Source organism: Erinaceus europaeus, chromosome 7 (assembly GCF_950295315.1).
Source record: "Erinaceus europaeus chromosome 7, mEriEur2.1, whole genome shotgun sequence".
NCBI classification, from domain to species: domain Eukaryota; kingdom Metazoa; phylum Chordata; class Mammalia; order Eulipotyphla; family Erinaceidae; genus Erinaceus; species Erinaceus europaeus.
Genome location: NC_080168.1, coordinates 114008624 through 114080712, shown reverse-complemented (window position 1 = coordinate 114080712; position 72089 = coordinate 114008624). Strand labels below are relative to the sequence as shown.

The window sequence follows — 72089 nt, the reverse complement described above, 5'->3', positions numbered from 1 at the left end:
AACGACGGCAACAAAAGGAAAAATAAATTTGAAAAAAAAAAAAAAAGAAATCAAACAATACTGGGACAGAAGAAAGTAGAACAATTCTTGCAAAATCTACATATAAAATTGATGTGGTTTAAAGTACAATTTCTGTAGGTCTTTATGAAATTGGACAAAAATATCTGGCATTTTCATGTGGAAGAAATCAGTCCAAGAATGGCCAAGAACAGAGAACACTTACCTGTCTCTTCAGTTATTGAAACATCCTCTCAAGCCAGTGTACTCAGAACTAAGTATCAACAAGAGGGGAGACCATTCACCTCGCCTAGTGGCCATTTTTCTCCTTTATTTCTTTTAAATTTTTATTAGACAATAGCAAACAGGGCCAGGAGCCTAGAAATAGCTTCTTGTACTAGTGAAATAGTTATAAAGGATTTATTTAATAACTGATGCTGAAAAAAATCAAATAATATTTAAAATCTAGAGAAATATATAATGTTATTTCACATCAAGAAAAAGTCTGAAAAGGCTTTTATATTTTAAAATATCAAATTGTAGATTAGAAAAATGTATAAACAGATTAAGGGTTAACATCTATAATGCACAGAAACTTCCTAGGTTGTCTGATTAACTTCTCGTTGTAATAATGGACAAACAGTACAAATGAACAAGAGATACTAGGCAGCTTACATGTTGAGAGCAAATCCAAAGGACTGGCTAACCATTTGAAAAGATGCTTCATATTAATGCAGTAGGGAAATGAACATAGCAAATGTCCACATAATATATCTGTGTAGTAACAGAAAACATTATTAAAATTGTTTTTTAAAAAGTTTCAAATAGTGGTCCAGGAGGTGGTGGCGCAGTGGCTAAGGAACTGCACTCTCAAACATGAGGTCTTGAGTTCAATCCCCAGCAGCACATGTACCAGAGTGATGTCTGGTTCTTTCTCTCTCCCCTAACTTTCTTATTAATAAAGAAATAAAATATTAAAAAAAAAAAAAGTTTCAGTGGTCCAGGAGGTGGCGCAGTGGTAAAGCTTTGGTCTCTCAAGCATGAGGTCCTGAGTTTGATCCCCGGCAGCACATGTGCCAGAGTGATGTCTGGTTCTTTCTCTCTCCTATCTTTCTCATAAATAAGTAAAATCTTAAAAAAAAGTTGTATTAAAAAAAAAAGTTTCAAATAGGTAGCTCAGCGGGTTAAGCGCAGGTGGCACAAAGTACAAGGACCGGCGTAAGGATCCTGGTTTGAGCCCCCGGCTCCCCACCTGCAGGGGAGTCGCTTCACAGGCGGTGAAGCAGGTCTGCAGCTGTCTTTCTCTGCCCCTCTCTGTCCTGACAACAACAAAACATGGACAACAAAAGGGAAAATAAATAAATCTAAAAATATTTTTTAAATTGCCATTAAAAAAGTTTCAAATACAGGATAAAAATGCACTTTTGGGAGTTGGTCAGTGGTACATCATGTACAAGGACCCAGGTTGAAGCCCCTTTTCGATTTGTCTCTTTCTGTCCTAGCTAATAAAGAAAAGGTCATCAGAAGAGGTGGATTATCATGCTGGCAGTAAGCCCCAGCCATAAACCGTGGTGGCGATTAAAATTTTTTTTAAATACTTTAACTTTATATTATTTCACAGAATTGCCCCTATATACACATATACAAAGCTTATGATTATCAAACTGTATTTAAAACTCAATGAACAAAGACCATTTTGCTTATGAGACCTGAGCACCATTTATGATGTCCAGTTAGTCTCTCCCTCTCTTCTTTCAAGTGGGCCAGGAATCGAAACAGACTCTCATGCATGTAGGGTTCCCATTGTTATTTCAAAGAAGTATGTGTCAGAAGGTATCGGGAACCTGTAATCTCACTCCTTTTATTGTCCTTCTTTATACTTCTGCCCTGACATTGGTCTGATGACCTTTTGTTTTCATTATCTAAACAAACAGACTTCTCAAGATAACGAAAACTGTAAGTTGGTATTAAGATTTGTTATGTTTTTATGATATACTGGTATTTTACGTTCAATAAATAAATCCACTTATCATTAAACAGACACACTGAATGAAGGGAGACCATATGCAAGCATGTAGGCTGTATGACTTACTTTCTGAGGCTCTAGAATAGGAAAGATCTCTGGTTGATAGTAATGAGAACAGCAGCTGTTTGCGGAGGGATCTGGAGCAAATGTGATAGCAAATGTGAACGTCTTGGGCCTGTAGAGCATGCATCTTACTGTGAGCCCTGGCACTGCGATGGGAGCACCATGACACTGGGGGGAGCTCCACAGATGGTAGGAAAAGAGTCTGGGAAAAGTCAGATCTGGTGCACACACAAGAAAACACTGTTTTGGTAGAAGTGGGGCGTATGCCTTCGCCAGAAGTTACTGGGTTTTATAATGAAGATCTTGTGTGTTCCACTTATACACAGAAATCTTTTCAAAGATTTATTTTTATTGACAAGAGAGAACCAGAGCATCAATGACACTGGCATATACAGTACCAGAGATCCAGCTTGGGACCTCATGCTTGCAAATGACGGCTTTCTACCGCGGAGCCATTTCCCAAGCACCTTTTTATGGATAAGGGAAAAGAGATGCCCCAGGAGAATTATTGCAGTACGCTCAGCACTCAGAGTCTGAGTCCTCTTCTAAGACCGGCTTTCCTTCCTTACATGCAGAGAAGCTGCTCGAGAATGCCGCAGAAAGAAGAAAGAATACGTGAAATGCCTGGAGAACAGAGTTGCGGTCCTGGAGAATCAGAACAAAACCCTGATAGAAGAGCTAAAGACTTTGAAGGACCTTTATTCCCATAAAAGTGTTTGATTTTTAAGGATGTTCTGTGGACTTGCCTAACAATTAGATGGATTTCTTTGTAGTGGAGTTTATAAATTAAAAGGTCAAATAAATGAAGCATTTTTATCTAGGCATTTTCAACTCAGCTTATACAAGAGATCTCATGACAGAGGATAAAGTGGGAAGTGGCCTCAAAGAAGTTACTGACAACTGGAAACTGTAAAAAATCAAACTTACTCAAGAAACAGGAAACAAACCATCAGTTTGAATGCTCGAAATAACAATAGTTGTCTATAATCTAGAAGTGGCAGATAAAATTTGGTAAGTTGAATTTTAAAGAATTGATCAATTTACCTTGTAGTTTGAATTTCTTCAAGTTTACCTTTATTCAATTGTGTGTATATTTTATTTCTGCCAATAAATTCCAAATTTCAAATGTAAAAAAGTTAATGAATAACTAGATATATAAATTATGTGACTTGATTATGTAGATATGTCCTATTGTCAAGTCTTCTAAATGGGTTTTTAAAAGTTTGTTTACTGGACTTGAGAGGGTTTTTGAGACCTGGGTAACTAGTTTTGAAGTCTGTCCTCGAAGGCATCTTAGGTACATGATGCAAGGAGTGAAGTAATTTTGTAATTTTTTTTTTTTATCAGAATGGAAATAGAACTGTTTAAAAGTTTGATACTTTTAAATACGTTTGTTTTTTGGTTACTCTGGGAATGGTGATTTTTCTTACAGATATATAATTGTTTTTTGATTCTATATTCTGTATGCAGTTGAATAGACATTACTTACTTACTCTGTTATGCTTCATAGAAAGGAATGTTTACAGGGCCTCGAGATGATATTAAGAGTATTTAAAAAAAAAACCCAGAAGATGCATACCAAAGTTTTCAAGAAAATTTTATAATTGATTTAATGTAAGGTTTCTCATATTCTAAAGTAGTAGTACAGTTACAAAGGCAGTTTTATGTCAGAGACTATTTTGTAATTAGTGAATGGTACATTTATAAGGAAAGTGGCTGCCAATATATTTTTATAGCTAATCTTTATAAATTCTAATGTTGAGTTTTTAATGATTTTAAATGTTTATATAGTTTATTCGGGGAAAAATATTTTGCATCTCAAAGCATAATTTTTATATTATGGGAATTAAAATTTTGCTGATTGGCTAATGTTTGAATTGTAAAGTTTATATGCAGTTTATCCAAAGTTCAGAAATGCTATCAGTAAACCATTGTTTAGCCTTTCTATTCCAAACTGTATACACTTTGAATAACTATTGTGTGCTTGTTATACAGTATGTATCATATTGTTTATGAAATTAAAGGATATTTGATAGAAAATGTTTTCTGGATATAAAATATGTTAGTATATGAATGACAAACTTCCTGATAGCCATTTTACAATGACTGTTGGGATTTAGTTTTAAAATGAGTTAGTTTTGATCTACACAACTTTTTAATTTATTTATTGCCTTTTGTTTCTATTGTTGTTGGATAGGACATAGAGAAATGGAGAGAGGGGGAGAGAAAGACAGACCCCTGCAGGTGGGGAGCCGGGGGCTAGAACCCAGATCCTTATGCCCATCCTTGCGCCACATGCACTTAACCCGCTGTGCTACCTACCGCCTGACTCCCTACACAACCTTTTTTAAAAGGGGCATATTTTTAAGCTTTGATTCAATCAAAACCAATTATAATAAATTAAAAGAGCCAAACTATCTGGAAGTGTTTAGAATGTGGTTAAGGAGCCTGTATTACATGCATTTTGTGTGTTTGGGAGGGCTCATACATGTGCGACCCCTGCTGTGCTGCCTGGAGCTTTGCCTGCTGTAGTGATCTCCAAACCCCGTGTAGAAATCTTAGCCCAAGGGGGCCGGGCGGTGGCACAGTGGGTTAAGCGCATGTGGCGCAAAGCGCAGGGACCAGTGTAAGGATCCCAGTTCAAGCCCCCGGCTCCCCACCTGCAGGGGAGTCGCTTCACAGGCAGTGAAGCAGGTCTGCAGGTGTCTATCTTTCTCTCCCCTTCTCTGTCTTCCCCTCCTCTCTCCATTTCTCTCTGTCCTATCCAACAACGAATTGCGTCAACAAGGGCAATAATAATAACCACAACGAAGCTACAACAAGGGCAACAAAAGGGGGGGAAAAAAGGCCTCCAGGAGCGGTGGATTCATGGTGCAGGCACCGAGCCCAGCAATAACCCTGGAGGAAGAAAAAAAAAAAAAAAAGAAATCTTAGCCCAAATCTGTGACTAGTCCCAGGGGGAATTTTCCTAAGAAAGTTCCTTTATATAGAAGCGTACTGACTTGGCGGCAGATGATGAAAAAAAAAAAAAAGTTTGCTCACCCATGGGATTGCATCTCTCAGTTACTATCCTGTGTGAAGTCAAGCTCAAAACTGGTTGCCCATTGGATTTGAAGGTTATGAAGAATAAGGAGCCACTGGGCTACATCAGAGAGTTTTAAAGGATGGTAGTATACTGAGGCGGGCAAGAGAGCTCACTTGGTTAGTGCGTTCACCAGAGACCTGCAGGTGAGGGCCAGGGGCTAGAACCTGGATCCTTGGATATTATAGCATGTGCTACCACCAGCCCTTTAGACGTTACTCTAATTAGAATCCAGAGTGGATCTTTTCAAAATTTAGAGGTAATGACAATAAGATCTTGAAGTGAGGGTCTATACATTAATCGATCAATAGAACTATATCCTTAGCTCAGTTATCAGCTACATAAATTGACTGTCAACTCTGTTGTGGTAAGGGGCTGCCGCCAGCAACACCTCGAGCATAGAGAAGCAGGCCGCATGTGGGCAGTGTTCAGCCCTGAAGCTTGACCTCAGCTCCGTCCCTGGCCACACATATCAGAGTGATGTTCTGGTCCCCCCCCCCCCCCTCAATAAAGCTTTTAAAAATAATATAGTCTGGGGCTGGGCAGGGCCATGGTGCACACAACCGAGCACACACATTACAGTCCGCAAGGACCTGGCCCCCATCTGCAGGGCAAACTTCACAAGCGGTGAGACACTGCAGGTGTCGCTAGCTCCCTCTTCCCTCTCAAAATTCTCTTGCTCTTTTTAAATATATTTTTATTTCCTTTTGTTGCCCTTGTTGTTTCATTGTTGTTGATGTCGTTGTTGTTGGATAGGACAGAGAAATGGAGAGAGGAGGGGAAGGCAGAGAAGGGGAGAGAAAGACACCTGCAGACCTGCTTCACCGCCTGTGAAGTGACTCCCCTGCAGGTGGGGAGCCGGGGGCTTGAACTGGGATCCTTACATCGGTCCTTGTGCTTTGTGCCACGTGCGCTTAACCCACTGTGCTACTGCTCGACTCCCTCTCGCTCTCTTTCAATAGGTTATACCTCTAATTTTATTGACCCAAGTTCAAAGAATGTGTTGGAGCTTTAGAAATTACACTTATGGGGAGACGGGCGGTGGCACAGTGGGTTAAGCGCACGTGGTGCAAATCGCCAGGACCTGCGTAAGGATCCCAGTTCGAGCCCCCGGCTCCCCACCTGCAGGGCAGTCACTTCACAAGCGGTGAAGCAGGTCTGCAGGTGTCTGTCTTTCTCTCCCCCTCTCTGTCTTCCCCTCCTCTCTCCATTTCTCTCTGTCCTATCCAACAACAATGACATTAATAACCACAACAATGTTAAACAACAAGGGCAACAAAAAGGAAAATAAATAAATAAATAAAAAGAAATTACACTTATTATTAATAAATATATAATAAATATATTTATGTTCCCCGAAATTACTATCAAAGTTACTGGTTAAACCTTTTCCTTCAGTTAAAATGTTAACATAGGGGAGTCGGGCGGTAGCGCATTGGGTTAAGCGCACATGGCACAAAGCTCAAGGACTGGCTGAAGGATCCCAGTTCGAGCCACCTGGCTTCCCACCTGCAGCAGGGATCGCCTCACAAGAGGTGAAGCAGGTCTGAAGGTGTCTTTCTCTCCCCTCCCCTCTCAATTTCTCTCTGTCCTAACAACTTGGAAAAAGAGGCCAGGAGCAGTGGTTTGTGTCGCAGGCACTGAGCCCCAGTGATAACCCTGGAAGTTAAAAAAAAATTTTTTTTTCTTTTGACGAAGGACTTCACAAATAAGGGAGAAGTCACAGGTTAAGTGAAGCTCTCACATCAGCATCTGTCTAACTACTGATTATTTTTACAAGGAAGCAAAGAGAAAGGGCTGCAGGTGTAGTTCAGTGACTGAGTATGTGCTTCACATATATGATGTCTTGGGTTTGGTCCCTGGTACTCTCCAAATACCAGAATGAAAATGCTTCACTCAAGGCTGCAGACTTGAGAGAGCTCTGTCGGAGTCAGGCAGTCGACTTGGAGGGATAGTAATGTATTTGGACAAGGTTTTAGTGTACAGTACAAGATCCCCTGAGGAGTTTGATCCCTAGCACGGCACAAAAATTTAGAAAGATAAAAACAAATAGAACATCACAATGCTAGAGGAGTACTCTGGTGTATCTCAATTTTTGTTGTTTTGAGAAAATAAGTAAGGGTGGAGGTAGATTGCATAATGGTTATTCAAAGAGACTCTTATTCCTGGGGCCCCAAAGTCCCAGGTTCAATCCCCTACACCCCCATAAGCCAAAGCTGAACAGTGCTCTGGTTTAAAAAAAAAATTGCTAAAAGAAAGTAAGTAAAATATTTTTAAAAGACACAAGTCAGCTCTACCCTCACTTCAGAAAGCACTGCCTGTCCAGAAGCTGTGCTGTCCTGGGCTGGTTGGTGGTCACCCAGATGAGCACACGCTCTCACGTGCCAGGACCCAGGCTTGAGCTCCCGCACCCCACCTGCAGAGGGGATGCTTCAGGAGTGGAGAAGCAGGTCTGTGGGTGTCTTTCTACCTTCCTCTCCCCTCTCGACTTGTCTTACCCAATAAAATAGAAAAATAAACAGCCACCAGGAACTGGGGACTAGTAGTGCCAGTACGGAGCCCCAGGGGTAACTGGTGGCAACATACATTATATATATATATAAATTTTATATATGATATATAAATTTTAAAATGACAGGCATTCCATTTCCTTCCTTTCATTCTCTCCCCGTCCACGAAAGCACTGCTCAGCTCTGGCTCATGCTGTTTGCCTCACCCTCATGCTGTCTCCCCAGTCCAGTGACCATTTTCTTTTTCTTTAATTTTTTTTTTATTATTTTCCCTTTTGCTGCCCTTGTTGTTTTATTATTGTTGTTAATGTCGTCATTGTTGGATAGGACAGAAATGGAGAGGGGGAGAGAAAAACACCTGCTTCACTGCCTGTGAAGCGACTCCCCTGCAGGTGGGGAGCTGGGGGCTCGAACCCAGATCTTTATGCCGGTCCTTGTGCTTTGCGCCACCTGCGCTTAGCCCACTGTGCTACCACCCAACTCTCCACACCATTCTGTTAACATTGACTTCCCTGAGTGCTTCATTTGTTACTGATAATGCTTTCATCCATAAGTCAGATATTCACTGAAGACCTTTTCTTAAATTTTTTTTAACTATTTATTGGCTAGACAGCCAGAAATTGAGAGGGGAGAGGGAGAGAGACACCTGCAGCCCTGTTTCACTACTTGCAAAACTTTTCCCCTGCAGGTAGGGACCAGGGGCTTGAACCCGAGTCGCTGCGCAGTATAACGTGCACTCAACCAGGTGTGCCACCACCTGGCCCTAAAGACCTTTTGTATGCTAAGCATTTCTAGAAGAGTGATGAACAAGGTAGTGTTTCAGCCCTTTTAAAATTCTAACCTTAATGTCTGGAGGAGATAGCTGAGCAGGCAGGACTTGCACCCAGAGGCCCTGACTTACCCGACGTACGGCCAGAGCCCCATGATCCAGCCACCAGCTGGGACAGCCCAAACACCTTTTTAAAAACTTGTTTAGGAGAGTCAGGTGGTAGCGCAGTGGGTTAAGCGCAGGTGGTGCAAAGCGCAAGGACTGGCTGAGGGATCCTGGTTCGAGCCCCCTAGCTCCCCACCTTGTCTGGTAGTCGCTTCACAGGTGGTGAAGCAGGTCTGCAGGTGTCTATCTTTCTCTCCTCCTCTCTGTCCTTCCCCTCCTCTCTCCATTTCTCTCTGTCCTATCCAACAACAACAACATCAATAACTACAACAATAAAACAACAAGGGCAACAAAAGGAAATTAAAAAATTAAAAAAAAAAAACTTGTTCAGGGAAGTGCTCCATGTTTAAAGAATGAGGCTTCAGACTCACTGAGGCACTGAGAGGATTGATACTTTACATGCGGCCGCACAGTAAATAATAAGACCAGGCCTCAGACTTAGGCCTGCTCCAAAATCTCTTTCTACCACCACTGTGCCTTCTTTCTTGCCTGTATTACTGAAGTGCGACGAGTTGTGTCTGTGTAAGTGTCCACTAGGTGGCGACCTTCACTTTAAAATCAGAAGCGCCACACTCTGAACAGGTCAGCACCCAACTTAATGTGTCAAAATCTCCTGAGATCTATCAGCGAGAGTAAGTATTATTTTGTTATCTTAAGATTACTTTTCAAAGGTAGAAAAAAGTGAAATACACCTTATTTCCCTAGTACTATTTTCTGCCCTAAAATAAAACTCATAAATCGAGCATTTTTGTTTACTACATGTGTCCATAACACACGCCAGATTATACTGTACTTTTTAAGAATTCATAGATGACTTTTTTCAGTAATGTATTCTTTTTTTTAATATTTATTTTTCCTTTTGTTGCCCTTGTTGTTTAACATTGTTGTGTTTATTGATGTCATTGTTTCTGAATAGGACAGAGAGAGATGGAGAGAGGAGGGGAAGACAGAGAGGGGGAGAGAAAGATAGACACCTGCAGACCTGCTTCACCGCCTGTGAAGCGACTCCCCTGCAGGTGGGGAGCCAGGGGCTCAAACCGGGATCCTTACGCTGGTCCTTGCGCTTTGCGCCATGTGCGCTTAACCCGCTGTGCCACTTCCCAACTCTCAGTAATGTATTCTTTTTTAAAAATATATTTTATTAATGAGGGGGATAGGGAAGAGACAGAGAGAGGAAGAACCAGACAAAACTATTACATGTGCTGCTGGGGACTGAATTTAAGAGTTCACGCTTGAGAGCCCAGTACTTTATCCATTGTGCTACCACCCAAACCACAATAATGCATTCTTTTTTTTTTAAATTTTTTAATTTCATTTATTTATTTTCCTTTTGTTGCCCTTGTCGTCTTTTTGTTGTTGTTGTTGTTGCTGCTGTTGTTATTAATGCCGTTGTTGTTGGATAGGACAGAGAGAAATGGAGAGAGGAGGGGAAGACAGAGAGGGGGAGAGATAGACACCTGCAGACCTGCTTCACCGCCTGTGAAGCGACTCCCTTGCAGGTGGGGAGCCGGGGACTCGAACCGGGATCCTTAAGCCAGTCCTTGTGCTTTGCGCCATGTGCGCTTAACCCGCTGCGCTAGCGTCTGACTCCCAGTAATGCATTCTTGAAAGGTTGAACAGACCAAAGAAAACTTAGTGAGGGCTTTAGTGATGATAATTTAGTATTTTGTTTGGGGTGGTGGTGGGGGGTAAGCTGAACATCAAAGCATTCTTTAAAAAAAATATCCAGGGGAGCTGGGCAGTAGCACAGCAGGTTAAGCACATGTGGCACAAAGCACAAGGACCGGCTCAATGATCCCAGTTTGAGCCCCCGGTTCCCCACCTTGCAGGGGGGGTTGCTTCACAGGCGGTGAAGCAGGTCTGCAGGTGTCTTTCTCCCCCGTCTTCCCCTCCTCTCTTGATTTCTCTCTGTCCTACCCAATAACAACGACAGCAATAACAACAACAATAAACAAGGGCAACAAAGGGGAGGGGAACACCTCAGGTGTGCGCCTCTGACCTCTGGTGGGACTGGGGCTTGATCCTAAACCACAAAGGGCTTTCTGCAGAGCCACTACACTACGTAACCAGTCTGTTTAAGCATTTCTTTTCCTTCCTTTAAATAAAAAAAATTTTTTTTTTTCAACACCAAGTCTTTTCTGGTGCTTCATACCTAGCCTACTCAATTCCACCACTCCAGTGGACCTTTTTCTTCTTCAGGAGAATGAGCCTTTATAACACTGCTCCATTTGTGACGTTTTTCCTTATGCATAGGGTTCCCATCCAGATCCTCGTATGTGGAAGGAGATTTCTACAAAGATAAGCACCCTAGCAATTGGGAGAATATATTATACATCACACATCTGACAAGGGATTAATGTACATAAGGAAATCATAACAGCTCAACAACACAAAACAGCCAACTAGTCCACTAAAAAGTGGTAACATATCTGAATATATATCTAAAGAAGTCATAAGGCGGCTAGCCCACAGAGGTGAAACAATGTTCCACAATACTTAACTACTAAAGAAATACACATTCAGACCACATCTCTGAGAACGGTCTGTGTCAGGAAGATCAGATAAGTGTTGGTAAAGATGTCGAGAAAAAAGAACTTGTACACTGTTAGTGAAAATGAGAACAGTATGCAGAGCCCTTGAAGTCGAAGGTCGTCATGATCCAGCAATCTGACTCCTAGGCATATATCCAAAGGACACAAAAACAATGATCAGAAAGGCTTTACGCGCCCCTATTCACAGCAGTAAGAGTACAGAAGCAGGTGGTAGCGGTGGTGCAGCGGGTTAACACATGTTGCAAAGCGCAAGGACGGGCGGGAGGCTCCCCACCTGCAGGGGAGTCGCTTCACAGGCGGTGAAGCAGGTCTGCAGGTGTCTATCTTTCTCTCCCCGTCTCTGTCTTCCCCTCCTCTCTCCATTTCTCTCTGTCCTATCCAACAACAACATCAATAACAACAACAATAAAAAGGGAATAAATAATAAAAAGTATAGAAGCAGCCCAACAGAGGACTAGAGAAAGAATTTGTGGGATATGTATTCAGTGAAATACTACTTGCAGTTTAAAAGATGATACTGTTATTTGGGACTAAGTGGATCTGGAGGTAATTGTACTAAGTGAGATAAGTCAGTGACAGGCCACGTTATTTCATTCACATGGACTGTAAGTAGAGCAAACAAACTTGGAGAAAGAAAAGACTGCTAGTAACTCATTTTTTCCCCTTAAGACTTAGAAATGAGAAAGGAAGGAAGATAAACAGCCATCACTCTGGCACATGTACTCTCAGGGATCAAATTTAGAGCCTTATGCTTGAAGAGTCCAATACTGTACTTTTCTTTTACTTTACTTTAGTCTTTTGTCTCCAGGGTTATTGCTGGGGCCTAGTGCCTGCACTACGAATCCATTGCTCCTGGAGGCCATTTTTTCCCCATTTTTGTTGCCCTTGTTGTTATTGTTGGATAGGACAGAGAGAAATGGAGAGAGGAGGGGAAGGCAGAGAGGGGGAGAGAAAGACAGACACCTGCAGACCTGCTTCACTGCTTGTGAAGTGACCCCCCTGCAGGTGGGGATCCGGAGGCTCAAACAGGGATTCTTACGCCGGTCCTTTCATTTGATACCATGTGCGCTTAGCCCACTGCCCCGAGAGTCCAACACTTTATCCACTACACCAACTACTAGAATACTGAAATTATCTTAAGACTGTAAAAACTATCTTGTTTATCAGAGGGAGGAGGTGGGCACAGGAATTTTCATGGTGGATTCATATTCATACGTATGTGAAAACATACTTGAAATCTTAGTTTTGTAAAGCAATGCTAAATCAGTAATAATAAAAATAAGGGCTGGGGACAAAGCAGAATGGTTATGCAGACAACTTTCATGCCTGTGAGTCCCAAGTTCCAGTTTCAGTCCCTGACACCACCATAAGCCAGTGTTCTGGTAGGAAACAGGTAAAGCTGATCACCTGGTAGCGTGTAACTTCACCATGCATGAGGACCTCGCACCATCACATGGCGCACCTGCATGGTGGAGCAGTGCTGTGCTATTTCTGCCTCTTGCCCTCTATCTTAAAAAAAAAAGTGTGCCAAGAGTAGTGTAATTACGTTGGCATGGAGTCCAGTCATGACACTGGTGGCAAAATAACAGCAACAAAACAAAAAGGATCCGTGAGGTACTGCACCCAGCCGAGCACCCGCACTGCAGTGCCTAAGGGCCTGGAGTCAAGCCCCTGGTCCCCACAGGTTAAAAGTAGGACTGCAGGTGCCCTTCTCTTTCCCCATTTCCCATGCCCCTCTCAATCTCAGTCTCTCTCTGCTCTCTCAAGAGGAAAAGAAAATGGCCATGACTGCAGTGAATTAACTGGTGGCAAAAAAAGATACATGTATACCCACTCACTCTGTCACCCACCCACTCACTCTGTCACTCACCCACCCACTCTGTCACTCCCTCACCCACCCACTCTGTCACTCACTCACCCACCCACTCTGTCACTCCTCCACCCACTGTCACTCCCCCACCCACCCACTCTGTCACTCCCCCACCCACCCACTCTGTCACTCCCCCACCCACCCACTCTGTCACTCCCTCCCCCACCCACTCTGTCACTCCCCCACCCACTCTGTCACTCCCTCCCCGCCCACTCTGTCACTCCCTCCCCCGCCCACTCTGTCACTCCCCCACCCACCCACTCTGTCACTCCCTCCCCCACCCACTCTGTCACTCCCTCCCCCACCCACTCTGTCACTCCCTCCCCCGCCCACTCCCTCTTTCCCTGCCCCCACCACCACCACACGCCGCAAGGGGAGGCCGCCCAATACGACCCGCGCTTGCGCATCGCTGCCGGCAGCCGCGCGGGGGCGCCCACGAGCCCGGCCGAGGGCCGACGGGCACCGCTGCCGCCATCTTGCCCGCCGTGAGTTCCGCCATGGGCTTGGGGCTCCTGAGCGCCGTGCTGTTGTTCGCGGGGGGCTCGCTCACGCACTCAGGACACCTGCCTCTCTCTGAGAGGCGGGAGCAGGTCGGAAGCCCCGGGTGGGCCCATGCCACGCGCGACAGGCAGAAGCACCCCGGCCAGAAAGAGGAAGGGCCGGCCGCCCAGGGCAGTAGGTGTCGCCCGCCCGCGCTTAGCCAGCAGGTGCGGGCCGGCCTGGCGCTCGGACCCGGGGCCGCCAGGAGGCCAGTGGGGTTGAATTCCCAGTGGAAGTGGGCTGGCGCTTGGCCCACGGCGGAGGAAAGTCACTGCGCTCTAGCTCTCACTTTGCCCCGGGAAGCACGTGGCACACGGCAGCTTTCCTCCTGTTTTCCCTCTGGGCACACGGACTGTGGCGCCATCGCCTTAGCGCGACCTCCGAAGCCACGCCTGGCTTCAAGCAGAGTTTTCTCCAGCATGTGGCAGTGCCTCGAGTATCTAGTTTGCTCCATTCTTTCCTTAACTAGAACATGGCTGAGCTCTGGCTTATGGTGGTGCCGGGCATTGAACTGGGGATTTCAGGGCCTCAGGCACGAATTTAAAAGGTTTTTGCCATCAAGGTTATCACTGAGACTTAGTGCCTGCATTATGAATCCACTGCTCCCTGTGGCCAGTTTTTTTTTCCTTTTTTTTTTTAAACCTGGTAGGACAAAGAAATTGAGAGGGGAAGGGGAGGTAGCAAGGACACAGACACTTGCAGCACTGTCGCCACTCATAAAGCAGGTCCTTGTGCATTGTAATGTGTGCAGCCCCCAGGCATGAAGGTGACTTCTAAGTTAGCTCTCTCCCAGCTCTATCTGCTTTAAAAATCAGAATTTACACTGATAAGATTGGGGAGGGGGCGCGCGCACATTAGGTATCCAGGCCAAATAATGTCCCTCTTTGCGGTTTTTAGATTGTGGAAGAGCGCGGCTGGTGAATGTGCTGAAAGGGTCTCGCATCATAGGGGGAGCAGATGCTCAAGTTGGTGCCTGGCCGTGGATAGTTAGCCTGCAGATAAAATCCGGCAGAAATCACGCTCATGTGTGTGGAGGCAGCTTAGTGACAGAAAGGTGGATCCTCACAGCTGCTCACTGCATTAAAGACCCTAGGTATGTATTCACAACAAGCTTTTGTTTCATTCGCTAGGAAACATTCTCAGGTGCTGGAGGGCCATTTCACTTCAGCCACGTTCTGTAAGGCCCCACCTGCAAGTACCTACAATCCCTGAACTTTTGTTTAAATGAAATCTTTAAACCAGAGGTCAGTAAGTAAACGTTGTCTGTGTACTATAAAAAGATAGTAAATATTTTGGGCTTTGCAAGCTAGATATAGCCTCTGTCATAACACTACAACTCTGCCCCTGCACAACCAAAGGGACCGTAGGGGACATGATTCAATGAGGACAATTGTGATCAAATAAAGCATCTTGATAGACACTGAAATTTGAACAAAATACCATTGTTATTTTGGGGAGGAGGGTTACAAACCATCTGAAAATGTAAAAAACATGATCATGAGATGAATAAACATGGGAGACAAAACAGAGCTGGCCGGCGGGTTGGAGTTTGCCAGATGTGGCTTTAAATAACGAAGCTTTTACTTTAGCTTTTTAAGATGATCGTATTGGAACCATGTGTCTATTGCGTACCATTAGGTCACGAGCTCTTTGAAGAGAAGGCCTGTATATTGGATTGTCAGGAAAGTCGTGGTGTACCTTTATGTTTTTCTACGCTACGCAAAAATGCGTCAGGACTTTGCTGACAACCCAGAACTTTGCATTCTCCTTAGTAGTATAGGACTTGGGCTGCTCTGCAGAAGACCCAACAAGTATTTGTTGAGTCTGTGAATGACATCAGCTACAGAGAAGCAGGATTTACTCCAGTAAGAACAGAATTTATGCTCTTCCCCATTTCATATGAAGATCTAAGATCAGCACTTAGGGAGACCATGATACCGCTCCTATGAATTTCCACTGGTCTTTTCTTTGTAAACAGAGCTGGGGCCTTGTACATTCACAGTCTCATTGTTCCCAGATCAACTTTTTCATTCTGATAGGCAGCAGCAGGAAAGACACCATAGAGCTGGAGTTTCCTCAGTGCTGCCATGGTATTTTCATGTGGGACTGTATTGTGGGTATGACAAAGCAGGTACCCTATTTGGTGAACTATTTCACAAGCCGTGTGTGTGTGTGTGTGTGTGTGTGTGTGTGTGAATTATCTTTACTTATTGATAGAGACAGCCAAAAATTAAGAGGAAGGGGGAGATAGAGACATATCTACAGCACTGCTTCATCACTTGTGAAGCTTTCCCCCTGCAGGTGGGAACCAGGGGCTCGAACCCAGGTCCTTGCATTCAACCAGGTTTGCCACCACCCATCCTCATATACTTAGGTTGATAGAAAAGGTTAATAGAAAATATAGGTATTAGAAAAGAATAAAGCAGCACTAACAACTTAAAAATTCAATGGATGGGAGTTGGGCGGTGGTGCAGCGGGTTAAGCGCAGGTGGCGCAAAGCGCAAGGACTGGCATAAGGATCCCGGTTGGAGCCCCCGGCTCCCCACCTGCAGGGGAGTCGCTTCACAAGCGGTGAAGCAGGTCTGCAGGTGTCTATCTTTCTCTCCCCCTGTCTTCCCCTCCTCTCTCCATTTCTCTGTCCTATCCAACAACAATGACATCAATAACCACAACAATGTTAAACAAGGGCAACAAAATGGAAAATAAAAAATTCAATCGAGTACTAATAGGTAATTGGGCACATAAGGTTTTCATCTGTCTACTAAAAAAAATGAGTTTGAAGGAAAAGAGATGTGAAAAATGGGAAGATACAGTGCAAAAGGACATAAAGGAATCAGTTTTGTTCTTTCAGGTGTGGGTGTTTTATAGACAGGCATACTGCCTGCTTTCAGATCCTTAAGGGAGGAAAGGTCTGCTTGGCATGGCTTGAAGGGTTTCTGGAAAGCTTCTTGCCTACAAGTCTCGACACTGTGATTACACTGTTGTGTTCCTATGACACCTTGGGGAGAACAATGAGTTTGGAGTGGGGAGACCTGTATCCTAGTCCTCCCACTGTGCTAAGTGATGCAACCTTTAGGCGCCAGCCTCTACTAATACTAAATTACCTGTGTCAAGAAGATACTTTGTTCTGGCCCACTGGGGGAAAATAGAAACAGGCTGGAGGGATGAGTTGACCTGCCAGCGCCCATGTCCAGCACAGAAGCCAGAGCTCCTACCTTCTGCACCCCAAAAACAACCTTTATAAAGGGGCGGGTGGTGGTGCACCTGGTTGAGCACATGTTACAGTGCACGAGGACCTAGGTTCAAGTCCCTGGTCCCCACCTGTAGGGGGAAAGCTTCATGAGTGGTGAAGCAGGGCTGCAGGTGTCTCTCTGTCTCTCTCCCTCCCTATCTCCCTCTCCCCTCTCGATTTCTGGCTGTCTCTATCAAGTAAATAAAGACAATTAAAAAAAAAAAAAAACCCTTTATCCATACTCCCATCATGGAAGAAGTGATAGAAGGAAGAAGATACGAGGTGCACTCCAGCTCTATCAGCACCCGGAGAGAGAGGAGGAAAGGAGAGGGACATATGGAGGGAGTAATATTGTCAGGAGTGGCTTGGAGAGGAAGAGAGGATTGGATCAGGAAGAAAAAGGGGCAACTATGTGTAAATGTGGACAGATAGTTGTAGAGATGATGGCTGGCCCATGTCTACAACCTCAGGAACTGTGGTGGCTTGCAGTGAGATTCAGCACTCTAGTACTGGGACGGTGTGGATTTAAACCCCTGTTGACACGTAATTTTGTAAAATAAATCAATATAAATAAACTTCCTAAAACAAATAAAATCTTTAAAAAAAATACAGCTTTGTTACACTGACCTAGAATCTTGATGATCAGAAATATTTCAAGTACATCCTCTGTCTTGTATATGAACTATTGCAATATTGTGGGTTTCTCTAGTCTGACAGAATCATTGCTTTGATATGTTGACCCAGATGTTTTTCTCCATACATAAGTTTCACTGGTTCAGCATTTTAGAAACTTTGTTCATGGTTCCATGACTGGAAAGCGACAAAATCAAGACTCAGATTAAGTTTTGTCAGGACAAAACCCAGCAAACACGTGACTGACTCTCTACCTGAAATGCTGCAGGCTTGGTAGACTCCTGCCTTGGGAACTCTCTGATGTCAGCCTTGGACAGCTTTCCTAGAATGCTTTTATTTTTTCTGTCTTTTTTCGCTAGCACACAGTTGTCACTGGGACTTAGTGCTTGCATGACAAATCCCCAGCTCCTGGTGGCCATTTTTATTTCCTTTTTTTTTTTTTAAACTCTGGTAGAGAAAAACAGAGTGAGGGAAGGAGAGAGGGAGAGAGCCTGCAGCCTGCTCCTCCGTTTGTGCAGTTTTCCGCCTGAGGGTGGGAGCAGGGCACAGTAATTGTACACTTTACTGGATGTGCCACCACTCCGCCCTTAGAAAGCTCTTCTTAATGCTGAATTTTAAGGTGGTCTTCCTCCTGCCTTCTGAAGCATAGAATATATTAGATCTGTTTTCCTGAGGCTGGGAGATAGCAGAGTTTGAGTTCTACCATGTGAGCTAGGTGTGAGCCCCATGGGTCCCTGGGCAAAGGCAAAGAAGCTTCGTAAACAGCGGAGTGGCGCTCTGGTGTCTGTCTGTCTGTCTCTCTCTCTCTCTCCCCCTCCCTCCCTCCCTCTCCCTCTCTCTCTCTCCTCACTGTCATTCTCCAGCTGGGGCAGGAGAAAGGCTATTGGGGCAGTGGAATCACACAGGCGCAAAGCCCCAGCCAAGTCCTGGTGGCCAAAATAAATAAATAAATCTCAAAAAATAACTCATGGGGGCGAAGTGGTGGCCAGCCTGGCTGAATGCACACATTCAAAAAATGCACACATTACCAAAAATAATTCATAAGTGACTAAATTCTCTCTTCTAGGCATTTGAAAGTAATATTCGAGTCGGGCCGTAGCGCAGCGGGTTAAGCGCAGGTGGCGCAAAACACAAGGATCCCAGTTCGAACCCCAGCTCCCCACCTGCAGGGGAGTCGCTTCACAGGTGGTGAAGCAGGTCTGCAGGTGTCTATCTTTCTCTCCCCCTCTCTGTCTTCCCCTCCTCTCTCCATTTCTCTCTGTCCTATCCAACAACGACAACAACAACAATAACTACAACAATAAAAAAAAAAACAAGGGCAACAAAAGGGAATAAATAAAAAAAAAAGAAATATTCAAATTCTACTTAAAAGTTTTCAAAATTAAATCTGAATACTTTCCCCATTTGCCCACCACACACTAGGCACCGGGCGAGATGCTGAGGATAAGAAGGAATCCTGGGGGCTAGCCTGCCACCTCCTGCTCCTGGGGCCCCCAAACCTTCCATCACAATCAGCCCTTACTGCTCCCTCAAATGACCGTTTGTCAGGACCTGCTTGGACATGAGATGAGGTGCTGTCTGAAGGGCGTCACACGATTCTGTAGTCAGAATACCCATGCAGGACTGGGAGGTGGGTAGCTCACCGTGCACAGGGACCCCCAGCACTGCATGGGCGAACCGTGCATGCAAGTCAGTGAGGGAGGCTCTGGAGTGGTGCTGTGTGTCTTTTCTTTCTGTTTCTCTCCCCTCTGTGTCTCTGAAACTTAAAAGGAGAAGCCAAGGTCTGCCAGGAGCAGTGGAGTGGCCTAGAAGTGAGGACCTGGTAAGCATTAAAACAGAAAACCTCATTCAGTAACCCTCTGAGATAGTGGTTTTTATCTATATTTTATGTTTGAGGACTCCAGAGGTCAAAGATTTGCCAGCCTGTCTACCTGCATCACACTGCTGTTAAGTGGCGACTCACTGACCTGTGTCTTAAATCTGCTTCATGCCTCTTCTCTCAGTAATTTTTCCTTTTCATTTATTATTGGAGAGAGAGAGAAATTGAGACGGGAGGGGTTGACATAGAGGGAGAGAGACAGAGACACCTGTAGCCCTGCTTCACCCCTTGTGAAGCTTTCCCCCTGTAGGTGGGGACCGGGGGTTTGAACCTGGGTCCTTGTGTGCTGTAATGTGTGCACTTAACCAGGTGTGCCACCGCCTGGTCCCCCCAATATTTTTCTTTTTGCCTCCACGGTTCTTGCTGGGGCTAGGTGCCGACACTGAATCCACCACTCCTGGCGGCCACTCTTTTCCATTTTATTGGACAGGACATAAAGAAATTGAGAGAGGAAGGGGAGACAGAGAGAGACACCTGCAGACCTGCTTTGCTGCTCGGCTCAAACCTGGATCCTTACACAGGTCCTTGTGCTTAGTACTATGTGCACTTAGCTGGGTGTGCCACCACCTGGCCCCCTCTAATATTTTTCAATATCTTACTCTTTTTTTTCCCTACAATCTTCAAACATGTTTAGGTCATTTCATCATTTCAAAAACAATTAAAAATTTACCTGTCTGCTCTTCCCCCCTCAACAGACTTGGTTTTTTTTAACCACAGCACTACTCAGGTCTGGCTTATGGTGGTGCAGGGGACTGAACCTGGGACTTTGGAGCCTCAGGCATAAGAGTCTCTCTGCAAAGCCATCATGCATTGCCCTCGCCCCCCCCCTTAGGTTTCTCGAGAGATTCCCTATTGCTTCGTCTGATTCGAGTCATAAAATATTGACTGCAGTCTGATTTCTTTAGCCAGAACAGCCCATCAGTATCCACCTCAGTGCCAAATCTAGCCACCCTTCTCAGTCCCACAGCATTTGGGGAAGTTAACCACCCCTCACCTCAGAACTCTCTTCTTGACTTCTGTGACCCCACTCCCTACCCTGCTCATCCTCCTAAGGAGTTTTTGCCCATCTTTTTAACGCCCTTGCTTTTTCAGTTCTACATCCCACCCCCTGCCTTACCACTCTGCTCGTTCCAGACATGCCTCGGCTGCCTCTGTTTCGGCCATCACCATGTGCTGGCAGCCCGCGTCTTTACGGCCCAGCCACTCAGCTCCTCACTGGTCATCTCCTGGGGCCATGACTAGAGGCCACAACTAAACTGTTCAGATCTCTCCTCTGAGACTGTGCTTCACTCCCTCAGCATCAAGAGCTCTGCTACCCTGAGAGTTAGCTGATCTCTCCTGCTTCATTTATTCACGCAATGCCTAAGGCTTGTGGACTTCCTTGTGGTATCTCTTAAATCACCTCAACACTCCCCAGACATTCAAAATACTAGCTTCTGTAGTCCCAGCTCGTCACTGGTACTTGACCCTTCTGCCCTGACACGTATTCTAATAAGGGTGAAGTGGTACCTCCCTGTGTGCATGTGGTGAGGGAGGGTGAAGGAGTTGGGATATGGTAATGCAAAAAGCCTCAGAGGTCTCAGACTCAATTCCCTGCACTCCCCTAAGTCAGAGCTGAGCAGTGCTTTGGTTAAGGAGCGGGGGATTAATGTGATGCAGGGCATCAAACCTGGGGCCTTGAGGCTGGGCGGTAGTGTAGTGGGATAAGTGCACATGGTGCGAAGCACAAGGACTGACATAAGGATCCAGGTTCGAGCCCCCGGCTCCCCACCTGCAGGCGGGTCACTTCACAGGCAGTGAAGCAGGTCTACAGGTGTCTTTCTCTCCCCGTTTTTCCCTCCTCTCTCGATTTCTCTCTGTCCTGTCCAGCAACAACAGCAGCAATGGCAGCAACAAGGGCAACAAAATGGGAAACATGGCCTCCAGGAGCAGTGAATTCATAGTGTAGGCACCAAGCCCCAGCGAGAACCCTGGAGGCAAAAAAAAAAAATCCCAAACCTGGTCCTCACACAGCAAGGAATGCAGAGCCACCTCCCTGGCCCTTCAGGGTTTTTTTTTTTTTTTCCTAAGAGTAATGCTTAGTATCCTTTCATTTGTTGATTGATCATTTGGATAGCTTCTGTGGAGAAATACCTTTTCAAATCTAACTGGATTACTGGAAGTGGTAGAATTCTTCATACAATCTATATACTAATCTCTTCAGTCTATATATTGATCTCTATCAAATACATGATTTGCAAATATTTTCTCCCATTCTCTGGGCTGTCTTTTCACTCTCTTGGTAGTCTTTATTGATATCCAAACACTTGACATGATGAAGCCCAATTAATTTTGTCTTTGTTTGTCTGTGCTTTTGGTATCATTGTCAAGAAGTGATCAACTTCTGTATCATGAAGTCTTTCTCCTGTATTTTCTTTTGAGAGTTTCATTGTCTACTTTTACATTTGAGTCTTTGATCTATTTCAAACTAACTTCTGCACATAATCTAGGGGCTCTAACTTCATTCTTTCACAGGCAGAAGTACAATTTTCTATTTATACTTTGCATACTTAACAGAAATATCTTTGTTCCTCTGATGTTATCATCAAGCACATACACACAGCTGCCTGGTGAAAAGGAATTTCTGCACCAGAGCTCCTCCCTCCTCATCCAATTCCGCTTCTAACAATTAACAACTTCCCGGGTTTCAATTGTTGGCATTTCACTACAGAAGAGTTTTTGGTCTTGATTGATTTGCTTGCTTTTCTTTCAAGTCTATCAAGATCTACTAGTCACATCTTGTTTTTATATCTTGCTTCACATACTAGTGCTAGTCACTTATTTTTTGCTTGGTTTAATTCTCAGATTCCTGTGCCAATTTAATAACTATTAAAATTTTCAAAAACACAGAAGGTAGAGGAGACCACGTGGTCAGCCCCCATTTGCTTGCCGCCCAGCTTCAAGTTAGTGACTCATGGCGACCAAGTTCCGTCTCCTTCTGAGCAGTGTCTTCCCTGGCGATTATTCGAAGCAAATCTTAGCTATGCCACTTTATGAATTCTAAAAGATAGGAGTCTGACTCAGATTTACACAATCAGATATCAATGCTCTTGGAGCTAACTTTAGTGCTCAGTAGTTTTCAGACGTTTAATTTCATTTCACTTTTCAAACTAGTTTGCTGTCCCAGTGCCATTTATAAATCATTTCATTTCCCCCTCACCGGTAAGGGGGGGGGGGGCTAGTTTAAGCATATGCTGAATTTTCATGTACTGGAATCTGTCTGGAGACTTTCTACCCCATTAATCCTTCTTTAAAGATTTCTTTGCTGGGGGATTAATGGTTTACAGTCGACAGTAGCTCACAGCAGCCTTCCACATGGGTAGCGTCTCTCAGTTTCCACATGACCGACCACCCCCACTAGACTGGCCTCCTTCTTTCTCTCTCACATTGTTTTTCACTTGACGTGACTTTGTTGCATAAAAGCCTAATTAAGTTTTTGTTATTGATCTAACATGAGAAAAACAAGAACTAATGGATTTGTAAGAATATTCGCTTGATTCTATTTATATTACCATTTATATGAAAACATTTACTGTCTTTCAGTGACCCATTCAATTGGAGAGCTGTAATTGGAACTAATAATGTAGATGGGCACCGTTCGCATTCCAAGACCATGAAAGTGAAAGAAATCATTGTCCATCCAGACTTCAACTCATACACTTATTTAAATGACATTGCGATTTTTCTTTTAGCAAAAGCAGTGAGATATAATGACTATATTCAGCCTATTTGTTTACCTTTTGGTGTCTTCCAAAACCTGGACCAAAACACAAAATGTTTTATAAGTGGCTGGGGACGAACAAAAGAGGAAGGTAATTATCTGGATTTTATTGATACAAACTTTGTGGATTATTGGCAGAGGGTGAGTCCTTTATGTGTCTTTATTGATAGATGTCTTTATTACCATGGATTTAGAAAAATAAGTATAGACCAGTGAAAAGGAACTTTTTTGGTCTGTATTTTCCTTGTATCAGAGAGGAAATTATTTTCCATTGCAAAGATTTTCTGATTGTATGTGTAAAGATACCTGAACATTTAACATTCTCAGAGAGAATGACAGTTCTAAGTATTTCTGTGTGTTCTGACACTCCCAGGGAGTGAAGGATGAACTTAGGCCACACATGCATGCTATGTGCTGAGTGGCTTCCCTGGAAAGTTCTTTTTATTTTAGAGTGAGATGCTAACAGAGACTGCTAGTGGCAGTGTGAATCCTACTGTCACTTTGGGCAAACAAGAGTTTCCTTAAAAAAAAAAAAAGAACTACCGTATGAGCCAGCATCAGAAAAACCCATTTTACGTATTTATCCTAAGGAAACAAAGAGAACTGCATGAAAAGACATATGCATTCCCCGTATCCACAGCATTATTATTCACAATAGCCAAGAAGTTAAAAACAACCTAAGTATTGGCTAACAGGTAAATGAGCAAAATGCAGTATGTGTAAGGATGCATATATACCAGTCTGTGTATGTGACATGACAGTTTTTATTTAGATATAAATGAAGGAAATCTGTCACTTTCAACACGTTTGGAATCTCAGAACATTATCTCAAATGAGTCAGAACGAAAAACAAATACCAGGGAGTCGGGCAGTAACAGCGGGTTAAGCACAGGTAGCACAAAAGTGCAAGGACCAGCTTAAGGATCCCGGTTCAAGCCCCCTGCTCCCCACCTGCAGGGGAGTTGCTTCACAGGTGGTGAAGCAGGTCTGCAGGTGTTTATCTTTCTCTCCCCCCCCATCTTCCCCTCCTTTCTCCACTTCTCTCTGTCCTATCTAACAATAACGACATCAATAACAACAATAATAATCACTACAACAACAATAAAAAACAACAGGGCAACAAAAAGGGAAAAATAAATATTTTAAAAAATTTAAAAATCTTTTTAAAAGAAAGAAAAACACCAAATGATTTTAATGTATTTTATTTGTTGAGATGTATTTATTTTGGATCTAGATAGAAATTGAGCGGAAAGGAGTAGGGAGAGAGAAACCTCAACACTGCTCCACCACTTCTGAAGCTTTCCCCCTGCAGGTGGGGATCAGGGGCTTGAACTTGGGTCCTTGAGCATGGCAACATGTTAACTGAACCAACCAGGTGTACTGCCGGGCTGGGCTAGCTTCACAGGCGGTAGAGAGACGACCAGGGACTCATGGCTGAGCTGGGAAGCAGTATCTTGTTTATTAATCAGATACATCGCCTTTTATGCATCTCTTCACCGGAAGTGGCAAGGGAAAGGAAATGACTAGGAGAGGGGGCGGAGCAAAAAAAGCACAAAAAGAACTTAGAAAGCTTCCATCTAAACAGTGGGAATTAAACCAATGCCCTGCAGGCAGGGCGGTTCTAGTGGTTATGTAAATAGACCACAGCGATTAAGCAGTACAACAGAAGGGGTCTTTAGAAGCAGACCAACAGTGTACCACTACCCTGTTCCCTCAGATGACTGTCTTTGTACAACCTAAACAATATGCATTCATAGATACAGAAACTAGTTTGCTGACTACCAGAGAGAGGAGGGGGTAGGTAAAATTGGTGGAGGAGGTCATAAGAGTACAAACTCTGTTACAGAAAAGTCGAGGGGCCAGGAGATGGCACACCTGGTTAAGCACTCACATTACAGTGTGCAAGGACCGAAGTTCAAGCCCCTGGTCCCCATCTGCAGGGGGAAAGCTTCACGAGTGGTGAAGCTGGGCTGCAGGTGTCTCTCTATCTCTACTCAATAATAAATAAATAAATAGATGTTTTAAAAGAGTGATGGAGATGAGATGCTCAACATAGTGAATGAAGTTAATAACAGGCTGTATATTTGGAAGTTAAGAGTAAATCTTTAAAAAGTCATAAAAATTATCACCACAAAACCCATAAATATAGTTGGTGGCATGCTAACTTTAATTATGCCTCCTTAATCTTCATATGTAATGATTTCGTTTTTCCTCTTTTCATGACTTCATGTATTGAGGCATATTGTTGTGCACTGTTTTCAGTTTTTTTTATTGGCAGGACTAATGGTTTACAGTCGAAAGTTGTTAGTGCATGTGTAAAATTTTTTCTGAGTAACACTCTAACCTCCTACCTAGGTCCTCCTCCACCACCATGTTCCAGGACCTGGCAGCCCCGCCCCCGACCCCCAGAGTCTTTTATTTGGTGCAATACAACAAACCTAGTCCGAGTTCAGCTTTGTGTTTCCCCTTCAGTTATTTTTCAGCTTCCATGAGTGACATCATCCCATATTCATCCTGCTCTTTCTGGCTCATCTTATTTCACAATTCCTTCCAGCTCCATCCAAGATGAGGTGAAGATGACTTCATCATTCTTAGTAGCTGAGTAGTATTCCATTGTGTATATATGCCACAACTTTCTCAGACACACTCATCTGTTGTTGGACACCTGGGTTGCTTCTGGTTTTGGCTATTACAAATTGTGCTGCCATGAACATAGGTGTGCACGGATCTTTTTGGATGGGTGTGTTGGGTTCCTTAGGACATATCCCCAGCAGAGGAATTGCAGGATCCTAGGGAAGGTCCACTTCTAGCCTTCTGAGAGTTCCCCAGACTGCTCTCCACAGAGGTTGGACCAACTGACACTCCCACCAGCAGTGCAGGAGCATTTGTTGCTGCTGTCATTCCTGATGACATTTGGATCACAGGGGTGAAGTGGTAGCTCTTTGTTGTATTTATTTGCATTTCTCTGATAATCAATGACTTGGAGCATTTCTTCACATGTCTGTGGGCCTTTTGGATCTCTCCTTTGGTGAAGATTCTGTTCATCTCCTTCCCTGTTTTTGGTATTTGTAGCATGCTCCTCAGGCTGAGTTTATCATGCTGTCCTCATGACTGAGCTTGAGGTCTTTGTGAAGACAAAGAGATGAATTCTCTCTCAAATAAAACATTTTATCACTAGGTACACATGAATTAGCAACAACGATGCTCAACTTAACCAAATGGTTAAGGCAGTTTCTCATGTTGTCTACTATAAAGTTACTAATTTTCTCTTTCTATGTTCTAGTCCTTGGAAGTGTGTTACTTACTAAATCTAGTTCACACTCAAGTAGAGGGGATTAACTTCGGTTTTTTAGAAGAGGGATAATGGCATGTATTATTTGGAATTAAAATCTAATAAAGAGATGTATGTATATCAGTATAAACTTGTATTATGTGAAATTAATAATTTGGGCTAAAATCTAACACTTCATTTAAAATTATGTTGCTCAGATTGTTCAAGCTTTGGAAACCACAGCTTTTTGGTTTGATTGTTATTCCTGGCATGCCAATAACATTGCATTTTTATATTATCATTGTTGGTTTAATGCTGATTTACAGAATTATAAGATAATAGGGGTATAATTCCACACCCTTCTCACCACCAGCATTCTGTGTCCCTGTTTCCTCCATTGGAAACTGCATTAGGGGGCCAGGTGGTGGTGCACTGGTTGAGTACACATGTTACACACAATGCTCAGAGACGTGCATTCAAGCTCTCAGTCCCACCTGCATGTAGAAAGCTTTGCTTTGAGAGTGGTGAAGCAGGGTTGAAGGTGTCTGTTTCTCTCCCTCTCTATCACCCCCTTCCCCTCTTGATTTATGGCTGTCTTTATCCAATAAATAAAGATAATTTTTTTTAAAAGGAACTGCATTAGTTCTCCCAAGATCATAGATAATGGGTTGACTATTATTTCTATAAATATCTATATATATTTATATATATGTGCCCATGTTTCCCTATAGTCCTGCCTTCTCTCTTTCTAAGTCACACATACTACTACTTCTGAGCGTCCTCCCCCCTCCCCCCCGATCTTCTCTCTCCAGATCCTGATGGAATTGGACTTCAGAGCTCTCTGGTCATCTTCCCTTAATACTTCTCCCCTCAGAGTACAGACCAAAATTCTATATGGGGTGCAGAAGGTGAAGGTCTGGCTTCTGTAATTGCTTCTCCGCTGGAGATGGGCGTTGGCAGATTGATCCATACCCCCCAGCCTGTTTCTATCTTTCCCTAGTGGGATCATAATGTTTTTCGTTCTTTTTTTCCCTTTTTCTTTCTTTTTTTTCTTTTTTGTTTAATCCAGAAACTGCTTTGCTCTGGTTTATGGCGCACTGGGCATTGAACTTTGAACCTGTGCCTCAGGCATGATAGTTTGTTTTGTACATCATTGTGCTCATTCTTTACCCACCTTCTTGTTTCTAGCACCAAATGGTGTTTATTTGTAGTCCTCCTGGTCAAGGCCTAAAAACTGAACATTTCCCAAGGATCTGTGGAAAACTGAAACATTACCCTTTATTGGAGAATATTTAGACACCAAAATCAATGTGCTGGCCATCACTCTTTGTAGGAACACTCAGCAGAAGGCTAGGCAGTCTAGCCAGCATATACAAATACAAGAGTGGCTATTTGTGTCTATGCATGCTGATATATATCTTACTTAAATCCAGCATTGTTTAGTGTTTGTTTTTTTTGGTAGCAAGAAATATGGATCTTATCATCTAAGCTATTCATTCACTTATGTATTAAGTCTGAGTACAGAAGTAAACCATTTTCACGGCTTTTAACATCATTTAGAGAAACAAGTTTATAAACTAGAGTACTGCATTTATGTCAATTGCTTTTGTCTTTAATGTAGTTTTCAGTCAAGGCACTAGTTTTCAAGGTTACTTTGGTCAGTTCCTTTTTAATATGTGTAATACAGTTAGTCTGTTTTGTCAAATTCTGCATTCCATCCTAGGATTTTCAACATGCTGAATTCATATATTTGCATATGTTAATATGAACTCTGATGCACAGTTGTATGGACTTTCCGAACTCATAGATACGTTTCTCAGAGGTTCCATGTTAAAGTTCCATCGTGCTAATATAGCCTTTGTGGGTCTCACCTCTGATTCCTGGTCAGTTTTTCATACATTTAAATTTGCCTTTTGCAAAGTGGCATATGAACTTAGTTATTCAGCAGTAATTAGGTAGCCTGTGTCTACCTAATGTCTGACTCTGACTACACTGTCTTCTCTCATTTAGGAAAAAACATTTTAGAAATCTGTGGTGTGTGAATATAGCAGTCCATTTTATCACTGAATCATAATTTGCTTATTCACATTTACTTATTTTATTTATTTTTTTATATTTATTTTCCCTTTTGTTGCCCTTGTTTTTCATTGTTGTTGTAGTTATTGTTATTGATGTCATCATTGTTAGATAGGACAGAGAGAAATGGAGAGAGGAGGGCAAGACAGAGAGGGAGAGAGAAAGATAGACACCTGCAGACCTGCTTCACCACCTGTGAAGCAACCTCCTTGCAGGTGGGGAGCCGGGGGCTCAAACCAGGATCCTTACACCGGTCCTTGCGCTTTGCGCCATGAGCACTTAACCCACTGTGCTACCGTCCAACTCCCGACATTTACTTATTTTTTAAAATTTTTAATCAGAACACTACCCAAGCTCTGGCTTATGGTGGTGCTGGGGATTGAACCTGGGACACTGGAGCCTAAGGCATAAAAGTCTTTTTACAGAATCACTATGCTATCTCCGCAGCCCTTATTCACCTATTGAAGAAAATGTTAAATGCTTTCAGGTTTTTTTTTGTGTGTGTGATCATAAAGATGCTACAAAAATGTGGCAACAACACAGAGAACACTGGACTTTGCTATAGCACCCTTCTAACTTCCTGTAACTTTATTTCTAAGTTAAAGTTTTTTTTTCAATAACTCAGATTATAAGCAAAGACCATGATCAACCAATACATACACCATCACCACCCAGGATTTTGAGGAATACTGGAGAGTCTGTTGCTTTTAGGAACACTGTTAAATGAAAGGGGGGAAGGATCAAAATGGTTCCAGAAAATATGTAAGTACAAATTTTTTTCCATACAAATTGCTGCCCCAATCAGAGCAAAGAGAGCCTCAGGCTTGGATTTTTAGTTTAAATGAGTTCTGGGTTGGTAATACCTTTAGATACCTAACAGAAGCAAATGAAAATTATTTGTACAGAAACACTATTTCAACTAAGACATCAAAGAATTTCATCAGGTGAAGTTCCCATATGAATTAACAGCAGGTTAAGCGCATGTGGCAAGAAGCACAAGGACTGGAGTAAAGATCCAGGTTCGAGCCCCGGCTCCCCACCTGCAGGGGAGTCGCTGCACAGGCAGTGAAGCAGGTCTGCAGGTGTCTGTCTTTCTCTCCCCCTCTCTGTCTTCCCCTCCTCTCTCCATTTCGCTCTGTCCTATTCAACAATGATGACATCAACAACAATAATAACCACAACCACAATAAAACAATAATAGCAACAAAAAGGGAAAGTAAATATTTTAAAAAAGAACAAAACCCCAGAAGAAATAAGGCGTCCCAAAGTTAGCAGAAAGACGACTTTAGAATAAGACCTACTCAGATTTCAGATGTCCAAACCACCAATTAATGCAAAAACATTGACTATATCACAAGAAACAAAAAAGTGATTGAAAATATGAATTAAAAGGAGTTATGAAAGACAACCAAACAACTATGACAATAAAAATATGTAAAGAGTTAAATGACCTCCATGTGCTAAAGCAGCGCCGGGTCAGCGAAAGCAGTACCAAGTCGTCAACTAAAGCAGCGCCAGGACAGCGAAAGCAGTACCAAGTCGTCAACTAAAGCAGCACCAGGTCAGCAAAAGCAGTACCAAGTCGTCAACTAAAGCAGTGCCAGGTCAGCGAAAGCAGCGCCAGGTCAGCGAAAGCAGCACCAGGTCAGCGAAAGCAGTACCAAGTCGTCAACTAAAGCAGCGCCAGGACAGCGAAAGCAGTACCAAGTCGTCAACTAAAGCAGCACCAAGTCAGCGAAAGCAGTACCAAGTCGTCAACTAAAGCAGTACCAGGACAGCGAAAGCAGTACCAAGTCGTCAACTAAAGCAGTACCAGGACAGCGAAAGCAGTACCAAGTCGTCAACTAAAGCAGCGCCAGGTCAGCGAAAGCAGTACCAAGTCATCAACTAAAGCAGTACCAGGTCAGCGAAAGCAGTACCAAGTTGTCAACTAAAGCAGTACCAGGTCAGCGAAAGCAGTACCAAGTCAGCTAAAGCAGTGCCAGGTCAGCAAAAGCAGTACCAAGTCAGCGAAAGCAGTACCAAGTCGTCAACTAAAGCAGTACCAGGTCAGCGAAAGCAGTACCAAGTCAGCTAAAGCAGCACCAGGTCAGCAAATCTAGAGATCTAAGAGATTCCTGTCAACCAGCGGCTAACAATCAAATGTCACCAAGAGGATCAGGAAACAAACTAATAATGAAAGTCAACAGATTATGCTCCACAAAGTTTCAGATATTAATATTTTAGTTACAGAATATAAAATAAGTTTATGTGGAGTGGGGACTGGGGAGGTGGCACCACAGACAATACCTGTTTACAGTGGTGCTTTGCTCTGCTCTCTCATTAAATCAAAATCAGCTTTTTAAATATATTTATTTTAATTAATTTATTTTTATAGAGAGAGAAATTGAGAGGAGAGGGGGAGAGAGACATTAAGACACCTGCAGCCCTGCTTCACCACTTGTGAAGCTTTCCCTCTGCAGGTGGGGACCTGGGCTTGAACCCAGGTCCTTGTACACTGTATTGTGTGCACTTAATCCATTGCCACTGCCTGGCATCAAAATAAGCATTTTTTAAGTAGAAGTAAAAATGAGTAGCGCCCAGTAGGACCAGGGAAATGGCTCAACTGACAGAGCTCAGGACTGAAAGCCCGAGGTTTCCAGTTGATCCCCAGATATCTTTCTCTCTCTCTCTCATTTAACTCTCTCACATGACTTAAATAATTAATCTTTAAAAATAAGTAATGGGCTATATCTATCGATAGAACCACCAAATATATTTAAATGAGATGTGACTGGAGTGGGTTGGTGGCATAGGGATGACAGTGCTATTTAATGCAACTAGTAACCTGGTGTCACTGATAAATCCCTGGCCCTCTCAACTTACATTGAAAATGGATTCCAGAAGAATTTAAAGACGGGTGCTGTCTTTGTTGATCTCACAGCAGCCTATGACACGGTCTGGCACCGTGGTCTCCTAGTCAAGATCTCAAGATGCCTGCCTCCATGGGTGGCCAACACTATATCGTTTCTTCTCCAAAACAGAAGATTCCGGGTGCATCTGGGTGACAAGTCTAGCAGATGGAGACTTGTCTCAAGTGGCCTCCCCCAGGGCTCTGTTCTGGCTCCTACGCTATTTAATATTTACATCAATGACCTCCCAGAAACTTCTTCAAGGAAGTTCATCTACGCCGATGACATTACGCCGATGACATCTGCTGTGCAACTCAGGCATCCAAGTTCGACATCCTCGAGGAAACACTCACGAAAGACATGTCTCTGATATCTGATTACTGTAAAAAATGGCGACTAATCCCTAGCACTGCAAAAACGGTATCATCTGTTTTCCATCTACACCATGCCTCGGCCTCGCGTGAGCTTAATGTGGAGCTTGGCGGTACGAGAATCCGGCATGAAGCCCAGCCAGTCTATCTTGGCATTACTCTCAATCGCACCCTGTCATTTCACAAACATCTCATAAAAACTGCAGCAAAGGTGGGCGCGAGGAATAACATCATTGCAAGACTGGCCAGCTCCTCATGGGGCGCGAGCGCTTCCACACTACGATCATCATCTCTGGCATTATGCTATTCCACTGCAGAATACTGTGCCCCAGTATGGTTCCGTAGCCCCCATGTCCACTTGGTCGATTCCAAATTATATTCCTCCATGAGGATCATTTCTGGAACCATCCGTTCCACCCCGGTTCCATGGCTGCCAGTTCTTAGCAACATCGCCCCGCCAGATATTCGTCGGGATGCGGCATCATCTAAGTTCATTTCCCACGTCTACGCTCGACCGGACCTGCCAATATACGCGGATATCTTCGCCCACCCTGTCCAAAGCTTGACGTCTCGTCACCCAATCTGGTCCCCTATGCCTACACTGAACTTCTCTGTTCCAGTCTCTTGGAAACAGAGTTGGCAGTCAGCTGAGGTAAAGAACAAACACCTCATTACGGACCCCTGCAAGTGTCAACCCGGCTTTGACCTAGCACTTTATGATTGGGCCCTCCTCAATCGCTATCGAACAGGCCATGGCCGGTGCGCTGCTATGTTCCATCGCTGGGGAGCCAGAGACAACCCGAATTGCCCCTGCGGCTACAGACAGACTATGACCCACATAGTCAATGACTGCCACCTCTCCAGATTCAAAGGAGGTCTCGAAACTTTACATCAGGCTCAACCTGACGCTGTTGACTGGCTACAGAAGAAGGGCAAACGCTAGAAGAAGAAGAACTGATAAATCCCAGTAGCTATGTCACAAACCATGATTCCATCCAGGACAGGCGTTAATCTATACAATTTAACATTTTACCAGGAAAGGCACTGAATACAAAATTTCCTTTGATGCTTGTTGGTTTTCAGATGTCATGACACAGATTACTAAAAAGAAATGATAAAGACAGGTGTTTTTTAAATTTTTAATTTATTTATTTATCCCCTTTTGTTGTCCTTGTTTTATTGTTGTAGTTACTGATGCTGTCATTGTCGGACAGGGCAGAGAGAAATGGAGAGAGGAGGGGAAGACAGAGAGGAGGTAGAGAAAGACACCTGCAGACCTGCTTCACCGCCTGTGAAGCGACTCCCCTGCAGGTGGGGTGCCGGGGCTCAAACCAGGCTCCTTACGCAGGTCCTTGCACTTTGCATCACCTGCATTTAACTCGCTGCACTACTGCCCAACTCCCAAAGACAGGTTTTAAACACTTTCAACAAAATGGTTAAGAAGCTAAATCACAGGAAGTCGGGCAGTAGCGCAGCAGGTTAAGTGCACGTTGCGAGAAGCATAAGGACCAGTTTAACAATCCCGGTTCGAGCCTCCGGCTTCCCACCTGCAGGGGAGTCGCTTCACAGATGGTGAAGCAGGTCTGCAGGTGTCTTTCTCTCCCCCTCTGTCTTCCCCTCCTCTCTCCATTTCTTTCTCTCTCCCTCTGTCTTCCCTTCCTTTCCCATTTCTCTGTCCTATCTAGCACGACATCAATAACAACAACAACTACAACAACAACAACAACAAAACAAGGGCAACAAAAGGGAAACTAGATAAATAAATAAATATAAAAAAAAGCTAGATCACCCATTACTAAAGATTTCACACATGAAGCTGGGCCCAGTCTGCCAGCAAGACAGCAATGTACTCAGGGTGACCAGACAGGCTCGAGCTGCAGTGGTGCCAGACGCCACCTCCCTGCAGCAAAAGCCCTTCTTGGTGACCTGTTCAAGGAAACATGCCTTGTGAAAACTGTACTAATATAATCCCGGCTCTAATCAGGGAGGGGGTGGAAAATAACACACACATCAATCTTATCTCTGATCTGCTTTCATAAGGCTTTCTGGGTCCACACATTCCACACTGCCCTTCAATATTTCCTTAGGAAGAGTGGAGTGATGCTACCCTGCTGGCTGACCTTCTCCAGGACTGCCTTTTTTACTCCTTATCAAAGCAGGACTTGGGCTCTGCTGACCAGCTCCCCTGGAGTATAATTAGTACAGCACCAGATTTATAGACAGATATATGACAACCCTCAAAAAACTAAATGCACCACCTTTCAATGTTAACTCTATGTGCTTTGTATTCTTGAAACTTACCTGGCTACCAAGAGAAAAGAATTAGGGATGTTTCCAGCTAAAGTACAAAATCTCTACACATTTTGATGTTTTAACAGGAAGAAATGTCCAACACACATGATAAAGGGACAGACCCAATACCAAAATACCTTGTTAAATACAAGACTTGAAGCCCACAGCCAAATGATTTTTTTCTTTCTTCACTGAGATCTGTAAATGGCTCAATATAATTTGAGGTTTTACTTCTCTTTCCAAGGCTGAAACACCATCTAACTGGAAGACAGAAGTACAGGTGAATAGCACCGCATGATAGGGGCCAGATCTAACTGGAAGACAGAAGTACAGGTGAATAGCACTGCATGATAGGGGCCAGATCTAACTGGAAGACAGAAGTACAGGTGAATAGCACCGCATGATAGGGCCAGGCAGTGGCGCGCCTGCCCGTGCACATTTGACCTTGTGCAAGGACCTGGGTTTGAGCCTCCCCTTCCCACCTGCAGGGGTGGGGTGGGGAGCTTTACAAGTGCTGAAGCAAGTACTGCAGGTCTCTCCTCTCAATTTTTCTTATCAAGTGGATTTTTTTTTAAAGGAAAAAAAAAAAAAGGCTGCCAGGAGCAATGGTGGTGTTCAGGCACCAAGCCCCAGGCATCACTCTGGTAGTATAAAATAAAGTAATAAAGACTAGTAAGTAAATAGTACTGACTAGATGTAATCCCTTTCCAGAAGGAAGTACTAAGGGTAAAAATTCTAATAGTAGGGAGTTGGGTGGTAGCGCAGCAGGTTAAGCATACGTGGCGCAAAGCGCAAGAACTGGAGTAAGGATCCCGGTTCGAGGCCCCGGCTCCCCACCTGTAGGGGAGTCGCTTCACAGGTGATGAAGCAGGTCTGCAGGTGTCTATCTTTCTCTCCCCCTCTGTCTTCCCCTCCTCTCTCCATTTCTCTCTGTCCTATCCAACAACGACGACATCAATAATAACTACAACAATAAAACAACAAGGGCAACAAAAGGGAATAGATAAATATTAACAAATTTTAAAAAATTCTAATAGTGTAAACGAATCTGGCACAGAAAGAGTAAGTGAACAGGAGTCCACACAGAGGAGAGATGAGGTGGCTCGGCGGGCAGTGTGTGCAGTGCAAGCATGAGCCCCACTTGAGTTGGACCCCGGCACTGCATTCCATGGAGGATGCACTGACCTCTCAGGAGGCAAATAAATTTTTTAAAAAGGAAGTGGTGGCAGAGGAGTGAATAGCCTGGGAGGTGGACCAGCAGCAGAACTCCAGATTCACAAGCAAGACATCCTGAGTGATTCCTGGCACTGCATGAGTCAGAGGGCTGCTCTGGCTTCTCGGTCTCTCTCTAGCTCATGAAATGGACAGAAAACTTAAACAGAAGTTAAGAGTGGTATACAGCTGAGGACATGCCTCATGGTAATAGCATCAGCCTGACATGCCTGAGGTCTAACCCCTGGTGAGTCATGTACCGTAGTGGTGCTCTGGCCTGTCTCTGTCTTTTTCTGTTTCACATCAGATTCTCTCTCACACATAATAAACCTCTTTGAAAGGTAATGATGGGGGAGGTGCAGAAGTTTTGTGGCAGGTGCAGTGTGAAATTATTCCCCTGTCATCTTATAGTCCTGTAAATCATGAAGTCTCTAATAAAAATAGAAAAAAAGAGATGCTTATGACACATCCATAACAGACTGTTCATTAAACAATTCACTTCCAAGGTCAGCAAGGCAGCTCACCCTGGATAATGGGCTGCTCTGTCATGCCAATGACCCAGGTTCAAATCCACCTTCCACTGTACGGAGGGAAGCTTCAAAATTATATCTTTCCCTCTCTCCATCTGTCTGAGGAAGTTGGCTTGGAGCACTGGGACCCTGTAACAATAATATGATAACAGCACTGTAATAATAGCGCAGAGCTGATTTAGTAAAAGCTCACTTGGGCTCCTGCTTTGCAGGCACATAACGTCTCATGGTTTCATATACTTTCCCGTGTTTCATTTTTTTTTTTAATTTTTTATATTTATTTATTTTCCCTTTTGTTGCCCTTATTTTTTATTGTTGTAGTTATTATTGCTGTTGTTATTGTCATCGTTGTTGGATAGGACAGAAATGGAGAGAAGAGGGGAAGACAGAGAGGGGGAGAGGAAGACAGACACCTGCAGACCTGCTTCACCGCCTGTGAAGTGACTCCCCTGCAGGTGGGGAGCTGGGGGCTCGAACCAGGATCCTTACCACGGGTCCTTGCACTCTGTGCCACATGTGCTTAACCTTCTGTGCTACCACCTGACTCCCTTCATTTCTCTCTTTATTTAACCAGAGCACTGCTCAGCTCTGGCTTATGATGGTGCAGGGGACTGAACCTAGGATTTCTGAGCCTCAGGCATGAGTCTCTTTACATAAGCATTATGCTACCTATCCCGGCCCCCTACTTCACACTGATAAAGAAATACTTATTTGTACATGTGGTGCGAAGCGCAAGGACAGGCTTAAGGATCCAGGTTCGAGTCCCCTGCTCCCCACCTGCAGGGGAGTCACTTCACAGGCGGTGAAGTAGGTCTGCAGGTATCTTTCTCTTCCCCTGTCTTCCCCTCTTCTCTTTGATTTCTCTCTGTCCTATCTAACAACAATGACGTCAATAACAACAATTACAACAATAAAAAACAAGGGCAAAAAAGGGAAAATAAATATATATAAAAAATAAAAAATAAATAAGAAGTACTTCTTTAATACAGGGAACTAGTCACTGGCTGTTACTATAGATGATATATACTGCTTCTCAATGGCTGTATCAAGGCTCATCTGGTTTTCAGTTCTCTCTTTTTTTAAGAATTTATTTATTTAGTCATGAGAAAGATAGGAGGAGAGAAAGAGCCAGATATCACTCTGGTGCATGTGCTGCCGGGGATCGAACTCAGGACCTCATGCTTGAGAATCCAATGCTTTACCCACTGCGCCACCTCTCGGACCACTCAATTCTCTTTTGCTTAGGGCTTTTGTTCTGTTTTGGAGAGGGAGAGGGAGGAAGGGGGGGGGAGCACAGCACTGAAGCTTCCTTCAATGTTGTGGGGGCCCAGGCTCAAAAGTGGGTCGGTCGCACACATGGCAGAGCAGCACACTATCCAAGTGAGCCACTTTGCTGGTTCTCTGGAAGCTCTCAAAGCTCTCTTAAAGACTCAAAGCAGGAGAGTCTATTCAACAAATGGTGTTGGAAAAATTTGGTTGAAACATGCAGAAGAATGAAACTGAACCACTACATTTCACCACACACAAAAGTAAACTTCAAGTGGATCAAGGACTTGGATGTTAGACCAGAAACTATCAAATACTTAGAGGAAAATATTGGTAGAACTCTTTTCCATCTAAGTTTTAGAGGCATCTTCAATGACTCAAGTCCAATCACATGGAAAACAAAAACAAAAATAAATCAATGGGAATACATCAAATTGAAAAGCTTCTGCACAGCAAAATAAACCACTACCCAAAGAGACCCCCTACAGAATGGGAGAAGACCTTTACATGCCATACATCAGACAAGAAGCTAATAACCAGAGTATATAAAGAGCTCACCAAACTCAGCAACAAGAAAACAAATGACCCCATCCAAAAATGGAAGAGAAGATATGAACAGAATATTCACCAAAAAAGAGATCCAAAAGGCCAACATGAAAAATACTCCCAATTTTCTCACCCAGAAAACCAAAATTAATCCCCTCTACTTGAGTGTGAACTAGATTTAGTAAGTAACACACTTCCAAGGACTAGAACATAGAAAGAGAAAATTAGTAACTTTATAGTAGACAACATGAGAAACTGCCTTAACCATTTGGTTAAGTTGAGCATCGTTGTTGCTAATTCATGTGTACCTAGTGATAAAATGTTTTATTTGAGAGAGAATTCATCTCTTTGTCTTCACAAAGACCTCAAGCTCAGTCATGAGGACAGCATGATAAACTCAGCCTGAGGAGCATGCTACAAATACCAAAAACGGGGAAGGAGATTAACAGAATCTTCACCAAAGGAGAGATCCAAAAGGCCCACAGACATGTGAAGAAATGCTCCAAGTCATTGATTATCAGAGAAATGCAAATAAATACAACAAAGAGCTACTACTTCACTCCTGATACCACTTCACCCCTGTGATCTAAATGTCATCAGGAATGACAGCAGAAACAAATGCTTCTGCACTGCTGGTAGGAGTGTCAGTCCAACCTCTGTGGAGAGCAGTCTGGGGAACTCTCAGAAGGCTAGAAGTGGACCTTCCCTAGGATCCTGCAATTCCTCTGCTGGGGATATGTCCTAAGGAACCCAACACACCTATCTAAAAAGATTTGTGCACACCTATGTTCATGGCAGCACAATTTGTAATAGCCAAAACCAGAAGCAACCCAGGTGTCCAACAACAGATGAGTGTGTCTGAGAAAGTTGTGACATATATATATATATATATATATATACACACACACAATGGAATACTACTCAGCTACTAAGAATGATGAAGTCATCTTCACCTCATCTTGGATGGAGCTGGAAGGAATCATGTGAAATAAGATGAGCCAGAAAGAGCAGGATGAATATGGGATGATCTTACTCATGGAGAGAAATTGATAAGGACAGAAAGGAGAAATGCAAAGCCGAACCTGGACTGGGCTTGGTGTACTGCACCAAAGTAAAGGACTCTGGGGTGGGGAGAGGACTTTCACGTCCTGATACACCATGGTGGGGGAGAACCTAGGCTGGCAATGAGAGTGTTTTTCAAAAAACTGAGAAAAATTACACCTGTATTAACAACTATATTTACTATGAACCATTAACTCTCCCCTACACACACCCCCAAAAAGTTCTTTCAAAGCTAATCTCAGAGGCAGATACTTGGATAAGTGAGCAGCAGTGACATTAGTCTTTAGGAATCTTCTCAAGATTCAATCTTCTCCAGTAGGATGAGCCCTAAGTACTGATTGCATTTCACTAGCGTGGCCCCTTACTAGATCAGCTACCACTGTCGCAGTTATTACAGAACACAAGAAAGAGCAGCATTAGCCGGCCTTTTAATTTGTCATGAGCTCCTGTTTCCTGATTGCTGGACCGCTACACTGTGACTGTCACCACTGTCTGCCCCACTGACACCCTTCTAGTGCTTATTGCCTCGCCATCCTGAGTTCATGGCCTGCTATCTTCAGTGGCTTCCTGGTGCTGGGACTGAGAGCTTGCTAGTTACTGTTCTTGTTCATCTGGGCTAGAACTCTCCCACAATGAGGATCATCGTAACTTGGGTAAATCTTACAGATAAAGTGGATCAAAGTTCAGGTCTGGCATTAGTGACCTTTTGGAAGCTAGCTTATGTGCGCTTAACTGGGTGTACCATCCCCCGGCCCCCAGATAAGTCCTTTTAAAATACACTGTCAGGATGTAGTGACCACTCTGGACACAGATGGTGTGAGCAGTCCAGCAGAGAACGCCAAAGGCCTGCATGTGTAACGCATGGTTTTCAGTGGACGCGAGGCCTAGCCCAGGTTCTGTGGGAGGAGCACAGCGAGGTGGATGTATGTCCTTCTGCACGTCACTTGGGGGCTCTGAGAAACTTGGGGGTTGTCTAACTTGGTCATAAAGCATCTCGGAGTGTTTCAGGAATATCCTGCCACTTGTAGCCCGTAATGAGAGAGGAAGAGAACCAAAGCATCAGACCCTAAATTTGGCCCCCAGCATTACATATGCTCAAGTGATACCCCCGGACTCTTGCAAAAGATCCAACTGGGCACCACACTTGATTCCAGTGCTCTACCAGGTGAGCCCTTACCTCAGTAGCTGTTTCTATCAAGACTTACTTGACACAGGGACCAGTGTACTGCTCAGCTCTCACACTTAGTGGTGTCAGGGATTGAACCTCTGAACCTCAGGTGTGTTGAGTCTGGCGCACTGCTGCTTCACCATCTCCCCAGCCCAGGCAGTGTGACCTTGTCGAAAGTCTGACCTGCTCCTCACCTGAAAACTGTAGTAGTAATAGTGCATACATATTGCATACAGTTGTTGAAAAGGATTTGGGCCTTCACAGCGCTAGCTGATTAAAGAGCATTTTCCCCTCTCCGGATTCAGAAAATAACCAGAACGCTGGGGGGAGGTGTAGGGCACAGGAAACCTTCAGCTTCCACACGTGAAGGCTGCAGGCCAGAGGCTGGGTGACGAGATGGCGCCCCCGCCGCCGCTGCTGTTCTGCGAACGAATCCAACAGCCGTCTTTCCCTGAAGCATTGCCCTGCATTTCCCTATTTTTCAAACTTTTATTATTTTTATTTATTGGATAGAGACAGCCAGAAATCGAGAGGGAAGGGAGACACAGAGAGACACCTGCTGCCCTACTTCACCACTGTGAAGCTTCCCCCTGCAGGTGGGGACCAGGGAGGGGCCTGAACTCAGATCCTTGGGCACTGTGATGTGTCCATTCAACCAGATGCGCCACCACCTGGCCCTCCCAGCCTCACATTTTCCTTTTTTTTCTGTAACGAAGAACTGATTTATGTCCAGAAGTTAGAGGAGCTAAGGAAGTAATACTAATCACAAGTCTGTTATATTTCTTTTATTATTTATTTATTTATTTTCCCTTTTGTTGCCCTTTTTATCGTTGTAGTTATTGTTGTTGTTGATGTCGTTGTTGTTAGGACAGAGAGAAATGGAGAGAGGAGGGGGAGACAGAGAGGAGGAGAGAAAGACAAGACACCTGCAGACCTGCTTCACCGCCTGTGAAGCGACTCCCCTACAGGTGGGGAGCCAGGGGCTTGAACTGGGATCCTTACGCTGGTCCTTGCGCTTTGTGCCACATGCGCTTAACCTGCTGCGCTACCGCCCGACTCCCGTCTGTTATATTTCTATGCTCACCATCCCTCAAGACTTAGCACCATTAGAAAACTGAGTGAAAGCTACTCACAACTTACAAGATTCATCTCATAATGTTCTTAAAACTGTAATATAACTTTAGTTTATGAAAACTCCATCCTTTTGTGAGACATTCAGGAAATACATAAAGAGCCAAGGAGATAGCTCAGCATGGCAGCCTAGGCCCTGCATTCATGAGGTATTGGCATTGCTCCCTGGCACTTCATGTGGTTAAGAGGCGCTTGGAACTACGTCTCTCATAAAAAGAGAGGCAGGAAATAGAAGTCCTCCTACCCAGTGTTAACTATCAAATAAATGTATATCGCTGAGGGGCCAGGTGGTGGCACACTCAGTGAATGGAGAGCATGTTACCATGCACGAGAACCTGCCTTTAGGCCCGGACGGCGAAACTTCATGAGTGGTGGAGCAGTGCTACAGGTGTCTTCCTTTCCCTGTCTCTCACCTTCTATCAAAAAGAGTTGAGGAGGGGGCCTGGTGGTAGCACACCTGGTTGAGCGCACATGTTACAATGCACAAGGACCTGGTTCAAGTCCCCACCTGCAGGGGGAAAGCTTCATAAGTGGTGAAGCAGAGCTGCAGGTGTCTCTCTGTCTCTCTCCTCTCAATTTCTGGCTGTCTCTATCCAATAAATAAATTAAGTAAATAAAAAGAGTTGGAGAGATAGCATAATGGTTATGCAAAGGACTTCCCATACCTGAGACTCTGAGCTCCCAGACCCAGTCCCTAGAATCACAAGCCAGAGCTGAGCAGTGCTCTATTAAAACAAACAAATAAAATGAAAGGAAGAAAAAGATGGTGAGCATTCTCCCACTATTTTCCCAAGTGCATACATGCATGCATACATACATACATACGTGGATACAAGTCCACGGTTGCTGAACCAGTCACTTTGAGAAAACCCAGTAAACATTTCAAATCACTAGCAGAAGACCTGCTCTGCAAAATGATTTCTTTTGTTGTTGTGACTAGGTAATATTACAAAGATGTTACAGGAAGCAGAAGTACATTACATCTCTCGAAGTATTTGTAATTCTCAGCAGAGTTACGGGGGAATCATTCCCAACACTTCGTTTTGTGCAGGTGATGAAAATGGAGCTTTTGATACTTGCAGGGTAAGATCAAATATTTTTATTTTCTAAAAGATGTATATTTTATTTCATATGAGAGAGAAACCAGAGCATCATGACAGCACATGGACTGTTAGAGACTGAACTCTGGGAACCTCAGCCATGCAAGTCTGAGGCCCCACCAGCATTGCTATTTCCCCATTCATTTCCTAATAATTTTTCTTTTTTTTTAAATTATTTATTTACTTATTTCTTACCAGAGCAAAGCTCAGCTCTGGCTTATGGTGGTGCAGGGAGATTGAACCTGGGACTTGGGGAGCCTCAGACATGACAGTCTCTTTGCATAACCATTATGTTATCTACCCTCAGCCCCAAATAATTTTTCTTCGCACTATTTTTCTAACGTCAGGAAGGAACTTACACAAGGTATTTCCTCATTTTCTGGTGAAATCTTAATCAAGTTTAAAGGTACCCACAGAAATCACACGCGTGTGAGGCCTTGGTTCTACAAAACACACAAGTCATGAGAACTGTCAAGCACATAATGTCCATGCGGCTGCCAACTCACACATCACTATGCAACTAGGCCACATTTTACAGTCCGCTCAGTGGCTGACATCTGAACTCATTCTACTGTCGAATGTTGCTAGAAACATTTGAGGGTGTTTTTAATGTGTGGGTGTATTTTTGGAAATTCCACCAAGCAGTGGAATTGCTGAGTCACCGCTGAGCGTTTTGAAGACCTGCCCAACTGCTTTCTCGAGTGACCGTGCCATCATGCATCCTCCACCAGCTCGTCTCCACTCCTCCATATGCCTGTCAGTACTTTTTTTTTTTTTTTTTATTATGACTGTCCTCGGGGGCTCATGAAGTGATATCCCATTATGACTTTAAATTCTTTTTTTGTAATATTTGATTTATTGGATAGAAACAGCCAGAAATTGAGAGTTAAGTCTCAGAGCGGAACAGAGACAGAGACACACCTGCAGCACTGCTTCACCATTTGCCAAGTTTTCCCCCTGCAGGTAGGGACTGGGGGGCTCGAACCTGGGTACTTGCGCACTGTAAAGTGTGCTCAACCAGGTGCACCACCACCTGGCTCCTATTATTTTAAATTCCATTTCTCTAATTAACTAATGGTGTTGTGCATCTTTGCAGGTTTTATTGGCCATTTGTACATCTCTGGAGAATATCTATTCAGACCCTTTTGCCCATTTTTAAATTGTTATTTATTTTTATTATTAAGTCGTAAGTTGTTCTTTACTCCAGATACAAGTCCCTTACTGGAAGTATAACTAGCATTTTTCACTTTCCTGATGTTATCATCTATAACAAAAAGTCACTGCTCTTGGCAGTTTTTCTTCTTTCTTAACAGAGGCAGAGACTGAGAGGGAGAGGAGACAGAGGGAAAAGGAGAGTGCCCCACCACTTATGAAGCTCCCTTGCTGTGGGTGGGGAACGGGGCTTGAACCAGGGTCCTTGCACATGGTGATGTGGGCTGGTCCCTGTCTCAATCAGAAAAAGTCACCCTTAGTAATGAAGCCTTGGCAACAACCAAAAACAAAACAAAACAAACAAACAAACAAAAAAACCCAGCACTGTCATTAACTTTCAGACCCATAAGCAGTTTTTTAAAAAAATTTGTTTGTTTATTCCCTTTTGTTGCCTTTGTTGTTTTTTATTGTTGTTGTTATTATTGTTGTTGTTGTTGGATAGGACAGAGAGAAATGAAGAGAGGAGGGGAAGACAGACACCTGCAGACCTGCTTCACCGCCTGTGAAGCGTCTCCCCTGCAGGTGGGAAGCCAGGGGCTCGAACTGGAATCCTTACGCCGGTCCTTGAGCATTGTGCCACCTGCGCTTAACCCGCTGCACTACCACCCAGCTCCCCCATAAGCAGTTCTAACAACACTCAGACACTGCGTTGTGATATGGTGACAGATCTGTTATCTGGAAGCTGTTGGGAGGCTTAGCCTGTTTCCCAGATTCCCTGACTTCGATTCTGTCTCTTGCTAGAAGCCTTCTCTAGTGAGAAAGCCACATACACCTCGAGGCTCCTTTATACACACAACCTGAAGCGACAGAACACCAGACACAGCATTCAGAGCACTCTGCACTCTCCTCAGTCCCATTCCCAACAGTTCCAAGTAATTCATCTGCTTCGACACCATGCAGATGGAAGCTCGCTTGTCAGTCGTATGGTTCCTCTAAATATTAGAGATGAAACGGACCATCTCTTCTTGGGCTGGAACTCAACATCTATGAATCTTTATAACTTAAGGTAGACTGGAATATGTATTTATACAAATATATATTGAATGCAATTAATTTATTCCAGCTTCACTGTTAAAGATGACTCCAAAGAAGTAACTAACACTACTGTGGGATTTTTTTTTTTTTAACAGGGTGACAGCGGTGGACCATTAATGTGTTACTTACCAAAACACCAGCGATATTTTGTAATGGGAATTACCAGTTACGGATACGGCTGTGGTCGGAAAAATTTCCCTGGTGTGTACAGTGGGCCATCCTACCACCAAAAATGGCTGACAGATCACTTGTACCAGACAGTCAGTAATGGTGGGTCTAAGACAAGCTTTCGGCTCGGACAGGTTTTTCTAGCCTTAGGCTCTGTCATATTAGCAGTGCCATAGAGAAATTCAAAATGACCCTTATTTTGAATTGTGCCCCCTTCCCTTGTCCTCTATAATGAAAATTATTTTATTATTTTAGCAAGTTCCCATGGCAAAGTTCTCATGTGAACAATTTTTAGAAGAGAAGGAGTGTGATTGTAAATTTGGCACAGAATCACATGCTTCTTTGATGTCTCTTAAATTGTTTTACTTCATAATCATAATTTTGCATTTGGAATATTTTCCGAGTTTGTACAAAATATTCTGTTAAATGTAGACTTTATATAAATAAGTGCCAAATAATAAAATTTATAATTAAATTGAAAGCTGCTTGTCAAAGTTTTTTTTCAAACTAAAATTTGACTTAAAAGTACTTCTCAAATGTATAGTTCCTTTAAATTATCCTCATTTCTGGTTTTCAAAGCACATTTGGAAAAATGACTGTTTGTCCAGCCCTTCTATTCTGATCGAAGCGCTTTAACTTGAATGCTCCCTTTCACATCTGTGCTGGTGACTTGGAGAAGTGGGACAGACACTTTGGGAGCGTGTACAGCTATACCCCTATTATCTTGTCATCTTTAAAACTCTATTAAATCATTAATAAAGTGAAAATAAAATATTTGAAAATAAAATTAACACTCTCTCCTATTCTAAGAACAGTAGTGTGGACATCACCCCCCAAAAAAAAACCTTGGACGGGGGTAGATAGCATAATGGTTTTGCAGACAGACTGCCATGTCTGAGGCTCCAAAGTCCCAGGTTCAATCCCCCACACAAGCCAGAGCTAGGCAGTGCTCTGGTGTTTTCTCTCTCTCTCTCTGCATCTCTCTCAAAAATAAAATAAAGTATATTTTATTTTTGCCTCCAGGGTTATTGCCAGGAGCCGGTGCCTGTACCACGAATGCACTGCTCCTGGAGACCATTTTTCCCCCTTAATTGTTGCCCTCGTTTTATCATTGTTGTAGTTATTATTGTTGTTGTCGTTGTTGGATAGGACAGAGCGAAATGGAGAGAGGAGGGGAAGACAGAGAGGGGGAGAGAAAGACAGACACCTGCAGACCTGCTTCACCGCCTGTGAAGCGACTCCCCTGCAGGTGGGGAACCGGGGGCTCGAGCCAGGATCCTTATTACGCCGGTCCTTGCGCTTCGCGCCACGTGAGCTTAACCCTCTGTGCTACCACCCAACTCCCATAAATAAAATATTTAAAAAAATATTTATTTGATAGAGATAACCAGAAATTGAGACAGAAGGGAGTGATAGAGAGACAGAGACACACTTGCAACACTGCTTCACCATTTGCAAAGCTTTCCCCCTATGGGTGGGGACTGGGGGGCTTGAACCCCAGTCCTTGTATATTATAACTCAACAGACATGACAAATCCACTGCTCCTGGAAGCCATTTTCCCCCCTTTTATTGGATAGGACAGAGAAATTGAGAGGGGGGGAGATAGAGAAGGGGAGTGAGAGAGACTTGCTTGGCTGTCTGTGAAGCATCCCCCCTGCAGGTGGGGAGCTGGGGGCTCGAGTCCGGCTACATGTGTGGGTCCCAGAGTTGAGTACTATGTGTGCTTAACCAGGTGCACCACTGCTCAGCCAACTAAAGTAAGTTATTTTTTAATTGAAAATATTTTTAATTACTATGGATACAGAGAAATTGAGAGAGAAGGAGAGACATCTGCTTCATCTCATGATGCTTCCCCCTGCGAGTGGGGACCTGGGGCTTGAACACGCATCCTTGCCTATGGTGATGTGGACACTCAGCCAGGTGTGCCACCACCACACCCCATATTTTATTATTTTAATATTTTATTTATTTATCAATGAAAGGGATAGAAGAGAGAGAGAAAGAACCAGACATCACTCTGGTACATGTGCTGCTAGGGATCGAACTCAGGACCTCATGTTTGAAAGTCCAATGCTTTATCCATTGCGCCACCTCTTGGACTTTTTTTTTTATATTTATTTATTTTCCCTTTTGTTGTCTTTTACTGTTGTAGTTATTGGTGTTGTCGTTGTTAGATAGGACAGAGAAATTGAGAGAGGAGGGGAAGACGGGGGAGAGAAAGATACCTGCAGACCTGCTTCACCGCCTGCATACTTTACTTTTTATTTAGTAACATGGAATGTGATCTTGCAGCCTTGTAACCTTTCTTTTTTTCTTTTTATGGTGCTGGGGTCTCAACAAATGCACCATTTCACTGTTCCCAGGTCAACTTGTTCAGACAGAGACAGAGAGGCAGAGGGAGAAGGGGAAAGAAAGCACAGCACTGAGCTGCCTTCACAGCAGTGGGAGCCAGGGCCACACCCGGCCGCACCATGGCAAAGCAGTGCGCTCTCCAGGCCCTGGATTACTTTTGAAGGTCCTAGATTAGCATTTTTTGATAACGATACTCTACAGATAGTTTACTTCCTATGTTTTCCATCAAAAGGCACACACCATCAGTTTGGCCCACTAGAGATAGTCTGACCACGTGGATCTGGATAAAGAGATACCTGCTGGGGCCAGGCAGTGGTACACCTGGCTAGCACTCACATTACAGTGCTCAAGGACCCAGGTTCAAGCACCTGGTCCCCACCTGCAAGAGGAAAGATTAAGGGGTGGTGAAGCAAGGCTGCAGGTGTCTGTCTCCCTCTCTCAATCTTCCCCTCCCAATTTGTCTCTATCCAATAAAAAATAAATTCATTTAAAAAAAGAGATACTTGCCATATATCTGTAATGTAATGATACCTTTTCCCTGAAGTAAACTGACAATGTACACCCAGTAGTTCTCACATTCACTGGAGTCCTTGCTTAAGTTAACTTAACAATACCAAAGTGCTGATTTCCTAATTTTTCATTCTCTGCATACAGTAGCTGGCTTCTGTGTTGACATTTCTGCACTGACGTTCTAGCATTTCATTCCCAGCATAATCAGGAGTTCCAGGCTAAAGCTGAGGCACTGACAATGCTCCCCCACTCAGGCCACAGCTCAGCTGCCAGCATGGCTCCTTAGCAAGCTCCAGAGTGTAGGCCAGGAGCGAAGGGGGGCAAAGGGGGACAAGCTTCATTGGCTAGTTTCTGTCAGCTGTTTCTCTGGACCCTCTGGGCCGCAGCTCTCAGCCTCCTCTCTCAGCTCTCTCCTCCTCTCTCAAGTGGTTCCCTTCTGTAGGCCACTCTCACCTTTAGTTTTACAATAAGTCATAGCACCAAGTTTTTCCGACGGGTTTGACAACTCCGGAGTCAGTCTCATGTATAATCAGTTCTATTTCACAGATGGGGAGATCTAAATCTAGAAAGGCTAAATGCACCTGGGTCCATGCAAGGACCAGTACATGGACCCAGGTTCGAGCCCCTGGTTCCCCACCTGCAGGGGGGACACTTCACAAGTGGTAAAGCAGATCTGTAAGTATCTTTCTCTCTCCCTTTGTATCTCCCCCTCTTAATTTCTCTCTGTCCTATCCAATAAAATGGAAAAAATGACTTCCTGGAGCAGTGAATTTGTAGTGCCAGCATTGAAACCTAGCAATAACCCTGGGAGCAAAATAATAATATATGTACATATACATATATACACACACATATTATTTGAAATGAGAATATGATTAAATTTCATGTAAGAAAGAAGCCAATCAACAATGATAGAGAATGTTCCATCCTCTGAAGGGAGGCTGGACAACATACTGTATCTTCCACCTGAGGAAGATGGGTCCTGAAATTGGGGCAGCTTGGAACATTCCTACTGATGACCACAGAATGTGAGCTCAGATCTACAGGGATGCAGAGGTCACATAGGCTCCTAAGCTAAATATGGGCCCCAGATCACGTCAAATCGATGCGGTTTAAAATCAACAATATTTATATACCTTTCCCATATTTGGGAGCTACTCTCTTTCCTGATCCAGTTTTCTAGCCCTTTTTCCAGCCATGACATCATCTCTCCAGACAATAATTTGGATCCACCTGCATATCAGATGTCAGGCTCAGGAGGAAAAAATTAGTATAGTCATGGGCCCTTTGGAATATAACTAAAACAGGCCTACTAGCTATCTACAAAACGGAGACCTCCAAATCTTCATCTGCAGTATTCTAGCCTTTAGGTTCATGATTAGTCAACAAATTTGTTTGGCTTTGTATGTTAACTCTTCTTTCAGCCACCAGGTTCCAGAATCTACCATAATGCCAACCGGACTTTCCTGGGCAGATGACCCCACCCACTAATGTGTTCTGGAGCTCCACTTCCCCAGAGCCCCACCACACTAGGGAAAGAGAGAGACAGGCTGGGAGTATGGATCGACCTGTCAACACCCATGTTCAGCGGGGAAGCAATTACAGAAGCCAGACCTTCCACCTTCTGCAACCCACAACGACCCTGGGTCCATATTCCCAGAGGGTTGAAGAATAGGAAAGCTATCAGGGGATGGGATGGGATATGGAGTTCTGGTGGTGGGAATTGTGTGGAGTTGTACCCCTCTTATCCTATGGTTTTGTTAGTGTTTCCTTTTTTCTGCCTCCAGGGTTCAGTGGGGTTCATCTGGGGTTCAGTGTCTGTAATACAAATCCACTGCTCCTGGAGGCCATTTTTCCTTTTGTTGCCCTTGTTTATCATTGTTGTTACTATTATTGTTCCTATTGTTGCTGCTGTTGTTGGATAGGACAGAGAGAAATCGAGAGTAGAGGGGAAGATAGAGAGGAGGAGAGAAAGACACCTGTGGACCTGTTTCATTGCTTGTGAAGTGACCCCCTTGCAGGCAGGGAGTCAGAGGCTTGAACTGGGGTCCCTACACTGGTCCTTGCGCTTCATGCTACATGCACTTAACCCACTGCGCTACCAACCGGCCCTCAGTGTTTCCTTTTTATAAATAAAATTTTAAATTAAAAAAAAATAGAAAGAAGCCAAAATACCACTCTAGGACAGGCTGAGCCAGGGAGTGACCTGGTTCTTGGCATCAAGGTCTTACATTTGGTCTAGAAATTACCTACAGCATAATGGTCAATTCTTTTTGTCACCTTCAGTTCTAAAACTAGACTGTTTTAGGGAAAATGAAAAGTAGAGGGGGCTGGAGAGACAGCATAATGCTCATGCAAAAAAGACTTTCATGCCTGAGGCACTAGAGGCCCCTGGTTCAATCCTCAGGACCAATATAAGCAGAGTTGAGCAGTGCTCAGGGGGGAAAAATACAAGTAAACCCTTGCATCAAAAACAAAGTCAGGGCCCCTCTACCAGAGGTGCTGTGTATTTTTTTTTCCACTACCACATTCCTTTCAGCTTTAAGTATCTTTTGAAGAGTAAAGTTTTCAAAATGTTGATTAAAATCTAGTTCGATGCTATTTATGTGCTTCATGTTATTTCTATAATATATACCAACTGTGCATGTGACATTGCATATTCATGTAAGATTTAGACAGGATACAGCTCAACCTTAGCATCCATGGATTCTCATCTGTGGAATCAGCCAACCACTGGGCAAGACTATGTGTCAACACTTAGGCCTATTCTGGTTGTGTCTGTACAGGCCTTTCCTGTCTTTATTATCCTCTAAACAATAATCTAACAACCATTTGCATAACATTTACAGTGGATAGGTCTCATAAAGTAATCGAAATGGCTGGAAGGGCAGGTCTAAGTTATGTGCAAATACTACACCATTTTATATGAGGACCTCAAGCAGCTTCAGCTGTTGGTGTCCATGCAGGGTCCTGGGACCAATCACATACACACACATACACACACACACACACACACACACACACACACACACACACACACACACACACACACTGAGGGACAACTACATGTGATCAGTGCTTTTTATGTCCTAAAGCATTTGCCTGTACCACAGTCATGGGATTTTTCTCTACTTTTTCCCCTAGGACTTTTATGGTTGTATGTTTTTGTCTAGATCTGTGCCTGATTCTGAGTTATTTTTTCTGTGTGTTTCTATTCAATAAAGAAAAAGGAAATATTAAAATAATAAAAGGAGCTATATAAGTGATGAAACAAGTCATTGGACATTTATTATAAAAGCTCTTTAGTTTTTTTAATATTTATTTTATTTATTCCCTTTTGTTGCCCTTGTTGTTTTATTGTTGTAGTTATTATTGTTGTTGTCGTTGCTGGATAGGACAGAGAGAAATGGAGAGAGGAGGGGAAGACAGAGAGGAGGAGAGAAAGATAGACACCTGCAGACCTGCTTCACCGCCTGTGAAGCGACTCCCCTGCAGGTGGGGAGCCGGGGTTTGAACCGGGATCCTTATGCCGATCCTTGTGCTTTGCGCCACCTGCGCTTAACCCGCTGCGCTACAGCCCGACTCACAGCTCTTTAGTTTTTTAAAGATTTATTATGAAAAGAGAATGGGGGGGGGGAAGAGACAGCTTAGTCTGTCAGAGTACTGAAGCCCCAAAGATGGGTTAAATTCCTGACACCACCTTATGCTTGAGTTGAGTAGGGCTCTGGTGCTCTCTCTCCTCATTTTCTCACTTCCTTAGAAATACTTTTAAATTTACTATTTATTTATTGAAAGGAGACAGAAGTCAAGAGGAAAGAGGGAGATAAAAAGGGAGAGAGGCATAGAGACACCTGCAGCACTACTTCACCTCTCGTGAAGCTTTCCCCTTGCAGGTAAGGATCTGGGACTTGAACTTGGGTCCTTGGGGATTGTAACATGTACCGTCTATCAGGTGTGTTACTGCCCATCCCCTTAAATAGATGGTGAGAGAGAGACACAGAGAGACATAGGAGGGGGGAGGGAGAAGTCAGTGCATTGCTCAATTCTGACATACTGGTGGTGCCAGGAATTGAACCTGGGACAGTTGGGGTCTCAGGCATGCCAAGTCTGATAACAGTTTAATAAACAGTAGAGCCTGAAGTAATGGGAATCTCTAGAAGGTGACATTACTACTTGAGCTGTGAGAATTCTCCAAGAGCTCCTGAGAGTTAGGACTGTGTCATCTTCTCCATCAGAGCATTCCCAGCACTCATCTCAGTGCTGAGTGGTTTACTGGAGGCTTAAGCAGCAGTTATGTTCTGGACTGTCTTCCAGAGTGCTTTGATATATATATTTTTTTTATAGCCAATTTTAAACTACTCAGCTGGTCAGGAAAAATAACTAAATGGCTATTTGATACAGAGCACTTGGCTGTTCCAGTCTGTAAACTTTTAGATACCTAATTCTTCTACTCCATTATCTCATTTAAAATACTCAAGAGAAAATGATGTTAAAAAGTCTCGTGTGGAGGAATACCAAAGGAGACCACCTGGGACCACAACAAGAGAAGACTGCAGCGACTTCAGGAACCCACCAAATCACCGGTGAGTGCAAACACCTGTGGCTCCTGGACAGAGACGAACCTAGGGAGAGATTACCTGGCTGGTAACAGTCTGGCAGTTTACCAGTTCAGACACCACCTCCAGCCTGTTTCACCAACAAAAAGGCTGAAGGGATGAGGACTCCCCTGAGACTCACCAAATGCAACTGTGAGTCTCCACTGCTATTGCCCTCAGAATTTGGAGCAGTGGCAGGGAGGCCCTGTGCTGACACCAAGGGACAGAGAACTAACCAGGAAACTCAGGAGAAGATCTATACCTCAGTGACCTAGCGGTGGGGCTGTGAGAGTCTCTTTGCATAACCACTGGATTAGCTCTGCCCCATCCTGCTTTATCTCTTGGTCTGGAGTGAGGGATAAAGCTAAAAAGCCTACTTATAGTTCAAAAGCCCTCAGGCTCCCATAGCCAACAGGGAAGAAAAAGAACAAAAGAGGCTTTTAAACCACTGTGCTCCAACTCAGGGATTAAAATAATATTGAAAAAACTGTCAACTTCCATAACTGTGAACCATTTAATTACCTTACTTAGACACAAGTCAATCCAGGCAACAAAGATCAGTAATTTGAAAAGTACTGAGAGAAGGACCTCATAACATACTATATAGAATGGTTAAACTAACAAGAAGAAATATTGGAGAAATTAACCAGGACAAGAGTCCAGCTAAAAGCCCCCCAAAAGTTGAAGCACAAATAATGAGGTCAACATCCAAACACTAGTTAAGGAAATAATCACAGGAGTGAGTAAAGAGTTTGAGAGAACTGTCATCACAAAGGCAGAAACGACCAATGAGACCCTGGAAGAAAACACTAATTATCTCAAGGTTATTAGAGAGCTGAAAACTGAAATAACTGAGCTAAGAACACAACTAGCTGAACAAGCTAAAACAGTATCAGAACAGAGTAACAAAATACATGAACTACAGAAAACAGTAGAGGGGAGAGAGAGAATAGAATCAGTGAGATGGAGGACAGAATTAGCAAGATTGAGGATGAATTAGAGACAACTAAAAAAGGAGTAAGATATCTCCAAAAGAGATTAAGAGATATTAAAAACACCTTGAAAAAATCATGTTGAGTGAAATAAGTCAGAAACAGAAGGATGAATATGGGATGATCTCACTCTCAGGCCGAAGTTGAAAAACAAGATTAGAAAAGAAAACACAAGTCGAACCTGAAATGGAATTAGAGTATTACACCAAAGTAAAAGACTCTGGGGTGGGTAGGTGGGTGGGGAGAATACAGGTCCATGAAAAATGATGAATGAAATAGTGGGGGTTGTATTGTTAAATGGGAATCGGGGGAATGTTATGCATGTAAAAAAAAAAAAAAAAAGTAGAAACGCAAAGCAGAAATTGACTGAGTTTGGAGTATGGCACCAAAGTAAGAAAGCAGAAGTACACTAGAGTTTGCAGTTAGTACCTCCCTAATACTTCCTCTCCACTTTTCCAAGCTTTGGGTCCATGACTGCTCAACAATTTGTTTGGCTTTGTATGTTAACTCTCTTTTCAGTCACCAGGTTCCAGGTGTCATCAGGATGCCGGCCAGACTTCCCTGGATTGAAGACCCCACCAATATGTCCTGGAGCTCAGCTTCCCCCGAGACCCACCCTACTAGGGAAAGAGAGAGGCAGACTGGGAGTATGGACCGACCAGTCAACGCCCATGTTCAGCGGGGAAGCAATTACAGAAGCCAGACCTTCTACCTTCTGCAACCCACAATGACCCTGGGTCCATGCTCCCAGAGGGATAGAGAATGGGAAAGCTATCGGGGGAGTGGGTGGGATATGGAGATTGGGCGGTGGGAACTGTGTGGAGTTGTACCCCTCCTACCCTATAAAAAATAAATAAAAATAAAAAAAACAAACAAAAAAAAAAACACACACACAAAAAAAGAAAGAACAAAATGGGGGGCCAGGTGGTAGCACAGCAGATTAAGTGCACATGGCACAAAAAAAAAAAAGAGATATTAAAAACAACAACAGAGACCTATGGGATGACTTCAAAAGAAATAATATACACATTACTGGCTTACCAGAGGAAGAAAGAGAGGGAGGAGAAGAAAGCATTCTTCAGGCCATAATTGCTGAAAACTTCTCTACTCTAGAAAACATGAAAGACAAAGGTTCAAGATCCCAGAGGGTCCCAAACAGAATTAACCTAGACTGAAAGACACCAAAACATATCATATTTAGAATGGAAAGGAATAAGGATAAAGAAAGGATCCTGAAGGCTGCAAGAGAAAAACAAAGAGTCACCTACAGAGGAAAACCCTTAAGATTAGCAGCAGAATTCTCCACACAGACACTACAGGTCAGAAGAGAATGGCAAGATATCTATCGAGTGCTCAATGAGAAAAGCTTTCAGCCAAGACTACTGTATCCTGCATAGATTGTCATTCAGACTAGATGGAGGCATAAAAACCATTTCAGACAAACAACAGTTGAAGGAATCAACTATCACCAAGTCTGCCCTGAAAGAAGTTCTGAAAGGTCTCCTATAAACAGTCAGACCACCATAAATAGGCCATATATCAGAACACTCTAAAAATCTACAAGAATGGTGTTAAAATATCTTCAATCATTGATATAAATAAACTTCAATGGCCTGAACTCACCTATTAAAAGGCACAGAGTAGGAAGATGGATCAGAAAACACCACCCAACAATATGCTGTCTACAGGAAACCCACCTAACTCAACAAGACAAACACTGACTCAAAGTGAAAGGACGGAAAACTATCATATAGGCCAATGGCCCACAAAAAAGGGCAGGGACAGCAATTCTCATATCAGACATGATAGACTTTACAATAAATTTAAAAAGATAAGGATGAATATTACTTAATGCTCATAGGATCAGTCAATCAAGAGAACTTAACAATTATTAACATCTCTGCACCCAATGAGAAGCCATCTCAGTACATCAAACATCTACTGAAAGAGCTATAGCAATATATTAACAGCAACACAGTCATAGTAGGGGACTTCCACACCTCTCTCTCTCTCAGCTTGGCAGATCATCCAGGCAGAAAATCAATAAAGACATGAGGGAGCTAAATGAGGAGATAGATAAACTAGAACTATTGGACATTTTCAGAGTCATTCATCCCAAGAAACTGTAATACACATTTTACTTAAGTCCACATGAGTCATTCTCAAGGATAGACCATATGTTAGGCCACAAAGACAACATCAGCAAATTCAAGAACATTGAAATCATCCCAAACATCTTCTCAGACCACAGGGGAATTAAACTAACACTTAACAATCAACAAGAGATTAGTAATAGTCCCAAAATGTGGAAGCTCAACAGTACACTCCTTAGCAACTACTGGGTTCAAAGAGGAAATAAAAGAAGAAATTAAAATGTTTTGAGAGTTCAATGAAAATGAAGACACAAGCTTTCAAAATATTTGGGACACAGCTATGGCAGTACTGAGAGGGAAGTTCATAGCCATATAAGCACATATTAGGAAACAAGAAAAAGCAAAAACAAACAACCTGATTATACATCTTAAAGACCTAGAAGAAGAAGAACAAAAGAAACCTAAAGCAACCAGAAGGACAGAAATCACTAAAGTTAGGGCAGAAATCAATAACATTGAAAATAAGAAAACCATACAAAAGATCAATGAACGTAAATGTTGGTTCTTTGAAAGAGTGAACAAAATCGACAAACCTCTAACCAGACTCACAAAACAAAAAAGGGAGAAGACCCAAATAAATTGGATAGTAAATGAAAGAGGAGATATCACAACAGATACTTCAGAAATTCAACATATAATCTGAGGATTCTATGAACTATATGCCACCAAGCTAGAGAACCTGGAAGAAATGGACGATTTCCTAGATACCTACTAACTTCCAAAACTAAGTAAAGAGGAAGCAGATAACATGAACAGGCCCATCACAGCTAATAAAATTGAAATAGTTATCAAAAATATTCCCAAGAATAAAAGTCCTGGACCAGATGGTTTTACAAATGAATTCTACAAAACCTTCAAAGAAGAACTAGTATCTCTACTTTTAAAAGTCTTCTAGAAGATTGAAGACACTGGAATATTCCCTTCCAGCTTCTATGAAGCCAACATCACTGTGATACCAAAAGCAGACAGGGACACAACCAAAAAAGAAAACTACAGACCAATATCTCTGATGAACATAGATGCGAAAATATTGAACAAAACTCTAACCAACTGGATACAGCAGTCTATTAAAAGGATTGTTTTGATTCAGGGATTTGACTTCTGGAGGCAGAGCTACGAGCAGCAGATCACTTTCTCTCCTCTCTCCTCTCCCCTCCTCTCCCCTCCTCTCCCCTCCTCTCCCGGATCAACTAGGAATACCAAAGGAGACCACCCGGACCGAAACAAGACAGGACTAGAATGACCACAGGAACCCAGTAAATCACCCGTGAGTACAAACACGCGTGGCTGGTGACAGAGAGGAGAGAGGGGCCTATGGAGAGATTAAGTGACTGCTAACAGTTCAACAGTTTATCAGTGGAGACACCACTTCCAGTCTGCTCCACCAAAAGGGGACAGCTGAAGGGAGGAAAGGACTCCCCAGAGACTCACCAAGTGCAACTCTGAGTCTCCATTACCCTCAGAATCTGGAGCAGCAACAGGGAGGGACACCAGGGGACAGAGATCTAACCGGGAAACTCAGGAGAAGACCTATACCTCCTTGGCATAGCTGAGGGGCTGTGAAAGTCTCTGCATAACCACTAGATTATCTCTGCCATACCCTGCTTTATCTCTTGGTCAGGAGTCAGTGATTAAGCTAAGAAGCCTATTGATAGTTTAAAAGCCCTCAGGCTCCCATAACCTACAGGGAAGAAAAAAAAAAGAGGCTTTTACACCACTGAGCTCCAACTCAGGGATTGAAAAAACTGTTAACTTCCACCATGGTAAACCCTTTAATTAAATTACTTAGACACAAGTCAATCCAGGCAATAGTGATCAATAATTTGAAAAGTACTGATAAAGGGAACTCATAATATATAAAATGGTTAAAACAACAAGAAAAAATATTGGAGACTCGAACCAGGACAAGAGTCCAGCTAAAAGTCATCCAGAGGGTGAAGCACAAAACAACGAGTTCAACACCCAAACATTAGCTAAGGAAATAATAACAGGAGTGAGTAAAGAATTTGAAAAAATTGTAATCAGAAATGCAGGAACAACAAATGAGAATATGGAAGAAAATTCTAATTATCTCATGGTTATTAGAGAGCTGAAAGCTGAAATCACTGAGCTAAGAAGGCAACTAGCTGAACAAGCTAAAACAGTATCAGAGCAGGGCAACAAAATAGATGAACTCCAGAAAGCAGTAGAGGGCAGAGAGAATAGAATCTATGAGGCTGAAGACAGAATTAGCAAGATTGAGGATAAATTAGAGACAACTAAAAAAGAAGTAAGAGATCTCAAAAAGAGATTAAGAGATGCTGAAAACAACAACAGAGTCCTATGGGATAACTTCAAAAGAAACAATATACGCATTATTGGATTACCAGAGGAAGAAAGAGAAGGAGAGGAAGAAAGCATTCTCCAGGCCATACTAGCTGAAAATTTCTCTAGTCTCGACAACACCAAAGACATAAAGATTCAAGAAGCCCAGAGGGTCCCAAACAGAATTAACCCAGACCTAAAGACACCAAGACATATCATACTTAGAATGGAAAGGAATAAGGATAAAGAAAGGATCCTCAAGGCTGCAAGAGAAAAACAAAGAGTCACCTACAAAGGAAAACCCATAAGATTAGCAGCAGACTTCTCCATACAAACACTACAGGCCAGAAGAGAATGGCAAGATATCTATCGAGTGCTCAATGAGAAAGGCTTTCAGCCAAGAATACTATATCCTGCTAGACTATCATTCAGACTAGATGGAAGCATCAAAACCTTCTCAGACAAGCAACAGTTGAAGGAAGCAACCATCACCAAGCCTGCCCTGAAAGAAGTTCTGAAAGGTCTCCTATAAACAACCTGACCACCACAAATAGGACATATATCAAAACACTCTAAAACTCTACAAGAATGGCATTAAAATATCTTCAATCTTTGATATCAATAAATGTCAATGGCCTGAATTCACCTATTAAAAGACACAGAGTAGGAAGATGGATCAGAAAACACAACCCAACAATATGTTGTCTACAGGAAACTCACCTAACTCAACAAGACAAACACAGACTTAAAGTGAAAGGATGGAAAACTATCATATAAGCCAATGGCTCACAAAAAAGGGCAGGAACAGCTATTCTCATATCTGACATGATAGACTTTAAAATAGATAAGATTAAAAAAGATAGGAATGGACACTACTTAATGCTCAGAGGATCAATCAATCAAGAGGACTTAACAATTATTAATATCTTTGCACCCAATGAGAAGCCATCTAAATACATCAAACTTCTACTGAAAGAGCTACAGCAATATATTAACAGTAACACAATCATAGTAGGGGACTTCAACACCCCACTATCTCAACTTGACAGATCATCCAGGAAGAAAATCAGTAAAGACATAAGGGAGCTAAATGAAGAGATAGATAAACTAGAACTATTGGACATTTTCAGAGTCATTCATCCCAAGAAACTGGAATACACATTTTACTCAAATCCACATGGATCATTCTCAAGGATAGACCATATGTTAGGCCACAAAGACAGCATCAGCCAATTCAAGAGCACTGAAATCATCCCAAGCATCTTCTCAGACCACAGTGGAATTAAACTAACACTTAACAATCAACAAAAGATTAGTAACAGTCCCAAAATGTGGAAGCTCAACAGTACACTTCTTAACAACTTCTGGGTCAAAGAGGAAATCAAGGAAGAAATCAAAATGTTTCGAGAGTTCAATGAAAATGAAGACACAAGCTATCAAAATATTTGGGACACAGCTAAAGCAGTCCTAAGAGGGAAGTTAATAGCTATACAAGTACACATTAGGAAACAAGAAAAGGCACAAATAAACAGCCTGATTGTACATCTTAAAGACCTAGAAGAACAACAACAAAGGAATCCTAAAGCAACCAGAAGGACAGAAATCACTAAAGTTAGGGCAGAAATAAATAACATTGAGAATAGGAAAACCATACAAAAGATCAATGAAAGTAAATGTTGGTTCTTCGAAAGAGTAAACAAAATCGACAAGCCTTTAGCCAGACTCACAAAACAAAAAAGGGAGAAGACGCAAATAAATCGGATAGTAAATGAAAGAGGAGAAATCACAACAGACACTGCAGAATTTCAACATATCATGCGAGGCTTCTATGAACAACTATATGCCACCAAGCTAGAGAACCTGGAAGAAATGAATGATTCCCTAGATACATACCAACTTCCAAAACTAAGTAAAGAGGAAGTGGATAACATGAACAGGCCCATCACAGCTAATGAAATTGAAACAGTTATCAAAAATCTTCCCCAAAATAAAAGTCCTGGACCAGATGGTTTTACAAATGAATTCTACAAAACTTTCAAAGAAGAACTAATACCTCTACTTTTAAAAGTCTTCCAGAAGATTGAAGACACTGGAATACTCCCTGCCAGCTTCTATGAAGCCAACATCACTGTGATACCAAAAGCAGACAGGGACACAACCAAAAAAGAAAACTACAGACCAATATCTCTGATGAACATAGATGCGAAAATATTGAACAAAATTCTAGCCAACCGGATACAGCAGTATATCAAAAAGATTGTTCATCATGACCAAATGGGGTTTATCCCAGGCATGCAAGGTTGGTTTAATATACGTAAATCAATCAATGTGATTCACCACATCAACAAAAGCGAGACCAAAAACCACATGGTCATATCAATAGATGCAGAGAAAGCCTTTGATAAAATACAACATCCCTTTATAATCAAAACACTAAAAAAAATGGGGATAGATGGAAAATTCCTTAAGATAGTGGAGTCTATATATAGTGAGCCTACAACCAACATCATACTCAATGGTGAAAAACTGGAAGCATTTCCCCTCAGATCAGGTACTAGACAGGGCTGCCCACTATCACCATTACTATTCAACATAGTGTTGGAAGTTCTTGCCATAGCAATCAGGCAGGAGCAAGGAATTAAAGGCATACAGATTGGAAGAGAAGAAGTCAAACTCTCCTTATTTGCAGATGACATGGTAGTATACATGGAAAAACCTAAGGAATCCAGCAAGAAGCTTTTGGAAATCATCAGGCAATACAATAATGTGTCAGGCTATAAAATTAACATTCAAAAGTCAGTGGCATTCCTCTATGCAAACACTAAGTTATAAGAAATTGAAATCCAGAAATCAGTTCCTTTTTCTATAGCAACAAAAACAATAAAATATCTAGGAGGAAACCTAACCAAAGAAGTGAAAGACTTGTATACTGAAAATTCTGAGTCACTACTCAAAGAAATTGAAAAAGACACAAAGAAGTAGAAAGATATTCCATGTTCATGGGTTGGAAGAATTAACATCATCAGAATGAATATATTACCCAGAGCCATCTACAAATTTAATGCTATCCCCATCAAGATCCCAAGCATATTTTTTAGGAGAATAGAACAAATGCTACAAATGTTTATCTGGAACCAGAAAAGACCTAGAATTGCCAAAACAATCTTGAGAAAAAAGAACAGAACCGGAGGCATCACACTCCCAGATCTCAAACTGTATTATAGGGCCATTGTCATCAAAACTGCATGGTACTGGAACATGAACAGACACACTGACCAGTGGAATAGAATTGAGAGCCCAGAAATGAGGGCCCACACGTATGGACATCTAATCTTTGACAAAGGGGCCCAGACTATTACATGGGGAAAGCAGAGTCTCTTCAACAAATGGTGTTGGAAACAATGGGTTGAAACATGCAGAAGAATGAAACTGAATCACTGTATTTCACCAAATACAAAAGTAAATTCCAAGTGGATCAAGGACTTGGATGTTAGACCAGAAACTATCAAATACTTAGAGGAAAATATTGGCAGAACTTTTTTCCGCATAAATTTTAAAGACATTTTCAATGAAACGAATCCAATTACAAAGAAGACTAAGGCAAGCATAAACCTATGGGACTACATCAAATTAAAAAGCTTCTTCACAGCAAAAGAAACCACTATAGAAACCAAGAGACCCCTCACAGAATGGGAGAAGATCTTTACATGCCATACATCAGATAAGAGTTTAATAACCAACATATATAAAGAGCTTGCCAGACTCAACAACAAGACAACAAATAACCCCATCCAAAAATGGGGGGAGGACTTGGACAGAATATTCACCACAGAAGAGATCCAAAAGGCCGAGAAACACATGAAAAAATGCTCCAAGTCTCTGATTGTCAGAGAAATGCAAATCAAGACAACAATGAGATATCACTTCACTCCTTTGAGAATGTCATACATCAGAAAAGGTAACAGCAGCAAATGCTGGAGAGGGTGTGGGGTCAAAGGAACCCTCCTGCACTGCTGGTGGGAATGTCAATTGGTCCAATCTCTGTGGAGAACAGTCTGGAGAACTCTCAGAAGGCTAGAAATGGACCTACCTTATGACCCTGCAATTCCCCTCCTGGGGATATATCCTAAGGAACCCAACACATCCATCCAAAAAGATCTTTGTACACATATGTTCTTGGCAGCACAATTTGTAATAGCCAAAACCTGGAAGCAACCCAGGTGTCCAACAACAGATGAGTGGCTGAGCAAGTTGTGGTATATATACATAATGGAATACTACTCAGCTGTAAAAAATGGTGACTTCACCGTTTTCAGCCGATCTTGGATGGACCTTGAAAAAAATCATGTTGAGTGAAATAAATCAGAAACAGAAGGATGAATATGGGATGATCTCACTCTCAGGCCGAAGTTGAAAAACAAGATTAGAAAAGAAAACAGAAGTCGAACCTGAAATGGAATTGGAGTATTACACCAAAGTAAAAGACTCTGGGGTGGGTGGGTGGGTGGATGGGGAGAATTCAGGTCCATGAAAGATGATGAATGACATAGTGGGGGTGGTATTGTTAAATGGGAATCTGGGGAATGTCATGCATGTATAAACTATTGTATTTACTGTTGAATGTAAAACATTAATTCCCCAATAAAGAAATAAATTATTTAAAAAAAAAGGATTGTTCATCATGACCGAGTGGGGTTTATCCCAGGGATGCAAGGTTGGTTTAATATATGTACATCAATCAACATGATCCATCACATCAACAAAAGTGAGACCAAAAACCACATGGTCATATCAATAGATGCAGAGAAAGCCTTTGACAAAATACAACATCCCTTTATGATCAAAACACTACAAAAAATGGGGATAGATGGAAAATTCCTGAAGATAGTGGAGTCTATATATAGTGAGCCTACAACCAACATCATACTCAATGGTGAAAAACTGGAAGCATTTCCCCTCAGATCAGGTACTAGACAGGGCTGCCCACTATCACCATTACTATTCAACATAGTGTTGGAAGTTCTTGCCATAGCAATCAGGCAGGAGCAAGGAATTAAAGACATACAGATTGGAAGAGAAGAAGTCAAACTCTCCTTATTTGCAGATGACATGATAATCTACATAGAAAAACCTAAGGAATCCAGCACGAAGCTTTTGGATATCAACAGGCAATACAGTAAGGTGTCAGGCTACAAAATTTGCATACAAAGTCAGTGGCATTCCTCTATGCAAACACTAAGTTAGAAGAAGTTGAAATCTAGAAATCAATTCCTTTTACTATAGCAACAAAAACAATAAAATATTTATGAGTAAACCTTACCAAAGAAGTGAAAGACTTGTATACTGAAAATTATGAGTCACTACTCAAGGAAACTGAAAAAGACACAAAGAAGTGGAAAGATATTCCATGTTCATGGATTGGAAGAATTAACATAATCAAAACGAATATACCACCCAGAGCCATATATAAATTTAATGCTATCCCCATCATGATCCCAAGCACATTTTTAAGAAGAATAGAACAAATGCTACAAATGTTTATCTGGAACCAGAAGAGACCTTGAATTGCCAAAACAATCTTGAGAAGAAAGAACAGAACTGGAGGCATCACACTCCCAGATCTCAAATTGTATTATAGGGCCATTGTCATCAAAACTGCTTGGTACTGGAACATGAATAGACACACTGACCAGTGGAATAGAACTGAGAGCTTGGAAGTAAGCCCTGACACCTATGGACATCTAATCTTTGACAAAGGTGCCCAGATTATTAAATGGGGAAAGCAGAGTCTCTTCAACAAATGGTGTTGGAAAAAATGGGTTGAAACATGCAGAAGAATGAAACTGAGCCACTTTATTTCACCAAATACAAAAGTAAATTCCAAGTGGATCAAGGACTTGGATGTTAGACCACAAACTATCAGATACTTAGAGGAAAATATTGGCAGAACTCTTTTCCATATAAATTTTGAAGACATCTTCAATGAAACGAATCCAATTACAAAGAAGACTAAGGCAAAAATAAACCTATTAGACTACATCAAATTAAAAAGCTTCTGCACAGCAAAAGAAACCACTACCCAAACCAAGAGACCCCTCACAGAATGGGAGAAGATGCCACACATCAGACAAGAGGCTAATAACCAGAATATATAAAGAACTTGCAAATCTCAACAAGACAACAAATAACCCCATCCAAAAATGGGGAAAGGACATGGACAGAATATTCACCACAGAAGAGATCCAAAAGGCTGAGAAACACATGAAAAAATGTTCCAAGTCTCTGTCAGAGAAATGCAAATAAAATCAACAATGAGATATCACTTCACTCCTGTGAGAATGTCATACATCAGAAAAGGTAGCTGCAGCAAATGCTGGAGAGGGTGTGGGGTCAAAGGAACCCTCCTACTCTGCTGGTGGGAATGTCAATGGGTCTAACCTCTGTGGAGAACAGTCTGGAGAACTCTCAGAAGGCTAGAAATGGACCTACCCTATGGTCCTGCAACTCCTCTCCTGGGGATATATCCTAAGGAACCCAACACACCCATTCAAAAAGATCTGTGTACACATATATTCTTGGCAGAACAATTTGTAATAGCCAAAACTGGGAAGCAATCCAGGTGTCCAACAACAGATGAGTGGCTGAGCAAGTTGTGGTATATATACACAATGGAATACTACTCAGCTGTAAAAAATGGTGACTTCATTTTCAGCCGATCTTGGATGGACCTTGAAAAATTCATGTTAAGTGAAATAAATCAGAAACAGAAGGATGAATATGGGATGATCTCACTCTCAGGCAGAAGGTGAAAAACACGATCAGAAGAGAAAACATAAGTAGAACCTGAACTGGAATTGTCATATTGCACCAAATAAGACTCTGGGGTGGCGGGGGGGGGGGGGATACAGATCCAAGAAGGATGACAGAGGACCTAGTGGGGGTTGTATTGTTATATGGCAAACTGAGAAATGTTATGCATGTACAAACTATTGTATTTACTGTCTAATGTAAAACATTAATTCCTCAATAAAGAGACTTAAAAAAGTCTCGTGTGTATTAAAACAATATACCAAGATAGAATACCTCTAATACCTAGATTTTTTTTATCAATTGAAGCCAGGAACTCCTTTTTCATTTTTTGTTCACTAATTGTTTTATAGAATTTGCAAATATATTCAAAAACCTAAAATTTAATCACACCAACCACTGGTAGAGCTATATATATATTATATGTTTATATAAAATAGTTAAGTTACAGACTTCCAGGTGGAACTACTGCTGTTAATCATTATAGATATCTGCTGTTTCACACATATTTTTTGTTTTAATTTCTTTTTAAGGCTTGAATCAGTGAGACAGAGTAAAAGAGAAATCAGGGCACCACCCTAGGATACTTGCTGCTTGGGACCAAAGCAGGGAGCTCAAGCATTCAAGTTCTTCTCAGACATCTAAATGCCTCTCGGGCTACTTAAAGTTTTTATGTTAAAACACTGTCAGTAACCACAGAATGTGAGCTCAGGTCTACAGAGGTCACATAGGCTTCTAAGCTGAATATGGGCCCCAGATCACATCAAATCGATGGGGTTTACAGTCAACAATATTTATACCCCTTTCCCATATTAGGGAGCTACTCTCTTCCCTGATCCAGCTCTGGTCCTTTTGCTAGCCATGACATCATCTCCCCAGACAGTAACTTGGATCCATCTGCATATCAGATTTCAGGCTCAGGGGAAAAAAAGAAAAAAAAAAACTATTATAGCCACAGGCCCTTTGGATTATAACTAAAATATGCCCTCTAGCTATCTACAAAATGGAGGACCCCCAACTCTTCATCTGCACTATTCCAGCCTTTAGGTCCATGATTAGTCAACAATTTGTTTGGCTTTGTATGTTAACTCTTTTTTTTCCAGTGGTAATTTAAAAAAAATTTTTTTTGTTTATAAAAAGGAAACATTGACAAAGCCATAGGATAAGAGGGGTACAACTTCGCACAATTTCCACCAACAGACCTCTGTATCCCATGCCCTCCCCTGATAGCTTTCCTATTCTTTACCCCTCTGGGAGTATGGACCCAAGGTCATTGTGGGGTGCAGAAGGTGGAAGGTCTGGCTTCTGTAATTGCTTCCCCGCTGAACATGGGCATTGACAGGTCAATCCATACTACCAGCCTGTCTCTTTCCATAGTGGGTAAGGGCTCTGGGGAAGCTGAGCTCCAAGGCACACTGGTGGGGTTGTCTGTCCAGGGAAGTCTGGTCACATCCTGCTAGCATCTGGAACCTGGTGGCTGAAAAGAGTTAATATACAAAGCCAAACAAATTGTTGAACAATCATGGACCTCAAGGCTGTGATAGTGCAGATTAAGTGTTGGGGGGGTCCTCCATTTTGTCAATAGCTAGTAGGCATATTTTAGTTATATTTCAAAGGGCCTGTGGCTATACTACTGTTTGTGTTTGTTTGTTTGTTTTTGCCTGAGCCTGAAATCTGATAGTCAGGTGGATCCAAGTTATTGTCTGGGGAGATGATGTCATGGCTGGAAAAAGGACCAGAAAGCTGAATCAGGGAAGAGAGTAACTCCCTAATATGAGAAAGGGGTATAAATATTGTTGACTGTAAACCCCATTGATCTGATGTGATCTGGGGCCCATAATCAGCTTAGGAGCCTATGTGACCTCTACATATCTCTAGATCTGAGCTCACATTCTGTGGTCATGAGTAGGAACATTCCATGCTGCCCCAGTATCGACCCATCTTCCTCAAGTGTAGCACAGAGTATGTTGTCCATCCTCCCTTTGGAGGATGGAACATTCTCTACCATTGTTGATCCAAGTTGAGGGCAAGGTCCTATGGGGGCCCACAAAAGGGTCTATTTTGTTGTTCCTGATAGAAATGACTGGTATCAACGGAGAGAGGGATTTATTTGAGTTCTAGGCCCATCAAGTCTGTTTGGGAATCTCAGGATTCCCCTATTAGGGCCCCAGCTGGTTAACTCTCTTTGCAACCACCAGGTTCCAGATGCTAGCAGGATGCCGACCAGACTTCCTTGGACAGACAAGCCCACCGTGTCCTGGATCTCCGCTTCCCCAGAGCCCTTCCCTACCAGGGAAAGAGAGAGGCAGGCTGGGAGTATGGATTGACCTGTCAACGCCCATGTTCAGCGGGGAAGCAATTACAGAAGCCAGACCTTCCACCTTCTGCATCCCACAATGACCTTGGGTCCATACTCCCAGAGGGGTAAAGAATAGGAAAGCTATCAGGGGAAGGGATGGGATACGGGTTCTGGTGGTGGGAATTGTGTGGAGTTGTACCCCTCTTATCCTATGGTTTAGTCAATGTTTCCTTTTTATAAATAAATTTTAAAAAACACTGCCAGTAGGGTATATAATCAGATTTTATCCTCAGTTCTATATACCTTTTTGTCTACAGAGTGATGCTGTTTTTCCCCCACACTGTATTATTTGAAGACACTGAAAGTAGAGCTTAGCATATTTACATAAGGGCACCAATAAGCATGTTTTATGTAGGATGTGTGAGGAGAAAAACTGGACTAGGACCACTTCACTCACTGACATTTATACAACCATAGTTTTATTTATAAACTAAGAGTAAAATAAAGGTGGGATTAAGTAGAGTCCTGCATAAATGGGCACCTGAGTCAATTCTCTGTAAATCTGAACCCAGCTGGCATAGTAAACAGCCACTATTCCCTCTATATGAGATGTGTTGTCTATTCATTCACTCAGCCCCCAATCTTGAAGCAACCCTGTGCGCTAAGCTCTCTGCTAAGTTCTAGGAAGACAAAATGAGTGAACTATAAGCCTGGCCTGAGACTTTGTCTTATGGGAGATATAGGCATGGAAGCAGGTAAATTTAAATTAAAAAATCCTGACAAATCACATGTATTTTTTTTGTGAATAGTGATAGATATTGTGAATGTTAGAAGAGTGTTGGAAAAGACAGAACAGCAAATGGATGAAGTCCAGGGTATGTGCCTGTTGGTTCATATATGGGCCTCCAGATCAAGTTATTCCTGGTGTCCTTGGAGGCATGAGGTGACATGTGCGCTTAACTAGCAGTGCCCACCAGGGTTCTGTTTTTGTATTTTTCATTTTTCTTTATTGGGGGAATTAATCGTTTACATTTAACATGGTTTTATCTTTTATAAAAATATTTATTTATTCCAGTTCATTGCCCTTGTTGTTCTATTGTAGTTGTTATTGATGTCATCGTTGTTGGATAGGACAGAGACATGGAGAGAGGAGGGGAAGACAGAAGCGACTCCCCTGCAGGTGGGGAATGGTTTTATCTTTTGACAAGATTTATTTTCCCAGAGCACTGCTCTGGCTTACGGTGTTGGCTAGAATAGAATCTGGGACCTTGGAGGCTCAGGAATAATGAGAGACTTTGTGCAGAACCACTATCTCCAAAATTTCCCTGGAGAAAAAGGAGCTGGAGATAGGGTTTAGGCAATAATGTAATTCTGTCTTTGGCTCAAGGGCAGGTCAACCATAAGGCAGTAAATGATAAAGGTCTAATTCTAATGTGTCATTAAATGTCCAATTCCCACAGTGAATTCTTCTGTCACAAGAGGACACTCAGGGTCTAATTAGTACAAGCTTTTCTCGGTGTCACTAATCTCACAATCCTTGCAGGGTCATTACTTTTTCATCTCTTTCTTTGTATTCCTGCAAATGTCTTCAAGGGCTCAGATTTCTGGTAGTCTTCCTCAGCATCTTCGAGACACCCACTCTGCTCAATATAACCAGGAGCTTTATTCCATTCTCATCCAACTCTCACAATACTTTAAGGCATACTTTCTTCAAGTTGGGCTGAAGAAATAGACTCTTAAGAGGTAAAGACATCTACCAAAGGTCTGACTTTCTGTAAACAAATAGTCCTTTTCCCCCCACCAAGGATATCGCTGATGCTCAGGGCCTACATGACTCCATTTCCAGTGAACATTTTTTCCTTTCCACTAGATAGAGGGTGAGAGACATAGATAGAAAGGGGAGAGAGAGATAGGGAGAGACACCTGCGATACTACCCCCTCACTCATGAAGCCTCTCCCTGACCCCCGTAGTAGCTCCCGTGTGCTGGCCCAGAGACCAAACCCTGGTCCTTGGACTCTGCTGGACAAGTCAGCTGCTAGCTTCCAGAGCAAATATTCTTATCTCTGGACCTTGCTACTTGTTACTGGGTTTTTTTTCTTAATCTAAGCTCAGTATTTGTACTATTTTTGCTGACAGTCCTTTGCTCATCCTCCAAGTTTTTTTTTTTTTTTTTGTATTATTTCTTTATTAGGGGATTAAAGTTTTACAGTCAACAGTAAATGCAGTACTTTGTACATGCATAACAGTTCCCAGTTTTCCACACACAACCCCCACTAGGTCCTCTGCCATCCTGTTCCAGGACCGGAGCTCTTCCCTACCCACCTGAGTCTTTGGTGCAATCAACTTTTTTTTTTTTTTTTTTTGGACCAGAGCACTGCTGCTCAGCTCTGGCTTATGGTGAGAAGTTTCTTTTCTGATTCTCATTTTACTTATGTACTCCCTTATCACCCCACCCCCAACACACACTAGGCAGTCTCCTGTGCCCTTGAAGTTTTCAATAGCTGGGAGTGCACAGATGGTTTCTAAGTCAAAATGTCTAGCCCAGATCTAGCTCCTCACTCCAAGCTTGCTTATTCAACAGTTACTCAGCAGATGCTGCCTGAGGGCAAACTGACCTCTTCAAACCTGTTCCTCCGGGTCTCTCCGCAAAAATGGAAATACTCCCTCTAGGCTACAATTTTCTTTCTCTTTCTTTCTTCCTTCCTTCCTTCCTCCCTCCCTCCCTCACTCCCTCCCTCCCTTTCATTTCTTTTTCTTTCTTTCTTCCATCCATCCTTTTTCTTTTTTTGAATTTTTCTGCCACAAGGGCTATTGCTCCCATGACCCTTTCCTTTTGTTTTTTGTTTGTTTGTTTGTTTTTGCTTTTCCATTTCAGTGAAGAGATACCTACAGCACTACTGCTTCATCACTCACAAAGCTTTTCCCTTGCAGGAGACAAGAAGCTCAAACCTGGGTCCTTGTGTATTATAACAAATGCACTCAACCAAGTGTACCACCACCCAGCCCCTTTCCTGTTTCTTTTCTATATTGCTGTGAAAAAAAGAAAAAATATGGAGGTATCATACTTGCCAACTTCAGTTTAAGTACAAGCCAATAGTAATTAAAACAGCGGGGAACTTGACGAAAAATGGAAACTTGGATCCATGAGCAGAATGGAATATACAACCACCTAATATCTGACAAAGAAGGCAGAACAATTCAGTGGGGGTACAGATGGTCTCTTCAGCAAATGGTGTGGGGAAGATTGGACCTCATGTAAGAAAGTGAAACTAGACCACCAGCTACAACCATGCACCAAAGTCAAATCAAAATGCATCAAAGATCTGAACATTAGAACAGAAACTGAAATTTATAGCAGAAGATGTCAGTGAAACTTTGTAGGATGACCTTCACATCAAAGGTAGATTTGGAGACTCAACTCACTGGGCATGCAAAATGAAAACAAAAGTAAAGAAACGAGACCACGTGCAACTAGAAAGCGTCGACACGACACGTCGGAAGCAAACTGCACAAGCATGAGGCAAGCTAGTGAACACAAGAAGATGTCTGCACATCACATCATGCCGGGATAGCCTGAGGGTACTTCTTCCTGAGCTAGTGCTCTCTGGGTTGGAGAGAACTCAACTAGAGCCGATCTAGGCTGCTGCATGGGAGAGGGATCAGGAACTCGTGCCGCACTAACTTTGCAGGAGATACACTCTGGAACTCTTGGAGCCGGAAAGCAATTTCCAAGTGTCTTTAATCAGAAGAGCAGCTGTTTTTATACTCTCCAACTAGGGTGGAAACAGGATGTGACATAGAGAGGGTGGAGCAAAAAGTGACTGGTGGAAGATCAGGGTGTGACAAGGAGAGGGGGTGGAGCAGGTGAGAATTCTACCACTAAACCACCAATGCCCTGGAGGGAGTGTGGTGCTTTATGTAAATGTAAAAGTGATTTATGTAAATAGACCAAAGCTTTGAATGGGATTAAATCTATCCCTATATAGGCATATGGTTAAGCAGAAGCCAGGGGGAGCTGGCATACTATCCAACAACATCAGACAAGTGGCTGACACAAACAGCTATACAGAACTGGCACAGACCTACAAAAGTAAAAATGACCCAATAAAAAAACTGGGCCGAAGAACTAGACGGACAGTCTCCTCACAAAGAGAGCTACACATGGCCCATGGTGACATGAAGAAATGCTCCTCTCCACTTAGTGCTGGAGAAATGCAAACAAAACTACACTGACAGCCCATCTCACACCGGAGAGAATGGCTGACATCAACAAACCAGGAAAGGACAGGTGCTGAGAGGTTGTGGAAAATAAGGGAACTCTGCTACAGTGCTGCTGGGAATGCAAACTGGGGCAGCCCCCTTGCAAGACTCTAAGGAGAGGCCTTCAACATATGAAAATGGAATTAGCTTATGAACCAGCACTACACCACTCTGAGAGCCCTTTATCCAGAGGACACTCAATGGTAATTCAAAGGGACCCCCCCACACACACTGTTCATAGCAGCACTATTCACAACAGCCAGAAATGTGAAGCAGCCTAAATGCCCATCGTCAGATGGCTGGCTAATGAAGCTGTGGGATAGAGATTCCATGGAATACTACTCTGCAATCAAAAAGATGATATTGGGGGCTGGATGTTGGCACACCTGGTTGAGTGCTCCTTATAATGCACAAGGATGGGGGTTCAAGCCCCCAGCTTCCACATGCAGGGGGAAAGCTTTACAAGTGGTGAAGCAGTATTGCAGGTCTCTCTCTCTCTCTCTTCTCTATCTGTCCCTTCCCTCTCAAATTCTGGCTGTCTCTATTCAATAAATAGAGATAATAAAAAGGTTTTTTTTAAAAAAATTTTTTTTAATGATAATTTTTTTGAAAAGATGATTGGGACAAAATGGATGGAGCTGGAGGTAGTTATGCTTAGCAAAATATGTAAAAAGATTAAAGACAATTATGAGATGGTCTCAGTCCTCTGTGGACTATAGAGAACTGACAAACATGAACTGGGGGAAAGAAAACGGAAGCAAGCGAACTGATTCTAAGACGTGTGGTTACCTCTGGGAGAAGGGGGAGGAGACACAGAACTTTGGTGGTGGGCATGGTGTGGAGCTAGACACTGTCATCCTAAAATATTCCAACCCACCATGAATCACAAAAAATGGAAGAAAACACACTTCCTGTGTGTGGAGGTTGGTTTGGGGAGAGGTGGGCAGAGGGAAAGAGCAAAGCTCACGGCCACCTCCATGGCTCCTTTGTCCTTTGCAGCAGCCCACTGCCAGCCTGTGGATGGGCTCTACCTTCTGCCATGGCTCCACCATGTCCCTTCCTGTATCCTTCCTCCACTGCCGGCTTGGAAATCCTGCCTTCACCGGGAATTCCCAGGTTTAAAGCGGCCTTTGTGCAGAGAGCATGCCAGGTGTTGTCTTCAAGCTGCCATCTTGCCTCTGCCCCCTAAGGGGGTGATAGGATCAGACAGACACACCTGCAACACTACTTCATATTTGCAAAGCTTTCCCTCGCAGGTGGAGACCAAGAGCTCGAAACTGGGTCCTTGCACGCTGGAAAATGTAACCAGGTGCACCACCACCTGCATCGTAATTTATTTTTTAAATAGGTGGGTGTGTGTGTGTGTGTGTTTTGCCTCCAGGGTTATCCTTGGGGCACGGATCTGG

General features: G+C 42.9%; 2 protein-coding genes across 3 annotated transcripts in view; both read left to right on the top strand.

The window, feature by feature from the left end:
• Positions 1-4126, top strand: part of ATF1 (activating transcription factor 1) — a 49440-nt gene extending 45314 nt beyond the window's left edge. For both annotated transcript variants that reach the window (XM_016190578.2, XM_060195367.1), the window contains one exon: positions 2662-4126. In XM_016190578.2, coding sequence (XP_016046064.1) covers positions 2662-2806 — 145 coding nt within the window. In that variant the 3' untranslated portion in view covers positions 2807-4126. The remainder of the gene's footprint in view (positions 1-2661) is intronic.
• A 9334-nt stretch (positions 4127-13460) lies between these two features.
• Positions 13461-44890, top strand: TMPRSS12 (transmembrane serine protease 12). Its single transcript, XM_007528531.2, has 5 exons — positions 13461-13709; positions 14472-14667; positions 22901-23169; positions 41835-41977; positions 44337-44890. The coding sequence occupies exons 1-5, from the start codon at positions 13532-13534 to the stop codon at positions 44583-44585; spliced, it is 1035 nt and encodes a 344-aa protein (XP_007528593.2). The 5' UTR covers positions 13461-13531; the 3' UTR covers positions 44586-44890.
• The last annotated feature ends 27199 nt before the right edge of the window (positions 44891-72089 follow it).

What these genes read in the sequence shown, in the direction of transcription:
- TMPRSS12 (XM_007528531.2), top strand. Translation starts at nt 13,532, where the DNA reads ATGGGCTTGGGGCTCCTGAGCGCCGTGCTGTTGTTCGCGGGGGGCTCG. An exon ending in GGGACGAACAAAAGAGGAAG is followed by an intron (nt 23,170 to 41,834) that starts GTAATTATCTGG and finishes TGTTGTGACTAG; the next exon opens with GTAATATTACAAAGATGTTA. An exon ending in GAGCTTTTGATACTTGCAGG is followed by an intron (nt 41,978 to 44,336) that starts GTAAGATCAAAT and finishes TTTTTTTAACAG; the next exon opens with GGTGACAGCGGTGGACCATT.